Raw genomic sequence first — 72089 nt, forward strand, 5'->3', positions numbered from 1 at the left:
GTCCATCTAGTTGTGGCATGTGGGACGCTGCCTCAGCGTGGTTTGATGAGCAGTGCCATGTCTGTGCCCAGGATTCAAACCAACGAAACACTGGGCCACCTGCAGCGGAGCACACGAACTTAACCACTCGGCCACGGGGTCAGCCCCACAAGAATAATTCTTTAAATAAATTAGGGGAAAATGGTGCATTTGCCTATAGGGGAACAACTATTTGAATGAAAATTGATGTCTCATTGGAAACCTGGAACTTCTGAGTGAGCACACCATGAGCGGTCCTGGGGCTGTCCTGACTTTCAGCCCATCAGACAAGCTGCCCCTACTTCTACACATAGCACATGACTCCATCTGTCCTTCCCCAGGTGAACACAACCACACCCTGGCAGGAAAGATTATGTGCCTCTTGAAAATGCTAGAAACTTCAGGGATAATCACCTAGTGAACATCTGGCTCCCTGGGACTCTGCCTACCCATCCCAGGCAAGCAAATCTCAGAAGTTGCCCTTGAGTGACTATTTATGGGAATTCTAGCCTCTTTAAGAAAGGCTTTTTGGAGAAAGCCTTGTATCATGTCAAGAATAGGTGAGTTAGGGCATAACGGGGACCACAAGGACTGACCAGCTGCTGTGAGACTCACCAACATGGTAGCCTTTCCCTCTCCTGTGAAAGGAGGGAGGTCACAGGGTTAAACAGACTCTAAGGGTGGTTTGGAGGGGGTAGGGAGTTCCAGGGAGGTCTGGTGAATTTCATCGCCATTAATGGTACAATTTCCCTAAAATCTTCTGAACTCTCATCTATCGTGGACATTAACAACATTAATTTTATTAATAAAAATGAGAACTAGCATTTTTATAGTGCTTCGTTCTATGTCAGGCACCATTCTAAGTGTTTTCACTCATTTGGATACTGTAATTGCTATCACAATCATGCAGATAAAGATGCTGAGGCATAAAAACTACTTAAAACTTATGTGACAGAACAGAGGTTCAAACCCGGGCAGCCCAGCAACTGCTCTCACTTTAAACCATCATGACATCCTGCCAAAATATTAAATGAAATTAAATAGGAAAATAAATAAAATTCTTAGGCAATATTTTAGGGACAAATTTTTAAAACATAATTGCTATTAGAATCAACAGAAACTGAGGATTTGAAACCATGAAAAGTATCACTAATGCTAAGAAATTCTCAAATTATTGAAACTTCAAGTTATCCAAGGACTATTAGTATAAAGTAGAATTCAAAAGAATCTGATGCTGTTCCCTACATCAAATCAGATCTCAGGTCTTAGGGCATTATATAGCTGATGATAGCTTTATCCAGCAAAAACTCATATCCACAATTTCTAAAAATCAGAAAATTATTTGGAATTTTTTTAATGATTTGATGAAACACTGAAGCTACGACTTAATGACTTGGTAAGCAATTTTATAGTATTTAGAGTATGGTTTATTCAGAAATTACAAAGGGACATATTTTTAAATTTTTCATTATGTATTGATTTATATATCAAATCATATTAACATATCAATTGATAAATATTTAAAATATGACCCATCTAAAAGACCATGTGAATTCAGGGCAGTATTGCTAGCAGGACGGAAGAGGACAAGTGCTCTGTCAGAGGAACACATGACAGAAGGAGCAATGATAGTTCTGGGGAGGATCATAAACTAAGGAAGAGCGTCCTCACATCCCTCCTCCTTCTCAGCTTGACTGACAAATGCTCTCTCACCCACGTGGACTGGATCAGAACCAGATAAATGGATAGAATACTGAAAAGCAATTACACTTATTTTACATTTTGTCCTTAAATATCATATACTGACAATATCACAAATATATTCTCTGAGTCTTCCTACTTCATATATTGAACAGGGAGATATAACAAAAAGAATAATTCTTAAATATAAAACCACCACTATTGCAATTGAAATAAAATTCTAGATTTTTTAACAAACGTATTTTTATTATATTCAACAAACATAAAGCTACTTTTTAATATACAATAGGAACAAACATAACAGAGGTGAAAAAAAGAATTACCAAGTCTATAGCCACGTTTCACAAAGAGTCTGCATATTATTGACAAAGAAAATCATTATTGTTTTCATAAATTTTGTCATTTGGCAAGTTATTTGTAATAAATTCACAAAAAGCTATCGTGAAATAGCAATTCCACATAGTAAGTGACTATATTCAAAGTTTCAAAGAACACTATCTATGATATCTATGTTAAATTTTTTTAAATTACTAACGTGTCAAATGTATTTGGTTCTTGCTTATTAACTTATCTACCTAAGTTGAATTGGTTATAATGCTACTCCCAGGGAAGTTTCTATGTTTAGTTTTAATGGTACTCATAGTAGGGACATCAGTCTGTTAGATGCATGTTGACAGCATTTTGATAAGAGATATCAAAACAACTTCAGCAAATTTAAAATATGTATTCATTTTTAAGACTTTCATCTGAAATTAAGTGATGCTGTATCTTCAAAATTAACCTCCATGCTTCCATCAGTAGTGAGTTCCAAGAATTTGTCCTCCAAAATACTAGTCAAATCTAAATTAACTTTTGAAGAAAGAAATGGATTCCAGGTTCACAAATTCCAATTTATGGATTTTTCTTTTGAAAGAAAATAACATTCAAAACATTCTGGGGCCAGTCTGGTGGCATAGTGGTTAAGTTCCCAAGCTCTGCTTCAGTAGCCCAGGGTTTGCAGGTTCTGATCCTGGCACAGACCTAGCACTGTATCAAGCCATGCTGTGGCAGCATCCCACACAAAATAGAGCAAGATTGGCACAGATGTTAGGACAAAACATTCTATCAAATGTGTAAGGTGACAACTTTTCACAAAAGAGCAATATTAAGATTATCAATGACTTGGCTAATAAATGCTGTTTAATTGTGGAGCATATCATAACCACAATCTTTAGAAACTCTTTCCTTTCAAACTTTTAGCTTTTGTTTTTGACTTTCAATCTTATCTGCAATTGAAAAATATCAAGCATTCATTCTTTACTCCATTAGATGAGAGTACTAAGATAATTAAAAATACCAAAGCTACTAGACAACTAAACAAGCCTGGCTATCCAATTCACATCTTTACAAAGTCAAGATCAGACTGATTTCTTCTATTGCAGAAATACTAAGAATTGATTCCACAATTCAAACATTCTCTGAAGAACTTTTCCCTTCTATAACTAGCGTGTCAGTAAGCAATAATGGTTGTTTATGACCAGCTTCCAAATTATCACGTAATAAAGAGAACAATCCCAAATTTAAATAATTGCCTGATTCTCAATTTTACTATGTTATCAAGCACACTTAGTTCAACTGACTTTTTTTTTAATTGTGGTCAGAACACTTAACATGAGATCTACCCTCTCAACAAATTAAGTGCACAATACAGTATTGTTAACTATGGGCACAATGTTGTACAACAGATCTCTGGAATATATTTATTTTGCATAACCAAGACTTTATACACATTGAACAGCAACTACCTATCTCTCCCTCCCCTAAATCCCTAGGAACCACCAATTCTGCTCTCTGCTTCTATGAGTTTGACAATTTTAGATACTTCATATAAGTGGAATCATGCAATATTTGTCCTTCTATGACTGGTGTATTTCATTTAGTGTAATATCCTCCAGGTTCACCCGTGTTGTTGAATATGGCAGGATTTCCACATTTTCTAAGGCTGAGTAATATTCTGTTGTAGGTATATACCACATTTTCTTTATCCATTCATCCACTGATGGACATTTAAGTTGCTTCCATACCTTGGTTATTGTTAATAATGCTTCAATGAACAAGGGAGTGCACATGTCTCTTTGAGATCCTAGTTTCAATTCTTTTGAATATATAATCAGAAACAAGATTGCAGGATGATATGGTAGTTCTATTTTTAATGTTTTGAGGAACTGTCATACTATTTTCCATAGGACTGTACCTTTCTTACCAGCAGTGTACAAGTGTTCCAATTTCTCCACATGCTGACCAATATTTGTTCTCTCTTATTTATATAATAGCCATCCCAACAAGTATGAGGTGGTGTCTCATTGTGGTTTTGATTTATATTTCTCTGATGATTAAAGATGCTGAGAATCTTTTCATATACCCATTTGCCATTTGTATGTCTTCTTTGGAGAAATGTTTATTCAAGTATTTTGCCCATTTTTTAATTGGGTTATTTGGTTTTTTGCTATTGAGTTGTATGAGTTCCTCTTTCACTCTGTTGATTGTTTCCTTTACTGTACAGAAGCTTTTTAGTTTCATATAGTCCCACTTGTCTATTTTTGCTTTTGTTGCCCTTGTTAGCGTTATGTTCAAGAAATCCTTGTATTTAATATTGTCAAAATGTCCATACTACCCAAAGCAATCTATAGATTCAACACAATCCCTATGAAAACCTCAAGGGCATATTCCACAGAAATAGAAAAAACAATCTTAAAAATCGTGTAGATCCACAAAAGACCCTGAATAGAAAAAGCAATTATGAGAAAAAGAACAAATCCAGACGCATCACACATTCTGATTTCAAACTATGCTACAATGATATAGTAATCAAAAGAGTATGGTACTGGCATAAAAATATACACATAGACCAATAGAACAGAATAGAGCCCATAAATAAACCCCTGCTTATACAGTCAACTAATATTCACCAAGGGAGCCAAGAACACTCAATGGGGAAAAGATAGCCTCTTCCACAAATGATGTTGAGAATACTAGATAACCAAATGCAGAAAAATGAATTTGGATCCCTGTCTTACATCACTCACAAAAGTTAACTCAAAATGGATTAAAAACAGTAACATAAGACCTAATACCATACAACTCCTAGAAGAAAATATAAGGAAGAAACTGCTTGACATTGCTCTTGGCAATGAATGATTTTTTGGATATGATGCCACAAGACAAGCAACAAAAGCAAAAATCAACAGGGGGATTACATTAGGCTGTGGGCATTATGCTAAGTAAGACAAATCAGCGAGAAAGACAAACACTGTTTGATATCACTATATGAAGAATCAAAAAACCAAACTCGTAAGAACAGAGAGTACAGTGGTGGTTATGAGGGGCTGGGAGTTGGAGGAACCGGAGAGATGTTGTTTAAGGGCACAAACTTGCAACCAGTAGATAAATAAATCCTGGTGATCTAATGTGCAGAATAGTGATTATAAACAACAATAATGTATTATAAACTTCAAAGTTGCTGAGAGACTAGATCTTAATTTTTCTCACCACAAAAAAGAAACAATAATTATATGATATGATAGAGATGTTAGCTAATGCTATGGTGGTAATCATATTGTGATATATAAATGTATCAAATCAACATGTTGTACACCTTACGTGTACACTATCTTATATATTATATCTCAATAAAAAACTTTTTAAGTGATAAAATAATAAATACTTGTTTTATTGATAGAAGAGTGAGATAAGCAATTTGTGTAAAACTGATTTCATTCCCAAGCACTGTAATGACAGCCATCTTATATATTTACTCAAAGAGGCCTGAATAGAATGTGAAAGTAGACTAACGAGTTTATAAGAAAATTAACTGAAGAAGTGGAGACATAGGGACAGAAATGTTGAAAAACAGGACCCAGGAACAGGAGGGGACTCACTTTCTGAAGACTGGATTGTCAGGGACAGATTGCCATGTTGTAAAATGGGATTAATTTTGTAACTAATTTGTCATCTGTAGTCCCACCATGTCCCAGGGAACTATAATTTATTCCTAGGTGAAGTGTCTGTGCTGGTAGTCTTCGGGGCAAAAAGTTCTCTGTGATGGGAGGGATGGAAAGGAAAGACAGACTTTGTACTTGATGTCATTAGGAGCCCTGGATCTTTATGAGGCTTTTCGCTTTACGAGAAATGAAAGGAGAGAAAAGCTCGCCCTATAAATCCAATAATCATGTCCCCTTGATGTCCATCTCAACTTTTTTTCACTTACCCGCAAATTTTTCATCTTTCTGATTCCAATTTTCTAATCACCTGACTTTTTGTTCTTACTGTTAGATTCTTGTTTCTTTGCAGCCACAACACGTTCGTCATTTCACGGTGGAGACCTAAACTTCATTAAACAAAAATAATCTTTTCTTGGGCCCATGGGATGTAGAACTGACTCAGAAACAGTGCATCTGACTGATCCCACCAGCTGAGCTGAACTAATCATTCAGCCAGATCCCTGTGGCAGAGAAAAGAAAGCCACCTGTATTTATTTTAACACAGCTTTTCTGTATCAACTTTGAGGAAGAGAATGACATCTGACGTTAGAAAACCTTCGATCTCATATAAGGAGAAATTTAAGATTCAGCATCTAATTGGTGTTTGAACTTCAAAAAGTTTCCTTTTATACAGTCTCTGATGGCAGGGAAGATGTTAAACAGGGTTTCTATTGGCTGCTGGAAGATGGCGATGTCAGGGGATGGGACTATATAGTCCCCTTCCTGCTGTAGGAGCTGCCATTAAGGACCAGAAGGATTCTTTGTATGGTTTGGGAAAGCTGAGGCTGGTACCTGAAGATAGGAGGATCAGAATGACCATGAATGGACACTGCTTTCTCCAAGGTCTTGTTATTCTCCTCTTCAGTGTTGTAGCAAGTGATCAAGGTAAGCATCGCCTCACTTCCTAAGATCAGCAGAGTTACCGGATTAGCTCTAAGACTCTGGGGGAATGATCCCTGGGATTGTAAAGAGAACGCCTCTCTATTGGCCATTTGGTCTTGACCAAATGTGATCTTTAGTGACACTGAATGTTGAATTTTCTCCTGTGGGACTCTGTTTTTCAAGTTCAGCAGTGAGATGTTGCAGAGATAGAAAGTTTGTTTTCAGATTGACTGAGTCTGTGTTTCAGCCCCACAATACCTAAAAGCTCAGAAAATGTCTGATCACTTCCCAGTTTCTATGGATTATGGCCGAGGAACTTCCTCAGGGTGGGTCTCTATCTGTCCTTCCTGTACTCCATATCATCTCTGTCTCCACCAGTATTTTGGTATTTCTGCTCTTTTAGTCTATGGACTTGTGTGTGTGTGTGTACATATGTGTGTGTGTGTACATATGTGTGCATGTGAGAGAGAGAGAGGAAATGAGTGAACATAAGTTTGAAGAGTATGTAAAAGCTAAATGTGTGGGCATGCAAATGTCTGCCCAGTGGAAGTCAAATTTTTAGATATGCACTCATAGAACTTACACTCTCTAAGCCAGACTGCTGGGGTTGGTAGTGGTGGTAATGATGGGTGTGTCTGTGTATATGATGAAGGCAGATATGGAAACCTTCCTGCATATAAAGAAAGCCCTCCTAATGTAAACTATAATTATACTCTCAGATAACCCTGCACCTGCAGTCTAGGCCTGACTTTGACTTTCTTCTTCTTCCCCACAAACCCACAGCTCAGACATTTTTCTGCTTTACTGTAGTATTTTCCCAGCATTGGGTTCTTGGCAGAAATTTGCCTTCCTGCCTGTGGTGTTTTCCCTTCCTACCTCTTGGGTTGACTGGTGGTTCTCCAACCCCACCATGCAGCACAGAAAAAACTGATGCCAGATATCAGTGCTCATAGATGGACTTATATTAGAGCACTGAGGGCAGAAGAGGGATCTGCCTTAGAGACTTCAGGATGTTCCTCTCTTGGTCACTTTTTCCCTGCCCCACTGGGGTACTAGAACTTGTTCCATGACATCTTAAAGGATCTGCTATTTAGGAAGAACCTGTGCTTATGAATATCCTTATGGTGAATTTTCTCCCTTGTAGTTCTCTCAGATCCTACATGAAATCTAGTCTCCACTGGGCCCCTGACTCAGGAGAGTCCAAGATATCAGTGTTTGAGCTCCTGAAATGAGAATGATGTAGCCACATGCGTGGAAAGTCAACTGTTTTAGATATGGGCCTTTGTCCTATGGTTTGTCCAGAACACGTCAGAGTCATGCTTTAGCAATGCTCCTCATCTCTCTATCCCTTCCTTAACCCATGTTTCCTCCTTATTTCAAGCCCCTCCAGTCAGAAGTCTCTGTCTCTCTTCTTTGGGAAATTCTACTCCTCCGAACAGGAGCAAGAAGTTCTGCTCCTCACTCCCTTGTTGTACTTCTTGGGACTTTTCCATTCCTTGGGTTCTGGCCATAAGCTAATTATGGTTGTCCTTTTTCAGGCTTTTCAGGCTTTGCAGGCTTTTCAGGGTAGACGTGGACTCTTGAAAAAAAATACAGTCATGCATCACTTAATGGTGGGAATACATTCTGAGACATGTGTCGTTAGGCAATTTCATTGTTGTATAAACATCACAGAATGTACTTACACAAACCTAGATGATACAGCCTACCACATACCTAGACTATATGGTACTAATCTTTGGGACCGCCATCGTATGTGTGGTCCACTGTTGACGGAAACGCCATTATGCAGACACATGGCTATATAAAATTGGTACTCTGATTCCATTTTGGCCTCTCCATTAATGCTATGAGAACAATGAATAAGTTTCTCATTAGGCCAAGAAGAAGTCTCACCTCACTCAGACAAGCATAATTTTTCCTCAGAGAGAAGTTTTTGTAGAATCATATTGTTAAAGCATGTGTTCACACACTAAAGCACTCAGTTCACATGAATTCATCCCGTCTACTTGTGAAATTTCAACGTTGGCATCATGGTGTCAAAGGGCGTTAAATATTTCCTGAGCCTGGCACATGCTACAGAGTCTTTACAGTAAAAGTCACGTTCCACCAACTCCCTTTAGAGTCTTTCTGTACACTAAATCTCTGCTTTAATTGAGGGCATTGGATCATAAAGTTCCTGGACACCATTTTATATCCACTTTCAAAATTAATGATAAATTTTAAATTTCTTTCTGACCTGTTAAAATATCTTCTATGTCATTTGTATGGTTGCCAGTATTTCACTCTATTATTGAATCACAACTTACTTATCTAAGACTATTTGTTGTATATTTATGTTTTCTTTTATGATGCTGTGATGAAGTTTTTACAAATACATACATTGACCAAACACACTGACATAATAGAAAAGCCATTATTATTTTTTCAAGATAACCATTCTGAAGGCCTCTGATATATATTGCCCATCAGAATAGCTTTAATATTCAATAGCTTTAATTCAATAGCTTTAATTCTCTAAAACATTAACTGAGTATTATTTTTTTCATAACCTTGCCACAAGTGTATTATATCATGTTTTTTATCCATATTGACCCTATATATACAAATATTATCTTCTTTCTCATATTGCAGTCCTAAGATATCTGTTGTGACAATTTTTATTTTTTCTCCTGTTTTTCATTTTCTTATTTATTTATAGGAATTCTTTATAAGCTAACATCATTTACTGTTTGTCTTACTATTACTTACTCTTAGTATTAATGTCTATTTTGTAAATATGTTCCCCAATTTTTTGCATATTAATGTTTTTAGGGGTGTGTATGTGGTGGGGGGGTTATGTGACCAAATCTTCAATGCGTTACCTTTATGATTTCTGCCTTTAATGTGATGCTTCAAATGCCATTCTTCATCCCCAAATTACTTTTAATCACTTTATTTAATAATTTTATTTAGGGGGCCGGCCCCGTGGCAGAGTGGTTAAGTTCACGTGCTCTGCTTCAGTGGCCCAGGGTTTCACCAGTTCCAATCCTGAGCGTGAACATGGCACCACTCGTCAAGCCATGCTGAGGCGGCATCCCACATGCCACAACTAGAAGGACCCACAACTAAAATGTACACAACTATGTACCGGGGGCCTTTGGGAGAAACAGGAAAAATAAAATAAATAAAAATCTAAAAATAGTAATAATTTTATTTAATTTAATAATTTTATAGTTTCACTGAAGAGCATCTAAAACCTTATTGTATCTGAATTTATTTTGCTGTGTGTGATGGTGTTATGCCATTTGCACAAGATAGGAATTACACTTTAGATGGGTGAGACACTTTAGATACATGATAGTTCCATCACAAAATAAAATACAGCGGTGTGATATGGGCTTTATTCTGTGATACTATAAGGAGAGGTATATTCAATTGCTTAACAACCTGGCTAAAAGATGCCAGCCTGCATTCCAATTACAATTAAAGCAATCAGAAGGAGACTTCCCAGAAACTCACTACCATATCTATGCACCTATCAACAATTCTCCTCTGCTTCTTCAGTGGCTCCCATCTGAATCCAGTTCCTCCACTTGTGTACTAGATGCCGTCCCACCAACTCCCCTCAAGGGCATGCCTGAGGGAGTTCTCCCCCGTCTCTCACACCCCATCCATTCTTCACTTTCTACTGAATATCTACTAACATGCAAACATGTTGTTCTCTCTCCCATCTCAAAACAAATGAGCAAACTCTTGCTCCAATTTTCTCAACAGCTACTGCTCCTTATCTTTATCCCCTTTTACAGCAAACTCCTCCTGAGAGCCGTCTGCAATCACTCTCTGCAATTTCCCTCTGAATTATATCAGGTTTTTCTGCCCCCTCACTCTGCTGAAACTCCCCCCTGTAAAGCCCGTCAATGATCCCCACATCGCTAATTCAATGATCTGTTCTCAGTTGTTGTTGTTTCATTGGTTGGTTGGTTTTGATTGATATATCAGTAATATTTAGCAAAGTTGATGACTCCCTCCTTTCAGTATATTTCTTTATCTGACTTCTAAGACACAACACTCTTTTGGTTTTTATTCTACTTCACTGGTCACTCCTTCCTACTGTTGTTTGCTAAGTCAATCTCTTTTCCCAGAACTCTTAATTGTGGGGTGACCCAGGGACTCAATGCAGAGCCTCTTCTTTTTAATATCTCCAACCCACATTTGGTGATCACATTTAATCTCATGGTTACAAATATTTTTTATGTGCCATCAGCTCACAAATTTATATCTTGGGCCCAGCTCTCTCCCCACATACCCAAACTTGTATCTCCGTGTACTTGGCTTCTGCAGTTGGATATCTAATACACATCTCAAATTAACCCATCCAACTGAGCTCCTGATCCCCTCACCCCCGAAACAAACGTGTTCCATCCACAGCTCAGGCCAAAACCTTGCAGCCATCCCTGATTCTTCTTTTTCTCTCACATCTCCTACCGAGTCTGTCAGGAAGGTCTGTCACCTTTACAGCAAAATACTTCCAGGATCTGACATTCTTTTCATAGATTTTTCTATTTTATTAATCTTTTCAAAGAACCATCTTTGGACTTTGTGGTCTGCTCTATTTTATCAAACATTTTCTTCCCTTTTTATTGTTCCTTCTACTTTCCTTAGAAGTAGTCCCTTCTTTTCTCAATTTAAAGGAATCTTTATTTAATTAATTTTCATCTTTTTTATCTCTTATACTATAAGCACTTTAGCTATAAATTTCTCTCTAGGTACTGCTTTAGCTACATTTCAATGTTTAAAAAAGTGGAAATTTCATTTTCATTTTGAACCATTTTTACTTTATGATTTCTTCTTTGACCCTCAAACAATTTGCACATAGATTTTCTTTTTTTAATTTCCAAACATATAGGGGAATTTTTTTTTATCTTTTGGATTTATTTTTAACAATTTCATTTTGATCAGATTATGTGATCACTGTTGTACCAATTCTTTGACATTGCTTAAACTTATTCTATGGATGAGTACTAATCAATTTTTGTAAATGTTCCATTTATACTTGTTAGAAATGTGTACACTCTTTATTATGTGTATAAGATCTAATACCAGGTTAATAGATTAGGTCAAATCTTATAATTTTTGTTACTGTTTGTCTGCTTGACCTATCATTTATTGAGATAGATGTGATCTCCTTAGTTCCAACATCACTGAGTTATATATTTTGAGGCTTTTCATTGAAGACATATAGATTTTAAATTATTATATCTTCCTAGTGGATTAAAATATTTTTCATTACTGATTTATTTTCTGGTTCTTAATAATTCTTTGAATCTTAAAGTCTATTTTGTCTTCTATTAATATAAATATCACAGTTTTTATTTGTTTGTCTTTGCCCCATATATCTTATATGATTATTTGCAGATTTTCTGTATTCTAGTATTTTAGATATTTCTTACAAAGATTATTTGACTATTTTTTTTAAATATCTAATCTGATATCCTTTGTTTTTTAACTGACTATTATAACAGATTTATTTATTGTGGTTATTGATATATTTTGAGTTCTTTGCATCACTTGGAAATTCTCATCCATTATATTTTCAAATATAGCCCATTCCAACCTCTCTCTCTCTCTCTCACTGCTCTGCGCTCCCTCTCTTCTGGAACTTAATTACGCATATGTTATATCTTGTCATTTTATTTTCCATATTTCTTAACTTTCTTTTCGGTTTTTTTATTTCTTTGACTCTTTGTTCCACATTCGTGGTAATATGTGGGACTTACATTCCAGTCCATTTACTCTTTGTTCATGTGTATCTGGTCTGACGTATAACTCATCCAGTGAGTGTTTTATTTTAACTATTATACTCTTCATAATTAAAAGTTCTATTTGTTTTTCAAATGTATCTGCTCATTTCCAATAAACTCTTGTAGTTGCACATCTTCTTGATTTTATTCATTTTTAAAATATTTTATATATGGCTGTATGTTCTTTATATGATAAATCCATCGTCTGAGTTTGTTGGAAATCTAAAATTATTGTTTGGTTTCTATTGGTTCATTCATTTACTGTTCATCTATCCATCAAATATTTACTGAGTGTTGTGCGTCAGGAAAGTTTGTAGGTACTCATGATATAGCAGTGAACAAAATTTAAAGAAAAATCTCTACCTTTCTGGAGCAGATTCTGGAGGAGGATTGATAAGACACCAATATATGCAAGTAAATTTGATATTTTATCAGATGATTTGTTATGTGGAAAGAAAGAAAGAGAGGAAGAAGGGTGATGGGGTAAAAGATTATTAGGTAGACTAGTTTGCAATTTTATATGTATTGTTGGAAGAAAGCCTCTTTGAGACGGTGGCTTGCCTCCTCCTGTGCTAACTATTTGGTACTCATGAAGGTCTAAACTGGGGATGATTTCCTTAACAAGAGACTTGTTTCTGCTACTGCCAGTAGCCCAGGTGACCACCATAGCTCCTCACAACACATTTGAGCCCTTATATGGTCCTGATGTAAGGGGAGTCCTCATTACAGTTCCCACATTGCTCCTCAATACAGGCCCAAGGCATAATATCCTTAAAAGGGCTCCCATCCGAATTTTCCCAGAGCTAACCTGTTTCTCCTGCTTGTTTATATCTTATATATCAGACTGGTCTCATGGATTGTTCCTTGGTTGTTCTTTGAAGCATTTCCTCCACATACTGGAGGGTTCCCCCAGAGTACCTGGTACACTATATTGCTAGATATAATAGTCCTTCATTGCCCTCAAATAGGCACCAATGTTACAGCGGTAAACACAGTTCACAGTAAAGCTCATAGGCTAATGAGGGACCTGGACAACATTAGGCTAAGTGAAATAAGTCCGACAGAGAAAGACAAATACTATATGATATCACTTATATGTGGAATTTCAAAAAGCTGAATTCATAGAAACAGAGTAGAATGATGGTTACCAGGGTCTGGGGGCTGGTGGAAATGGGAAGGTGTTAGTCAAAGGGTACGAACTTCCAGTTAGAAGACAAATAAGTTCTGGGGATGTAGTGCATAGCATTACGATTATAGTTCACAAAACTGTTTTATACAGTTAAAAGTTGCTAAGAGAGGGGCTGGCCTGGTGGTGTGGTGGTTATGTTTGCACACTCTGCTTCTGTGACCTGGGGTTCATGGGTTCGGATCCAGGGCACAGACCTACACACCGCTCATCAAGCCATGCTGTCAGGGTGTCCCACATACAAAATAGAGGAAGATTGACACAGATATTAGTTCAGAGACAATCTTCCTTAAGCAAAAAGAGGAAGATTGGCAACAGATGTTAACTCAGGGCCAATCTTCCTCACCAGAAAAAAAAAAGTTGCTAAAGATAGTAAATCTTAAATGTCCTCACTGCAAAATAGAAATGATAACTATGTGAGGTGATGAAGGCATTAACTAACACTAATGTGGTAATCCTTTTGTAATACATAAGTGTAAGTGTATAAATCAACTCCTTGCACACCTTAAACCTACAAAATTTTGTATGTCAATTATATCCCAATAAAACTGGAAAGAAAAGTTAAGGCTACTTTAGGAACACAATATAAAGTCAAAGAATATACTTAGGAGTGGTCTAGGAAGGCTTCCTGAAAGAAATAAAATGTAAGGGGATACGATGTATTGTAGAATTCAAATTGTTTTAGATACAAAGCTAAACACCTATGCCTGTTATATCCATATAACAGAGGTCCCCGTATTCTTGTATGTGCACACACACATATGTTGATATATATCAAGCCCTCCATATCCTTATTTATTTTCTTCTATATTGGTCAAATGTTAACAAATAAGTATGTGAATAAATATATAAATGATTCATGGATATGGCAATGATTTTAAATGAACAGGCAACAAAAGCAAAAATAGACTAGTGGAGCAATATCAAACTAAAAAGCTTCTGCACAGCAAAGCAAACATCAGTCGTGTGAAAAAGCAACCGATGAAATGGGAGAAAATATCTTCAAACCATATATCTGATAAAAGGTTAATTTCCAAAATACGTAAGGAACTTCTACAAATCAAGAGCAAAAAAACTCCTAATAACCCACTTTAAAAATTGGCTAAGGACTTGAATAGACATTTCTCCAAAGAAGACATACAAATGGCCAACAGGTCTACAAAAAGATCAACATCACTAATCACAAGGGAAATATAAATCAAAATCATAATGAGATATCACCTCACGCCTGTTAGGATAGCTATTGTCAAAAAACCCAAAAATACATGTGTTAGCAAGGTTATAGGAAATTGGAACTCTTCTGGGTATTTATCCACATTAAGTGGGTAAATTGTATCTCAATAAAACTGTTACCAAAAATCTGTGATTTATAGCGATGCCTCTGTTTTCATCCTTGGTATTGTTAAGTTCATTTTTTCAATCTTCTTGATTAGTATTGCTTGTTGTTTATCAATTTTCAATGAACCACATTCAAAGGGGGTTTTCTGTATTTTCTCTATCTTATGTTTGCCTCCTTTTTCACTAATTTTTGTTTCCATCTTTATTAATTCCAGCGTTCTACTTCCTTTAGGCTTTATTTGCTCATCTCCTAGTTTCTTAAATGGAAGTTTGCACTTTTTTTTCCATTTTCAGTCTTTCCTCTTTTCTAAATCTACGTATAAAATTTCCATAGGCACTACTTTAGTTGCATTAGAGGAGTTTAGTTACATCATATTTTTATAATCATTATTTCACAATGTTTTCTAATTTTTTAAATTTATTTCTAGACCTATGTATTTTTTTGGAAGAGTGTTACTTAATTTCCCAAAATTTAGGGATTGCTAACTATATTTTCTTATTAATTGTTAATTTAATTTCACTGTGGTCAGAGAAAGCATTCTGTGTGAATTCAATTATCTGAAAGTTTTTGTCCTATCATTTGGTAATTTTTGATAAATCTTCCATGTGCGTTTACAATAATATGAATGCTTTCATCGTTGGGTGCATGTTATAAATACATTATTTAGTTAAATGTGTTGATCATGTTGTTTTACATCTCCTATATTCTTCCTTCTTTATTGTCTACTTGGTCTAGCTGCTATGAAAAAGTTATGTTAAAGTTCCCCCATTTTGATTGTGAATTTGCTTATTTCTTCTTTTCATTCTATAACGTATTACTATATACTTCAAAGCTATGTTTTAACATCTTTCTTGGATTTTAATATCTATAACATCTTTATTAAGGGCTTATCCCATTATAATGGTGAAAATTCCCTCTTTAACTCAATTAGTGTATCTTGTCTTAAGGCTACTTTTTGTGATATTGAAACAGCTACTCCAGTTTTCTTACGTTAGTGTTTACATAGTACATACTTTTTTTGCATCATTTTACTTTCAACCTTTCTGTGCCTTCATATATAAGGTGAATATCTTGCAAGTAGCACTTACTTGAATGTTGCTGTTGTATCTAGATTGGCTTTTACTTGAAGCATCTAATCCATTTATTTTTAAATGCAATTGCTCATATCACTTGGGTAGTATCTACCATTTGCTTTTAATTGACCCACCTGCTTTATATTCCTTTTTATCTCCTATTTTGCATTAAACAAATGTTATTGTTCCATATTTTCCTCTTTTCCTTTGATTCAGCAGCTTTACTAGGTGTGGAGGTTTTCATGTCTTTCTGGGAATCTCTGAGCTTCTTGAATATGTGAGTTATACATTTCATCCATTTTTTTTAATTCTCAAAATATTATCTCTTCAAATACTGCTTCTGCTGCTCTCTCTCTGTCTCTTCACTGCTTTTTCTCTTCTCTTCTCTCTAGAACTCCCCTAAGTCACTAACTCCGTCTTGAAAAAACTACCTAAAATTCTTTTCAACCAATTCATTCAATTCTTAACTATAGACTTTTATTGTCAGTTGGTAACTTTTACTTTGGTATTTTTAATATATTTACAATTACTTGTTAATTGTTTTTTATCTTTTCACCAGTTGTTCTCTCCTTTCCTCTTTTTTCCTAAATATGTTGATCATGGTTAAAATTATTATCTGCTAACTCCAACATTTTTATCGTGTGTATTTCTGCCTTCTCTTATCTTCCTTTTTTTCACTTTAATTTGTCATGTGATTCCCATCTTTTTACATGCCATGTAACTTTTTACTGAATGCTAAAAATTGGGTATGAAAAAGTAAGATACTGCAGATATATTTTCTAACACCAGAAAGGATTCATCTTTTGCTCTGCTTGGCAGGTGGAGGAGGAGGTACTGATAAACCAAGTGTCTAAAGACAACCCAGAACTGAGCTGGAACAAGTCTGGGTTGCAGTTCTGGTAACACTGAGTCTACCTCTGCTTTTCCTCTGTTCCCGTGGTGTGGGCTTTCAGGGATTTCAGTTGAGAGCCTGTGAAGAATAATGCTGCAATGTTTTGGTAGCTCAGCACCCAAGAGAATGAGGGAATATCCACTCTGCTTTCCAAGATTTTTGACATAGTTCTTTAGCCTCCTGCCCTCCACAGATTTTATACTGGGCAAATATTTGAGAAGAAAGCCTGTTATGTGGGAGTGGCCCTCAAGTCTCCAATTCTGTCACTGTAACACCAAGTAACCCCTAAAGTTATGCTGCCTTCTCTGTCCCAGCAGTAGTCCTCTGCCTTACCGAAGCCCAGATCCTGAGCCATTAACTCATACACTAAATTGGGACATTCCCTTAGAGAAAAAGAAGCTGGAGACCTTTGGTTAACAATGAAATTATCTCCACTCTTCGGAATTTTAGCATATAGTAGTCGCACCTTATCTGCAGGGAATGTGTTCCAAGACCCCCAGTGAATGCCTGAAACCACAGATACCACCGAACCCTATAGGTAGTATGTTTTTTCCTATTCATACATACCTATGATAAAGCTCAACTTATAAATTAGGCATAGTAATAGATTAACAACAATAACAAATAATAATATAGAACAATTATTACAATAGACTGTAATAAAAGTTACCATAGATCTTAGCAACCTCAGCATGATCTCTTTCCTTTCCTTATTAAGTGGAGAACTTTCACCTTTTCACTTAAAAGAAGCACTTTATGGCTTCTCCTTGGCATATCCAAATTGCCAGCATCATTACTCTTGCACTTTGGGGCCCTTATTAAGAAAAATGAAGGTTACTTGAACACAAGCACCGAGGTACTGCAACAGTTGATCTGATAACCAAAAGGGCTACTAAGTGACTAATGGGTGGGTAACATAAGCATGGATACCCTGGACAAAGGGATGATTCATGTCATGGGTAGGATGGAGCTGGCTGGAGGGCTCGAGATTTCATCATGATACTCAGAATTGTGTGCAATTTAAAACTTATGAGTTGTTTATTTCTGGAATCTCCCATTTAATATTTTCAGACTAGAGTTGACTGCAGGTAACGGAAATCATGGAAAATGAAACCAAAGATAAGGACAGACTGCTGTATTTAGTCCATGTTGTATCCACAAAAATCTAAAATCTTTACTTTTTTTTTCTATTTTCCAGCTTTTTTAGTTGTACACAGTAGGACCATTGGCCTGCTGTGAATTCCTCCATTCTTCTTGGAAGCAGAATTTCTAGGTTTTATTTTCTACTTCATCATTTACTTAAAGGGCAATCTTGATAGACATTAGTTAACCTCCCTTTACGTCACTTTACTCATCAGTAAAAAGGAGAGAATAATAATACAGTGAGTCCATCAAAATTGTCTATTCAAGTGCTTTCAGAGCAGGACTATAATCTATTTCTGCTCTGTGTGGGGTTAGCAATACATGATATTTTTTCCCCAGAAAACAAATAAGTCCAAATTTTGAATCATTGCAATTCCTGACATGAAGTCTAAGTAGCAATTAGATTTGTTTGGGAGAAGGAACAATATTCTCTGATTCCCAGTGGAGTCTGGCCAATGTCAATCCAGATCATCTGACATCATCTTTCATGTGAGGTTGCCCAGTCTACTTGAAGAGGAATACCGTTTTCGAAATTAAGTATCCAGATCTGGAGTCTGAAGCCTAGAATCATAAGTGAAATATTCTCGGGCAAACTGTGGCCTGTCTTATGATCCACTGATTTTTCAGGTCTGAATGACTATAAGAAAAAGAACAATTCTGATTGGTATAGAATTCATAACTGCTACCTAAAGCTTCTGATGAGCTTAGCCCTGTTCTTCACTTCATTCCCTTTAATCTAATCCTTCTAACTCTCAGGTCGATGGCACCGAAATGTGTGTGGTTCCTCAGAAATCCATCCAGCTGCTAGCCCATTACAGTGACTCTGAACTCGTCTACCTGCTCAGAGTAAAGATTCTAACATTTCCTGTATATCTCTCTCAGATGCTATGCAGAACTCTACAAATCAAAAGGTTACCTCTGATAGGACCTACGTAACACCTTCTATCTCAGACTACTCACTAGATTATTTTCAACTTAATTTTTCCTGTTCTTTCCCATTTTTCAACCCTATGACTCTCTGATCGCTAGGAAACCAGATCCAGATGCTGCCCAGGGGCAACAATTCCATATCTGGCCCAGCAGGCTCTGCAGCCTCAGAGGAGAGCACTGCTCACTGCTCAGGTGAGGGGGTCCTGTAGACAGAAAACCCTTCTCATTCACTGTTAAATGTCCCTTTGGCATGACTCTCTCTCCTCAGACAGCAGACAGCTCTGCCTGGTGAACGGGGGAAGTCACTGTGCCGGCAGAGTGGAGATCCTTCACCAGGGCTCCTGGGGCACCATCTGTGATGACAGCTGGGACCTGAGTGATGCCCAAGTGGTATGCAGACAGCTGGGCTGTGGAGAGGCCTTCGATGCCACCATCTCTGCTTACTTTGGGGCGGGATCAGGCCCCATCTGGCTGGACGACCTGAAATGCACAGGAAAGGAGTCCCATGTGTGGAAGTGCCCTTCCAGAGGCTGGGGACAGCAGAATTGCAACCACCAGGAGGATGCAGGGGTCATCTGCTCAGGTAAGGTCAGTGCATTGTCCTGTGGCTGAAAGAATGGAAAGTTCCAAGGAAGCTGGTGTCTGAATACTGGGACAATAGAAAATGGAGGGGCTAGAGAGGCCTGAGACATCTACCCAACAACCCTGAGTACACAAAGCATCTGTGAATGATGGGCTTCATTTACTCTCTTCTTATAAGTCTCAACTGCCATTCTTGTCTTCTCCAGAGGCCTTACCTGACAAAATACTTTATTCTCTTATCCCAATTAAAATTCATCTTCATAATTTTTTTTATAATTTACTTTTTGTAAGAGTGAAACATTTGCAAATCACCACACGTACTCCCTTTGTACAGTGAGCCTATTAGAGAGAGGGACAAGAATGAGGATGTACTTTCCTCAGTTGGATTGTTTTTGTACGCATAGCGTGAGACACTGTTTTGCACTAGGTTAGTAGAAGTAGAGGCATAGGGGATATCATTAAACAAATCAGAGAGGAATTTATGGATTTATGGCAAATTGCAAATCTCCTTTGCAAATTTAAACTTAAATATTCATACCTCTTTGGCCAGTAGGACCAGAGAACTGTGGATGAAATGCTCTGAGTCACAGGTTCTCCTTCCATTGTCACTAGAAAAGGTTCTTTCTCCATTTTTTCTTTTAAAACATCTGTATAGACTCAGATTTTGGAGGGATACTTAGCCATGCACTGGCAAGTCAGTGGTGGAGGCAATAAAACATTAATTTTTGTGTTTTATGGTAAGAGATTATATAGTTTATACCTGATGGCTTAAATGATATGAGAATTGTATTTGGGGGTTTATTTCATAAGAATGGGAGTAAGGGAGTAAACACAATTTTTGAAGAAGGTAGAAAGGCTTATAGTAGCTGAGCAGGAGGGGAATGTCAATAGGAGCTGACAAAGGGCACATAGGGGTCTCTCTGAACAGCACTGAGGATCCAAGTGTGATGTGGAGAATGCTACATGTGCCTAAGGACACGGGATATTTATACAGCAAGAGCCCAGACAAGGATATATCTGACCACAGTTTTCATTTTGCCTTGGGTAGCATTGATTCATATAAATCAACACCCTATGCAGAGGCAGTTTCCCTTTCTATGTGCTATCCAGGCCTCTCATAAACTCCTCAGAAGGCTTAAAACTGTCTACTTGTTTTCTCCTCCACTAGGAGAAGGCTTTAGGTTAAAGCCCTACAAATATAAGAACATTGTTTTATTGTGATTTACACTCCCAGCATCTACCAATGTTCCTGGAATATGGCAAACTCTAAAAAGATGTTTGTATTTTGAATAAAACGACATGAAAATGGACTCTCACTGTTGCCTTTGAATACCTTTTTCCTATCTAAATAACAGACCTGTGCACAGAGTTTAGCTATGCCTCCTTTGAAGCCTCTCCTCTCTCTCCATTATCATCATTTCCCAAACAGAGGCTCAATTTTTGCCTATTTCTGGGCCTCCAGTGACCCACTCTCCTTGCCCTTTGCTGCACCTCAACAGAAAGGTCATGCTGACCACCTCTAGCTTTCAAGGCTGAGTGGTCAGCCCAAGGTAGAGAGCAAGTTTGGTCTTCAAGGAAAATTTTGATCTTTTTGTATCTCTGAGTGGCCAAATACCACATCCAATGGAGACAGTTCCCCTATCTCAGGCAACACTGTGTTCTGTTCCACCCAGAATAGTAGAGCCTGGAGTGATGGATAAGAGCCAAAAGGATACAGAGGCAGGTGAGGCTGATGGTCAGAGGCCCTGAGAGTTCATTTGGATGCAGATAATTAACAGCTATAGGCAGGATAGAGAAGGCAGTCTTGGTCTGAGAGGAAGAATATACATGGTATCCAGATGAAAGATGATGAAAACCAACCTGTTCAACCTGTTCAGCCTTGCTGTCTTTCTTCTTGAGATAAAATTGAGCCCCAAAGCTATAACAATGAGAGGGGACATTTCTTCTGGCCAAAAGAGCCCTGAGCAGAAGCTGAGATGTAGAAAATGGAGGATCTCCCAGGCTCAGGCACGGGTGCAATAAGAGTAGTTTCCTGAAGACCTGGCCCCCTGAGATCCCTCCAATGACTCAGGTTGACGTCTTTCTTACAAATGGGCTGAATTTGGAAAATGGAGGCCACCTATGTGAGAGAAGAATAGAGGTGACGTACCAAGGAGAGTGGGCCATGATATATGCTTAACACATGACCTGAAGGAAGATGAGATGTTGTGCAGTAACCTGGGACGTGGAGCTGTCATTGAGAACAGGAAACAGGACAGAAGAGGCTTTCTGGAAGCCAACAGTATTCTCTAACTCTGTAACCTCGAACAACTCACTCTTGTGACAGAACCTCCCCAGGTCTGTCTGCTCTGGCCCAAAATAAGAACACAGTACTTGAGCATCCACAATATTAATTACACCCTTTAAAGCTTGTTGATCTTTAATCTTAGCATTGAAAGAGGCCATATTTTGCTTGGTGTGGGCCTGGGTGCCTTCTTTCTTTTTGATCAAAATAACAGTGTGTATCTCTTCATATTTATGGCCCAATATGTGAACCTAGTTCTCTACAGTGTAAGACATGGATTCCAAATTTTAGGGATTTTTGTTACTTTCCATTTTTGTTATGTTGATCCTTCGGGGCTTCTGTGGCATTAGGTTAAATTTATTAATTCTAAATTCGGTAGTCCTTGGTAAAACTGCTTTTTCTCTGCCACCTCTTCTGCTTAGGCAGAATTTCAGAAATGTGCCCTGACTTTTTTCAGGTCAGGTCAAGAGGACTGATTTCCATTAAAAGGACAAAGAGCTGGACAGGAGCTATCAGTGTAAGCACAGTCTTCACCCTAAAAATTTCACTCCCTCCTTTCAGATGAACCAGTCAGGAGTTCAGCTAGGAGCTCCATGTCAGTTGGGCTCTTCCTCAGCCCTCATTTGTACAGAAACTTCGTTTACTTTCCAATAAAAAGAGAAATGGCACCAAACAAGTGGATGTTATCTGCTTTAAGCCCAAATTCTATTTTAACTCAGACAACAACTGTGGAATTATCGGATTATTAAAACTTCACTTTTCACTAACGATACCAGTCTTGCACAGATATTAATATGTCCTTACCAAATCATAAACCAATGAAAGGATTTCCGGATCATAGTCAATATGGAAATGTGGGGTCATGTTACATGACACGCTGAAAAAATTTGTGTTGATGGGAAAGCCCTAGAATGAATCTTCTTTACAATCAACTTTATTTTTCAAAAGATATGTGTAAGTTATTTTTTTCTCTCGGTGTCTTACACTTCACTTCTGATGTGTATATATTTAATTACTATAAAATTTATTTTAGAGATTGATAGCAAGTAGGGTTTTTATGTTATTATTTTTAAATCTATCCCTAAGTTTTTCAACACTATTTATTGAATAATTTATCTTCTCTAATGATTTAAAATATTAACTTTTTCAAATACCAGATTTCTATATGTGTGTATATGTGTGTGTGTCTCTGAGTCTATTAGATATTTATATTCTGCTCCATTACACTGTAGTCTATCGTTACACACGAACATAGTTGGTTTTAATATTTTTAATATCTTATCCCCTCATATCAGCCTTCTGTTTCGTAAATTCCCTTGCAATTTTTACATATTCTTCCATGTGAATTTTTAAATCAAGTAGAAAATGAAAAAGAATTAATAGTAATTTGCATTAGAAGGCTCTATACTGATGTGTACAAGACCTTATTGATTGTTCAGCATATATTTCAGTATCTAATAGTGTCAGGCTAAGTAAAATAGCATACAAGAAGTATTTCTTTCTTGTTCTTTCTAAGTTTGTGATCTCATGGGATTAATGTAGAAACTAACAACTTATTATGTAAAAAGTGATTATGAGTAGCCTATGACCAACCTCCCAACCAGAGCAGACTAGGAGTCCTAACCTGAGTCTCTCTGGAGAGATGGAAATGAAGAAATGAAGGACAAGCAGATCATCTTCTCTCTCACCGTTCATTCTTGTATAAGAGGTCAAGCTGATCCTTCAATTCTTTAAATCCTGTGGTGTCGTTCCTGTTCTTTCCTGCTCTCTGTAGCAGATTTTTATTTTTTTAGAACATTCTTTCTGAAAATCTATCATACCTGCCTCAAAGTGCGCATACTTATGCAATCAGAGTCCTTTACCAGAAAAAATTCTACCACTTACATAAATAATCATGAGCACACTCAAAAACCAGGCAAGTGTCTAAAAAATTGTTCCTTATGATTTGGAGAGGGGAGGTTCATTGAATTATCTTTCCTCTATGCAAAATATGGTCCCTGGATGACCAAATCATGATCATGAGTCTCTCCCTTGGTCTCCTTCCTTCAGTCATACCTCATACCGTCCCGACTTAGTCTACCACACATCCCACCCACACTCCACTTCCACAAAAGTTGCTTCCCTTTTTCATTCTCCCTTCCGTCCATTTGTAGCTCTTAAGATTGTTTTTTCTTGTTTGCAGTGGGAGAAATGGAGAGTAGCAGAGTTAGGAGGTGGAAGGGAGAAACCCAGGGTAATAAAGTGTGTCCACTTATCTGTGGACAGCTTCTTTCACAATCAGCCCAACTAAGAAATTCTTGTAATTTTTCACCTTCAAAACTTATCAGAAAAATAAAATGTGAAACCTTTTTTTGTTCCACAAATACTGGATACTGGCCATGTTTTCCTCTTTTTTTTTTCTTTTTTTTCTTTTAATTTTCTTGTTGGATAAGCCAGACAGAGAAACACAAATACTGCATGATTTCACTCATATGTGGGAGATAACTAATACATGGATAAAGACAACAGATTAGTGGTTACCAGAGAGGAAAGGTGGGGCAGGGGTGATGGGCGAAAGGGATAAAGGGGCACATATGTATGGTGATGGATAAAAATTAGACTACTGGGGATGAGCACTATGAAGTGTACCCAGGAACTGATAAATAATAATGTACACTGGAAATTACACAATGTTATAAACTATTATAATCCTAATAAAATTACTTGGAAAAAAATAAATAAATAAATGTGAAATCTTAAAGGCGAACTAGTTATAATATCTATACTTCCTCCCTTGAGTCTGTCTACAGTTTGGCATGCACTCATGATTTTCCCCTATCCTCAGTCACTTGAGGATTGGCCCCTGAAAGAGAGCTGGCCAGAAATCTATCCCAAGAAATCTCAGGATGGTCCTCTAAACTGGTCTGACTGATAGGCCTTTAATCTCTTGAATCCCTTGATTCTTTTTTAACTCTGGATTAGTTCAGCTCTTCATATCTCTGCATCCAAGTTCGAATTCCCACTACAGTGCACTTTCGTTGGGTCTTGGAGTTTCAAAACCCCTAAATAAGGACTTCAGATTTCTAACCAACTTCAAGGTATATGTTCCTGGGATTTAGCCATTCCAAAATGACCTTGCAAATCCTTCTGGAATTCTCATCAGAAACTCGCTCATGAAAATGCAATTCTGACACTAACTGTAAAGTTCTCTCACCATGCCCCACCCCTGAAAAAGAAAAGCTTTCAAACATTTCCTGTGAAATGTTGTTTCCAATTGCTGAGCCAAAATCATGAACACTCACTGGGTTTGTTTGTTTTCTCTTAGGATTTGTGCATCTGGTTGGAGGGGATGGACCCTGCTCAGGGCAAGTAGAAGTGCATTCTGGGAGAGACTGGACTCCAGTGTCTGATGGGAACTTCACACTCCCCACTGCCCAGGTCATCTGTGAGGAGCTGGGGTGTGGCAAGGCTGTGTCTGTCCTGGGGGATGTGCCCTTCAGAGAGTCAGATGGACGAGTCTGGGCTGAAGAGTTCTGGTGTGAGGGGCAGGAGCCTGAGCTCTGGTTCTGCCCCAGAGTGCCCTGTCCAGGAGGCTCTTGCCACCACAGTGGGGCTGTTCAAGTTGTCTGTTCAGGTGAGATGCAGAGCAGAACTTGAACCTCCCTGCATACCGTGCTAAGGAAAACTGGGATGTGGCTGAAATCCTATTTTCTCCCATCAGAGTACACAGAAGTCCGGCTCATGAAAAATGGCACCTCTCAGTGTGAGGGACAAGTGGAGATGAATATTTCTGGAGAATGGAGAACGCTCTGTGCCTCCCACTGGAGCATGGCCAATGCCAATGTTGTCTGTCATCAGCTCAGCTGTGGAGTCGCCATCTCTACCCCAAAAGAAACATACTTTGTGGAAGGAGGTGACCAGGTCTGGGAAGCCCAATTTCACTGCTCAGGGGCTGAGTCCTTCCTGTGGAATTGCCCTGTGACTGCCCTGGGCATTCCTGACTGTACCCATGGAAACACAGCCTCTGTGATCTGCTCAGGTAAGAGAGAGGGAGGGGCTAACTGGTACTTAGGATGCTCCTTGAGTGAAATGTCTCTAAGAGCAGAAAGTGTGGAAAAACTGGCTTCAAAAGAAAGATATTTCATGGTGAGATATGGTTCTTCTCATTGTTCATTCGTTTTTCAGGTCAAGGCAAGAAGTGTTAAGAGGAATAAGATTTTTTAATAAACATTTTTACTTAAGCATAGTCATAGAGAACAATGTATAAGCAATAAGTGTATATCTTAGTCATGGCCCAACTCAGATCAATAAAGAGAGCATTAACAGCACTCCAGAAGTCATCATTACATCCCACTAATCATTATACCCTCCCTCCTCTCCAAAGAAAACAACTTTCCTAACTTCTACTGCCATAGAATATTTTTATCGATTTTTGAACTTTATATAAAATTATGTAGCATGTTTTCTTTTCTGTCTAACTTCCTTAACTCTACATTATGTTTGGGATTCCTTCATGTTGCTGTTTATAGCAACACTTGACTCATTTTATTGCTGTAGAATATTCCGTTGAATGATCACATGACCATGTATTGATCTATTCAACTGATGGTAGAAATGTGAGTTGTTTCCAGCTCTTGAATATTACAAATACAATGCTATAAATTACCATGACAGGGATTTTTGGTGCAAATATGTATTGTTTATTTTATGTGTTTAACCCTTTGTGTTTTATTTTTACTCTCTTAATAGTATAGTATTCTTTGATGAACCAAATTCTTAATCTTAATAAAGTATAACTTATCAATCTTTCCTGTACATTGAGTGTGTCTTACATCCTTTTGAAGAGAACTTTGCCTACCCCAAGATCATAAAAATATTTTATGAGAGTATCTTATAGAAGTTTAATAATTTTTCTTTTGCATATAAAATTGTACAGTCCTTCTGGGATTGATATCTGTGTGTGGTGTGAGATAAGGGTCAAGTTTCTTATTTTAATGTGGATATCCAATTGACTCAGAATCTTCTCCTGAAAAGACTCTCTACCCCACTGCAGTGCCACCTTTGTCATAAGCAGAGTGCATGTACATCTGAGTCTTTCTAGACTCTCTATTCTCTTCCATTGTATCATTTTTCTATCCTTGCACAAAACTACAGTTTCTTAATTATTGCAACTTTATAGTAAGTCTGGATAACTTTACTTTAAAGGAGCTACTTTACAGTAACTCCTCTAACTTTGTTGCTTTTCTTGCCAATTGTGTTGGTCATTCTTGGTCTTTGGCATTTTCATATAACTTTCAGAATCAGCTTGCAATTTTTCAGCAAAAAAAAATAACATAGCTGTATCTTGATTGAGGTTACATTTAATCCACGTATGAATTTGGAGATGAATCGACTTTGACAATATTGAGTCTCCCGATTCTTTTACCTGGTATATCCCTCCATTCATTTTAAGTCTTCAATTTCTCTCAGAGGTTTTGCACATCTTTTACTAGGTTTTCTCCTGGGCATTTTACGTTTTTAGTGAAGATGTCCTAGGAATGAATCCTCTCTGACTTATTTTCACCTTTTATTTTTAATTTTTTTTATTTTGACATTATTTGGTATTTACAGAAAAGTTTCAATAGTATAAAAATTCCCGGATAACCTTTATCCAGATTCTCCAATGTTAGTATTTTGCTGTAATCTCTGTCTGTCTCTCTTTCCTCCTGCCCCATTTCTCCCTGAATAGGTGAAATCTTTCTGAATTCGTAGCTAACATTTGTAGGTTGCTAATATGACGCCCCTTTACCCCTAAAATACTTGAAGGAATTTCCTTACATAACCACAGTACAATTACCAAATTTCAGAAATTAACATTGCTATAATATTATTTTCTAGTCCATAAGCTTTATTCCGATTTTATTAACTGATCCATGTACAGTATTCATGGCAAAAAAGAAATGCAAGGTAATGTGCTGCATTCTGTTTTCTCCATTTACTCTCCTTTAATGTGGAACACTTTCTGAATCTTGCTTTATTTAATAACACTGGCATTTGTAAAGAATACAAGCCAAGTATTATGCAGAATGTACCTCAATTTGAGCTGTGACAATACAGAAGAGAATTAAATACTGTGGGAGCACAGTAAATTGATATTGGGGTCTATCCCACATGAACACAAATTGGCTTTGACTTTTTTCCAAAGTAGAAATTGAAAAGAAAGCATTAGCCAGATCAATCACAAAACATCAATCTTCCTTAACTGTTGCACAGTTTGAGCTGTTCATATTATATTGGATACAGCTGTTGCTACAGGGAGCACTACTTTAAGATTTCTGTAATCTACTGTTAGTCTGCAGGATTCATTGGTTTTTCCCACCGGTCATATTGGAGAGATCCTTAAATAAGGCCTACATTCTTGATGTCCCCAAGGTATCTTATGCTATTTTGAATTAGTCACTTGAGTGGGTTTAGGTAATTCTAAGGTTCCCACTTAGCAGCCCCAATTAGAACAGAATGAAAAGCATAACATCACTTTTCCCAATGGTTTGAGTAAGGGAAGAGTCCTCAATTCAGACATCACATCCATTCCTATAATACATTCAAGCAAGGGCAAGGCAAAAACATACATTATTTTTATTTATAAATTTTTACTTTTAGCCATACTTTTACCTGCAAGCTTTCTACAATTATATCACCATATCCTCCTAAATTAATTATATTGCTTTTTCATTTACCATTGTCAGGTTTAGGTATAGACAGTACATTGAGCACCAAAAATCACAATATTATTCCTCACTGCCCTCAAGCCATTTTCCCCTACCAATTGGAATAACTTCCTATCCCCTGATGGTGGCTGTGCCCTGGCCCACCTGTCATTCAGAGTCATAATCCTCTCTTTTACCTTGCATCATTTTAACCTGCACTGGCTCTGACAGATCCATAGATTCCTCTTTTGTGTAATCAGTGAATAGTTTAAATTCATCAAGCCTGGGAGTAACCAAATGAATTTGCCCTGGTCTTTTTACAGTTTGAGGAGTTTGGGGACAGCTAGACCACCTAATCTCTTATGGTGATTCATAAAATTTTGGTGGCTACTCCATCTGTCTCCTCCTGTTTCATTCCATTTTTAATCATCCAGCTGAACACTTCCACCCAGTTTAATTGCCCCAACGTGTTTTTATAACCTATTGTTTCCTTTCTTTGAAAAATTCTAATCATTTTCCCATTGTTTAGCACCATTTGCAGTTGTTGGGCAAGAAGATCCACAACAGTTACCCTGATATCATCTCATCTCCCAAATAACAGCCAGATAGGGAGCCCAAGCAGCAAAAGCCCCTTTTATCACAGGGTCAAAAGCATAGGATCAGGAAAATTTTAGTATCATCATATAACCAATGCAAACATGCTTGCATTCTCAATATTTCAGCACCCTCAGAGGGAGGATTCCACTTAAGAGTGGAGCTGGACAATTCTCTTATGCAGGGCATAAGTCATGCACACCTGCCTTCATATAACTCATCGGCTTGAGAGCTTGTCTCTCCATCCACATTTCTGCAAAAGCTACAGCAAATTGAATGTCTTGCAGAAGACTGTATATGCCCTTCCACTCATCAGAATTTAGTACAAAGGAAATAGTTTTTTGATCTCCCACGCACAAAATCTAACAATAACGGTTTGGGGAAAAAATGTTTATACTATCCTCCAAAGTGTCTTAACCCTCTGACTTAATATCTCCATGTTTTAGGAGTTCCTGATTCTTTTCCCCTGCTTCATGTAAGGTCTTTTTAGTGATCTTCCACTGAATTGGGACCATATTCTGATTGTAGAAGATATCCATCCAACTCTTTTATGGTGTTATGGCCTTCCCCTTTACAGAGTAAATCACTAGCTATAACTCTGAGACTCTGGCAGCCTCAGACTGCTTCTCTTATTTTTATTTTCACTAAAACAGACCAAAGCAGCTAAGGTACCATGTTAACTCATTTCAATGAGGTAAGCATTTTTGGGTAGAAATTGACAAGCCAATTCTAAAATCTATGTAGAATGAAATGGGCAAAACAATTTTGAAGAAGGACAAATTTGGAAGCTACCTGATTTCAGGATTTAACTATAAAGTTGCAGTAACCAGGACAGTACAGTCTTGGAGTAAAGATAGATGCAACAGATCAATGCAACAGAATAGAGAGTTCAGAAATGGACCCAAATACCTGTATAGTAGGTTGACTGTATACAAAGATGCGATGACCTAATTTGTGTCCTCCTCCCTCACAAAATTCATGTGTTGAAGTCCTAATCTGCAGCACCTCAGAATATGACTGTATTTGGAGAAAGGGCTTCTAACGAGGTAATTAAGGTAAGTGAAACCATATGAATGGACCCTAATCAATATGACTGCTATCTTTATAAGAAGAGGAGGTTCAGACACAGACACACATGGGAAGAAGATCATATGAAGACACAGGGAGAAGATAGCCATCTACAAACCAAGGAGAGAGGCCTGGAACAGATCCTTGTCTTGGCCCCCATAAGAAATCAATCTTGCCAACACCTTGGTCTTGGACGTCTAGCTTCCAGAATTGTGAGAAAGTAAATTTCTGCTGTTTAAGCCACCCAGTTTGTGGCACTTTGTTATGGCAGCCCTAAAAAACTAATGCAGATGCCAAAATATTTCACTGGAGGAAGTATAGTCTTTTCAAAAAATGATGTTGGAATAAATAGATGTCTGAATGGGTGAAAAATAAACTGCAACCCTTTCTTCACACCATACCAAAAAATAAACTCAGAATTATTACCAACCTAAATGTAAAATTTTAAATTATTAAACTTCTAAATGAAAGCATAAGAGAAAATTTTCATGATCTTGGGTACACAAACATTTCCTAAGGCAGAAAAGGCATTAAGCATTTAAAAAATTGAGCGCTAGACTTCATCAAAATTTAAAACTTTTGGGGCTGGCCCATGCCCGAGTGGTTAAGTTAGCATGCTCCACTTTGGTGGCCCAGGGTTTCGCTGCTTTCGGATCCTGGGCGTGGACATGGCACCACTTATTAGGCCATGTTGAGGCACTGTCCCACATGCCACGACTAGAAGGACCCACAACTAAAATATACAACTATGTACTGGGGGGGTTGGGGGAGAAAAAGCAGGAAAAAAAAAAAGAAGAAGATTGGCAACAGTTGTTAGCTCAATTGCCAATCTTTTATTTTTCTTTTCTTTTTTTTTTTTTTGAAGGAAGACCAGCCCTGAGCTCACATCCATGCCCATCTTCCTCTACTTTATATGTGGGATGCCTACCACAGCATGGCTTGTCAAGTAGTGCCATGTCTGCACCCGGGAACCAATCTGGCAAACCCCGGGCCACCAAAGCAGAATGTGCACACTTAACAAGCGCACCACCAGGCAGGCCCCTTAATTGCCAATTTAAAAAAAAAAAATTTAACTTTTGCTCCTTGAAAGGCAACATTAAGAAATGAAAAGGTATTCCACTGATAGGGAAAAATTTGCAATATGTTTGTCTGACAAAATACACTCAGAATATGTAAAGAATTCTTACAGCTCAAAAACAAGACAAATATCCAGTTTAAAGATGGGAAAAGATTTGAAGAGATACATCCCAAAAGATGATATACAAATGGCCAATAAGCAAACTAAAAGATAGTTTCTGATAGCATCTTGTCATTTAATTCCACAAACATTTCCATCATGGTTGTTTACACTCCTCGTCAGGTAACGCCAATAGCTAGATGCCCTGTGAAAATCTTCCTAATGTCTCCTTTTCCTTCTTCATTTTCCATGAAATCTCTTTTACAAGAGTATTTTTTTAATGACAGGCTTTAGGTGAAAAATTGCAGAAATCCTTCAGAAAGGATATTTTGCTTCCTCTAGGCACCTGATTTACGGGTCACCTTATTTAAGAGGAGGTGAAGTGATTAGAAGCTGTGAGCAATAGTCTACTTTCAGTTCACTCTTCCTTCTGTGGTGCAAGGGTTCTGGTTAACAGGCTCCTCCTCCTTGGCTGACCCTGAACTACACTTTGTGTTTCCTGAGCCTGTGAGTCCAGCAAAGTCTCTGCTGAGCTTTTCAGCCTCAGCTATTACCTCTGAATTGACAAAGCCCTAAAGGGGAAAGTGGCTCACCTCCGCCCTTTACTTGTCTCTGAGATCTTGCCTCCAAAACTTCTCACTGCCATGGTAGCTCTACAACACTTTCAAACACTATTGATAGGTTCCTGCTTTTCTAAATTCACTCCTAGTGCAACGCTTAGCTTAAAACAGAAAATTTGGCATTGTCAGAAGCAGAACTCTCCATAAAGAAGGGGAACTCTAAAATTACGATAACATGACTACTATGTTACAGCTTTCATCTCAGACCCCACACTAGATTGTAATTTAGTTTGATTCAATTCCCTGTTCTTCAACCCTGCTAACCCTCTGACCACTGTGGTTTCTGCAGGAAACCAGACCCAGGTGCTGCCTCAGTGCAATGACTCTGTGTCCAAACCAGCAGGCTCTGCAGCCTCAGAGGAGAGCGCTGCCCACTGCTCAGGTGAGGGGTCCCACAGGACCAGAAAACCCTTCTCATTGACCTTTAAATGCCCCATTGGCATGACTCTCTCTCCTCAGACAGCAGACAACTCCGCCTGGTGGACGGGGGTGGTCCCTGTGCTGGCAGAGTGGAGATCCTTCACCGGGGCTCCTGGGGCACCATCTGTGATGACAGCTGGGACCTGAACGATGCCCATGTGGTGTGCCGACAGCTGGGCTGTGGAGAGGCCCTCAATGCCACAGTCTCTGCTCACTTTGGGGCAGGATCAGGGCCCATCTGGCTGGACGACCTGAACTGCAGAGGAAAGGAGTCCCACGTGTGGAAGTGCCCTTCCCCAGGCTGGGGGCAGCACGACTGCAGGCACAAGGAGGACGCAGGGGTTATCTGCTCAGGTCTGCGCTGCACATTGTCCATAGGCTGGTGGAGGAGGTGGGGCTCTGGAAGATGGGAGTCTCAGCCTCCAGGGCGTGTTGCTGGAAGAGCCATAGAAGAAAGCTTGCTTCCATAATGCCAGTCTTTCTAGCAGTTGTGAAGATTAGGCACTCTTTTCCTCCTACAGCAGCTAAGGGTCTCGTCCTTCCTTCTCAGAAATATCTGCTGGCAGAGCCATTTCTTACAGTTTCCATTTGAAAGCAGGGCTCAGTCTTCAGTTACCCACGGTAGTAGAATCTTGAGATCCACTGTACTAGTTTCCATTTGTTGTTGTAACAAATTATCACATTATTAGTGGTTTTAAACTACATATATTTGTTATCTTCCAGTTTTGTAAGTTAGATGTCCAACACTGATCTCACTGGGCTAAAATCAAGGTGTCAGTAGGGCTGTATCTCTTCTGAGGCTCTGGAGGAGAATCCTTTTCTTGTCTTTTCAAGCTTCTAGAATCTGACTGCATCCCTTGACTCATTGCCCTCTTCCTTCATCATCAGACCAGCAATATTGCACATCTCTAACCATTCTTCCATAGTTAGATCTCCCTCTAACCAAAGCCAGGAAAAGTATTCCACTTTTAAGGATAGTGGGTCTAAGAATGTGATTAGATGACTCACCTGGTTAATCCATGACATTCCAGGTTAACCTCACCATCCCAAGATCCTTATCTTAATCACATCTGTACAGTCCCTTTTGCTATGTGAGGTAACACATTCAGAGGTCCCAGGGATTGGGACGTAGGCATCTTTGGGGGTGCATTATTCTGCCTACCACCTCACTATCCTCACTCCCTTTCACACACTCTGTCAGAAGTTCTGTCAGGATGCAGGATTCAGCTTTCACTCCATGCAGAGTGCCAGGTCAGGGGTCCTCTCAGTTCATATTCCACTACGTCATTGTGGTAGAAATAGAAAGACAGACACAAGTGGACAAAGTCAGGTAAAAAAGAGACAGTTTTCAGTCTTGCCACCTGGTGGGTGCTTCCTCAGCAAAGTCAGCGATGACTGTTCACAATCTGTGCGATAGAGAAAAACGCAGTGCATTGAGTGGAATGTTCACTGTGCCCTGTTCCCCTACCCCTTTCAATTTTAGAGTTCCTGGCCCTCAGGATGGTGAGTGAGGACCAGGAGTGTGCTGGGTGGCTGGAAGTTTTCTACAACGGGACCTGGGGCAGTGTCTGCCGCAACCGCTTGGAAGCCATGACCTTGTCCATGATCTGCAGACAGCTTGGCTGTGGAGACAGTGGGACCCTAAATACTTCTGTTGCCTTTAGAGAAGGTTCTAGACCACGATGGGTAGATGGAATCCAGTGTCGGAAAACTGATAAGTCCCTCTGGCAGTGTCCTTCCGACCCTTGGAAATACAGTTCATGCCCTCCAACACAGGAAGCTTATATCACGTGTACAGGTGAATTACTGTCTGTTTCTATGTGTCTGTCCAGCTCTGTGGGATGTTGTTAGTGAGATTTTATATTTTCAAATCTAAGTGATGAGTGTAAGATATGTCTACAAAATGAAGTTTGAATGGGGCAAATTTAATCCATATGTCCCAACCTTGTTTCTTTTTTTTTGATTGAGATATAATTGACATATAACCTTATATTAGTTTCAGGTGTACAACATAATGATTCTACATTTGTTTATATTGGGAAATGATCACCACAATAAGTCAGCGTTAACATCCATCACCACACATAGTTAAAAGATTTTTTTCTTATGATGAGGACTTTTAAGATCTACTTTCTTAGCAACTTTCAAATATACAATACAGTGTTAACTATAGTCACCATGCTGTACATTACACCCCCAGGACTTATTTATTTTATAACTGGAAGTTTTCACCTTTTGCCCACCTTCACTCATTTTGCCCACCCCAACCCCCTACCTCTGGTACTCAGCAATCTGTTATTCGTATCTATGAGCTTGTTTTTCTTGAAGATTCCACATATAAGTATGATTATATGGTGTTTGTCTTTCTCTGTCTGACTTATTTCACTTAGCATAATGCCCTCAAGGTCCATCCATGCTGTTGAAAATTGCAAGATTTCCTTTCTTATGGCTGAATAATATTCCATTATATACATAACACATATACCATTAATGGAATATAATGGAATAATACCATATAATGGGGTAGTATATTCCATTATATATATATGTATATAACACATATACAACATATACATACAACATATATATATACACACACATATATACCACATTTTTTTCTTTATCTATCATCCATTGATTGACATTAAGTTGCTTCCATGTCTTGATTATGATCACTAATGCTGCAATAAACATGGGGGTGTACATATCTTTTCAAATTAGTGTTTTCATTTCCTTCAGATAAATACCCAGAAGTTAAATTGCTGGATCATATAATAGTTATATTTTTAATTTTTTCAGGAACTTCTATACCATTTTCCATATTAGCTGCACCTATTTACATTCCCACTAACAGTACACAAGGGTTCCCTTTTCTCAACATCCTCGCCAACTGTTATTACTTCCTCTTTTTTTTTAACGATTGGCACCTACGCTGACATCTGTTGCCAATCTTATTTTTTTCCCCTTCTTCTTCTCCCCAAAGCCCCCCAGTACATAGTTGTATATTCTGGTTGTAGGTCCTTCTGTTTGTGCTATATGGGATGCCACCTCAGCATGGCTTGATGAGCGATCCCATGTCTGCGCCCAGGATCGGAAAGGCAACACCTTGGGCCCCCGAAGTGGAGCGTGCAAACTTAACCACTCGGCCACAGGGCCGGCCCCTTGTCATTTTGATATTAGCTATTCCAACAGATGTGAGGTGATATCTCACTGTGGTTTTGATTTGTGTTTCTCTGATGATTAGTGATGTTGGGCACCTTTTTATGTACCTGTTGGCTAACTGTATGTTTTCTTCAAAAATGTCTATTCAGATCCTCTGCCCATTTTTTAATCAGATTGTTTGGTTTTTTGGTATTGAGTTGTGTGAGCTCTTTATATATTTTGGATATTAACCCCTTATCAGAAATATAATTTACGAATATTTTCTCGCATTCTGTGAGTTGCCTTTTCATTTTGTTGATGTTTTCTTTTGCTGTGCAGAAGCTTTTAGTTTGATGTAGTCCCACTTGCCTACTTTTTGCTTTTGGTGTCAAATCTAAAAAAATCACTGCCAAGAAAAATGTCAAGGAGCTTTTCCCTATGTTTTCTTCTAGGAGTTTTATGGTTTGAGGTCTTACTTTCAAGTCTTTCATCTATTTTGAGTTAATTTTTGTGTATGGTGTAAGACGATAATCCAGTTTCATTCTTTTATGCATGTGGTTGTACAGTTTTCCCAACATTATTATTGAAGAGATTATCCTTTCCCCATTGTACATTCTTGGCTCCATTCTCGTAAATTAATTGGCCCTTTATGCATAAATTTATTTCTGGGCTCTCTATTCTGTTTCATTGATCTCTGTGTCAGTTTTTATGTCAATACCATATTGCTTTGATTACTATAGATTTGTAATATAGTTTGAAATCAGGAAGCATGTTGCCTACAGCTTTGTTTTTTCCTTTCTCAAGATTGCTTTGGCTATTTCTTGTCTTTTGTAGTTCTATACAAATTTAAGGGTGTTTGTTCTATATCTGCAAAAAATGCCATTGGAATTTTGATAAGGATTGCAGTGAACCTGTATATTGCTTTGGGTAATGTGGACATTTCAATAATATTAATTCTTCCAATCAGTCAGCACAGCAAATCTTTGCAATTATTTATCTTCTTCAATGTCTTTTATCAACATCTTATAGTTTCCAGTGTACAGGTCTTTCTCCTCCTTGATTAAATTTATTTCTAGATGTTTTATTATTTTCAATGCAATCGTAAATAGTATTGTTTTCTTTTGTGTGTGTGTGAGGAAGATTGGCCCTGAGCCAACATCTGTTGACAATCCTCCTCCTTTAGCTTGAGAAAGATTTGTTGCTGAGCCAACATCTGTACCAATCTTCCTCTGTTTTATGTGGGATGCTGCCACAGCGTGGCTTGACAAGCTGTGCTGGGTCCATGCCCAGGATCCAAACCTGTCAAGCCCAGGCCACCGAAGTGGAGTGCATGAACTTAACCACTACGCCACTGGGCCAGCCTGGGGATTGTTTTCTTAATTTCTCTTTCTGATACTTCGTTGTCAGTGTATAGAAATGCAACTATTTTTGTATGTAGATATTGTACCCTGCAACTTTACTGAATTCGTTTATTAATTCTAACAGCTTTTTGGTAGAGTCTTTCGGATTTTCTATATATAATGTCACGTCATCTGCAAATAGTGACAGTTTTACTTCTTCCTTTCAGATTTGCATGTCTTTTCTTTCTTTCTCTTGCCTAACTGGTAGGGCTAATAATGCCAAAACTATGTTCAATAAAAGTGACAAAAGTAAGCATCCTTGACTTGTTTGTGACGTCAGAGGAAAAGCTTTCAGCTTTTTGCAGTTGAGTATGTTGTTAGTTGTAGCCTTGTCATATATGGCCTTTATTACATTGAGGTACAATCTTTCTTTACTCAACTTGTTGAGAGTTTTTATTATAAATGGATGTTGAATTTTGTCAAATGTCTTTTCTGCATTTATGGAGATGATCATATGATTTTATTTTTATTGAGGTCATGTTGGCTTACCATATTATACAAACTTCAGGTGTACATTATTGTATTTCACTTTCTGTATAGACTGCATTGTGTTCACCGTCAATAGTGTACTTTTTATCTGTCACCATACATATGTGCCATTTTACCACTTTTGCCCTCCCCCAACCCCTTTCCCCTTTGGTAACCACTAATCTGTTCTCTATGTCCACATGTTTGTTTATCTTCCACATATGAGTGAAATCATATGGTGTTTGTCTTTCTCTGTCTGACTTATTTCGCTTAGCATAATACTCTCAAGATCTGCCCATGTTGTCGCAAATGATACAATTTTATCTTTTTTATGACTGATTTGTATTCCATTGTATATATACATACCACATTTTCTTTATCCATTCATCCATTAATGGGCACTTGGGTTGCTTCCATGTCTTGGCTGCTATGAATAATGCTGCAATGAACATAGGGGTGCATAAGTCTCTTTGAATGGTTGATTTCATGTTCTTTGGATAATACTCAGTAGTGAGATAGCTGGATCAAATGGTATTTCTATTTTTGATTTTTTGTGAAATCTCCATACTTTTTTCTTAAGTGGCTACACCAGTTTGCATTCCTAACAGCACTGTATGAGGGTCCCTTTTTCTCCACATCCTCTCCAACATTTGTTATTTCGTATCTTGTAAATTATAGCCATTATGACATGTGTAAGGTGATATCTCATTGTAGTTTTGATTTGCATTTTCCAAATGAGTGATGTTGAACATCTTTTCATGTGCTTGTTGGCCATCTGTATATCTTCTTTGGAAAAACGTCTGTTCATATCTTCTGCCCATTTTTTGATGAGGTATTTTTTTGAGTTATATGAGTTCTTTATATATTTTGGAAATTAACACCTTGTCAGATATATGATTTGCAAATATTTTCTCCCAGTTGCTGTGTTGCCTTTTGTTTTGTTCATGGTTTCGTTTGCCTTGCAGAAGCTTTTTAGTCTGATGTAGTCTGATTTGTTAGTTTTTTCTTTTGTTTCCCTTCCCTGAGTAGACACGGTGTTCAAAAAGATACTACTAAGACTGATGTCAAAGAGTGTACTGCCTATACTTTCATCTAGGAGTTTAATGGTTTCAGGTCTTACATTCGAGTCTTTAATACATTGTGAGTTAATTTTTGTCTAAGGGGTAAGATAATGGTCTACTTTCATTCTTTTGCATGTGGCTGTCCAGTTTTCCCAGCACCATTTATTGAAGAGACTTTCCTCTCTCCGTTGTATGTTCTTGGTTCCTTTGTCAAAGAATACCTATCCATAGATGTGTGGTCTTATTTCTGACCTCTCAACTCTTTTCCATTGATCTAGGTGTCTGATTTTCTGCCAGCACCAAGCTATTTTGATTACTATAGCTTTGTAGTATATTTTGAAGTCAGGGATTGTGATACTTCCAGATTTGTTCTTTTTCTCAGGATTGCTTTGACTATTCAGGGTCTTTTGCTGTCCCATATAAATTTTAGGATTATTTGTTCTATTTCCATGAAGAATGTCATTGGGATTCTGATAGGGATTGCATTGAATCTGTAGATTTCTTTAGGTAATATGGACATTTTAACTATGTTTATTCTTCTAGTCTGTGAGCATGGAATATCTTTCCATTTCTTTATGTTGTCTTTGATTTTTTTCAATAATGTCTGATAGTTTTCAGTGTATAGGCCTTTCCTCTCCTTGGTTAAATTTATTCCTGGGTATTCTATTCTTTTTGCTATGATTGTAAATGGGGTTGTATTCTAGACTTCTCTTTCTGCTCATTTGTTATTAGTGTATAGAAATGCAACCGATTTTTATAAGTTGATTTTGTACCTTGAAACTTTGCTGTAGCTATTGATTATTTCTAATAGTTTTCTGGTGGATTCTTTAGGATTTTCTATAAGTAGACTCATGTCATCTGCAAACAGTGAGAGTGTCACTTTTTCCTTTCCAATTTGGATCCCTTTTATTTCTTTTTCTTGCCTAATTGCTCTGGCTAAAACTTCCAGCACTATGTTGAATAAGAGTAGTGAGAGTGGGCCCCTTTGTCTTGTTCCTGTTCTCAGAGGGATAACTTTCAGCTTTTCACCATTAAATACAATGTTGGCTGTGGATTTGTCATATATGACCTTTGTTATGTTGACGTACTTTCCTTCTATACCCATTTTATTGAGAGTTTTTATCATAAATGAATGTTGGATCTTGTCAAATGCTTTCTCTGCATCTATTGAGATGATCATGTGATTCTTATCCCTCATTTTGTTCATGTGGTATATCACATTGATTGATTTGCAGATGTTCAACCATCCCTGAATCCCTGGAATAAATCCCACTTGATCGTAGCATATGATCCTTTTAATGTATTGTTGTATTCGATTTGCTAATATTTTGTTGAGGACTCCTGCATCTATGTTCCTCGGCAATATTGGTCTGTAATTTTCCTTTTTTGTGTTGTCCTTGTTTGTTTTTGGTATCAGGGTAATGTTGGCTCTATAAAATGAATTAGGAAACATCTCATCCTCTACAATTTTTTGGAATAATTTGAGAAGGACAGGTATTAAATTTTCTTTGAATGTTCGGTAGAATTCTCCAGAGAAGCCATCTTGTCCTGGACTTTTGTTTTTTGGGAGGTTTTTTATTACTGTTTCAGTCTCTTTGTTTGTGATTGGTCTATTCAGATTCTCTATTTTTTTCTTGATTCAGTTTTAGGAGGTTGTGTGATTCTAAGAATTTATCCATTTCTTCTAGGTTATCAAGTTTGTTGGTGTATTGCATTTCATAGTATTCTCTTACAATCCTTTGTAATTCTGTGGTGCCCATTGTCATTTCTACTCTTTCATTTCTGATTTTATTTATTTGAGTCTTCTCTCTTTTTATCTTAGCGAGTATGGTTAATAGCATGTCAGTTTTGTTTATCTCCTCAAAGAACAAGCTCTTAGTTTCATGGATCCTTTCTATTGTTTTCTTAGTCTCTATTTTGTTTATTTCTGTTCTGACTTTTATTATTTCCTTCCTTCTACTGGCTTTGGGCTTTGTTTGTTCTTTCTCTAGTTCTTTTAGGTATACTATTAGATTGTTTGTTTGAGGTTTTCCTTGTTTGTTGAGGTAAGCCTGTATTGCTATAAGTTTCCCTCTTGGTACCACTTTTGGTGCATCCCATAGGTTTTGGTATGTTGTGTTTTCATTTTCATTTGTCCCCAGGTATTTTTTTATTTCTACTTTTATTTCTTCATATCCAATAGTTGTTCAGTAGCATGTTGTTTAGTCTCCATGTATTTGTCTCTTTTCCAGCTTACTCCTTATAGCTGATTTCTAGTTTCTTACCATTTTGGTCAAAAAAGATGCTTGATAGGATTTCAATCTTCTTAAATTTATTGAGGCTCACCTTGTTTCCCAACATGTGGTCTATCTTTGAGAATGTTCCATATGCACTTGAGAAGAATGTGTATTCAGCTGTCTTTGGATAGAGTGTTCTATGGATATCTATTAAACTCATCTGGTCTAGTGTTTCATTTAGGGTCACTGTGTCCTTGTTGACTTTCTGTCTGGATGATCTATCCATTGACATAAGTGGGGTGTTAAGGTCCCGTACTATTATTGTGTTGCTGTCAGTTTCTCCCTTTAGGTCTGTTAATAGTTCCTTTATATATTTTTGTACCCCCATGTTAGGTGCATTTATATTAATGAGTGTATGTCTTCTTGGTGGAATGTGTCTTTTATCATTATATAAAGCCTATCTTTATCTCTCTTTATCTTTTTTATCTCAAAAACTGCTTTGTCTTATATAAGTTTGTCCACTTCCACTTTCTTTTGTTTGGAGTATCATCTTCCATCCCTTCACTCTGACCCTATGTTTTTCTTTAGAGCTGAGATGTGTTTCTGGAGGCAGAATATTTTTGGGTCTTGTTTTTTAATACGTCCAGCCACCCTGTGTCTTTCAAATAGTGAATTCAATCAATTTACATTTAGAGTGATTATTGATGTATGAGGTCTTAATGTAGCCATTTTATCTTTTGTTTTCCGTTTGTTCTATACTTCCATTGTTTCTTCTTCTTTGTATTTCTGTCTGCCATTTCAGTTTGGTGGTGTTTTGTGATTTTTTTCCTCAGTTTTCTCTTTATTTGTGATTTGTGACTTTACTCATTTTTTGTTTTGTGGTTACCATGAGGTTTGTATAAAAGAGCTCATAGATAAGATAGTACTTTTTCTGATGGCATTTTATATCCATCAGCCTATACAGATTCCATCCCTTCCCTCTTCCCCTTTTATGTTTTTGTTCTCACAAATTATTCTTTTTTGTCATGTGAGTTTGTAACCAGATTAAAATGTTTATAGTTATTTTGATGCTTTCTTTCCCTTCATCATTTATGTTATAATTAGGTGTTTGCTAACCTATTCAGATATAGAACTCCAATTTTCTGAATTTGTCTATTTATCTCCTTCCTCAAAGCTTTGTAAACTCTTGCCCTTTTGTTTCAGGTAGGAGGGTTCCCTTCACCTTTTCTTGTAAGGCAGGTCTAGTGGCAATGAACTCCCTCAGCTTTTGATTGTCTGAGAAATCTTCTTTTCCCCTGTCATATCTGAAGGATAATTTCAGTGGATAAAGTATTCTTGGCTAATAGTTTTTGTCTTTCAGTATTTTGAATATTCCTTCCATTGTCTCCTAGACTGTAGGGTTTCTGCTGAGAAATCTACTGAAAGCCTTATGAGGGTTCCTTTGTAGGTTATTTTCTTCTCTTTTGCTGCCCTTAATATACATTTTTGTCTTTGACTTTTGACAGTTTAATATTATATATGTTTGAGGAGGTCTTTTTGAATTGATATAATTAGGAGTTCTATTAACTCAATGTATGTTCACATGCAGTTCCTTCCCCAGGTTTTGGAAGTCCTCAGCTATTATTTCTTTGAGTAAGGTCTCTGCTCCTTTCTCCCTCTCTTCTCCCCCTGGGATACCTATAATCCTTATGTTACTTTTCCTAACTAGTCAGATATTTCTTGAAGAATTTCTTCACTTTTTAAAATCTTGATTCTCTCTCCTCCTCCACCTGAATTATTTCTATGTTTTATCTTCAAGTTTACTAATTCTCTCCTCCATAAGATCTGCTCTATTCTTAATGCTTTCTACATTTCTTTTTTATCTCATTAATTGTGTTCTTCATATCCAGAATTTCTGTTTGGTTTTTTTTCTTAGAGCTTCAATCTCTTTGGTGAAGTGTTCCTTCTGTTCCTTAATATTATTCCTGAGCTCACTGAACTATCTTTCTCAGTTTTCTTGTAACTTGTTAAGTTTCTTTATGACAGCTATTTGAATTCTCTGTCAGTTAGGTTGTAATCTTCTGTGACTCTGAGTTTGGTTTCTGGAGAGTTGTCATAATCCTTCTTTTCTTCCATTTTGCTGTAGTTCTTCCTGGTGTTTGATGAATTGATCCTCTACCAGTGCATTTGTGGTAGTAATCACCTTTTCTTATTAAAATACAGCTTTGGTTACTTTGGTTCTGATCTCCTTGGTCTCATGTTCCTCCACTGCATCTCCAGAGGTTCAAATGCTGTTGTCCTGTGCACCACTTGCACTGCTGGTCCTGAGTTGTCTGGGGGTGCTTGTTGCACCACTCCCAGGGCTGCTGGGTTCACAGTTGTTGCTGTCACTGGAAGGGGCCTGGGACCTGGGGACTTGTATATAGCCCCCATTGCTGGTGGAGCTGATCTCAAGGGTGGCGTCGCTGGGGACTGGGGGATCCCACCCTGTCTGCTTGCAGTTGTGTGAGTCAGGCTGCTGCCACTCCACTGACCATTGTGGGATGGAGCCACCACCAGGTGCTACTGCCACTGGCCACCACTGCCATGACTCCTTAGGTGTTTACACAGATGGGGCTGGGCCACCCTTACCTCCACTCACAGTCATCTGACTGCTGTGTGAACATTTACACCCTGTATTGCTGTCACTGGGGGAGGGGGGCTTCTCCCATAGCTCCACAGCTTTCCAGGAAATCCTCTCATGGTCTATGGATGTCTGTTTGGTTGTAATTTAGAGGGGAGAGACAAAAGGAACCACTTACTCTACCATGATGCTGATGTCACTCCCAAGATGATCATATGATTTTTATCCTTCATTTTGTTAATATAGTGTATCATATTAATTGATTTGCAGATGTTGAACCATCCTTGTATCCCTTGAATAAATCCCTCTTGATCATGGTGTATGATCCTTTTAATGTATCATTGAATTTTGTTTGCTAGTATTTTCTTGAGGATTTTTGCATGTTCTGTATTCATTAGGGATATTTGACCGTAATGTTCTTTTCTGTAAGTGTCCTCGTCCAGGTAATACTAGCTTCATAAAATGAGTTTGGAAATGTTCGTTCCTCTTCTATTTTTGGAAGCATTTGAGAAGGATTGGTATCCTTCTTTGAATGTTTGGTAGAATTCACTAGTAAAGCCATCACGTCCTGGACTTTTGTTTGTTAGGATGTCTTCAATTACTGGTTTAATCTCCTTACTAGTAATCTGTCCAAAATTTCTATATGATTCAGTCTTAGTAGTTTTTATGTTTCTATGAATTTATCCATTTCTTGTAGATTGTCCAATTTGTTAGCAGATAATTATTCATAGTCATCTCTTAGGATATTTTGCATTTCTGTAGCTTCAGTTGTAATGTCTCCTCTTTCACTTCTGATTTTATTTGTCTGAGTTTTCTCTCTTTTTTTCTAGTGATTCCAGCTAAAGGTTTGTCAACTTTATCTTTTCAAAAAATCAACTCAGTTTCATTAATCTTTTCTATTGTCTTTTAGTCTCTATTTTATTTCTGAGAGTAACATAGGATCTATCTTAGAGAATGTTCCATGCACGCTTGAGAAGAATGTGTATTCCTTTGCTTTTGGATAAAATGTTTTGTATGTGTCTGCTAATGCCATCTGAGCTAATGTGTCATTGAAGGCCAATGTTTCCTTATTGAATTTCTGGCTGAATTATCTATCCATTGATATAAGGAGGATATTAAAGTCCCCTACTATCATTATATTGCTTTTTATGTCTCCTTTTAGGTCTATTAGTATTTGCTTTATGTATAGGTGCTCCTATGTTGGATGCATAAATATTTATAAATATTATATCCTTTTGTTGGATTGACTCTTTTATCATTATATAATGGCCTTCTTTTCCTTTAGAACAGTCTTTGTCTTAAAGTCTATTTTGTCTGAAATAAATATAGCTACCCAGCTTTCTTTTGGTTTCCATTTGCATGTAAAATCTTTTTCCATCCCTTCTGTTAAGCTTTCTAAGGAATTGCTAATGCAGTATTAGATTATGTTTATTAACCTATATTTGCTCAGTCAGAAGGATGAGAAGTAAGACTTCAGTCATACGAATCACTTACTATGTCCTAGTCATTATATTGAATTTTTTCACATTTAATGAAATTCAATATGTGCAACAAAGTTTTAATAGGTATTATGGTGATAATTTTACTCAGATGAGGAAACTGAGGTTAGGAGTATTTAAATGATGTACTCAACACCTTAAAGTAAACAAGGCACAGTGCAGGGAATCCAATCCTGTTTGCTCCATCTCATAAGCTTATGATTTTTTTACTCTGCAAGGCATTTACATCACTCAGACTACTTCTCAAGTCTGTCTACTTACAGACAGTAATTGAGTCCCTGTAGGTACAAACTTATGTTCCAGGCATGAGGACAGAGAAGAGAAGGAAATATAGTTACTGTGGAAAGGAAAATGCCTCTTTTCTGTCAATTCACCACTGTACTCTACTATCAATACAATTCTGGTCGCCAAATTTTGGGGGATTTCCAACCTAGAAATTCTCTGACACCAATTGAGTGTCATACAATTTAACTCAATTCTGACACTAGCTACCTGGAAATAGCATCAGATCCCACAGGTTAAGGGCTCAGTCTACAAGACTGCTCCTACTTTAGACACCAATAACAAGTCCAGGTTGTCACCTGTGCTTCTGATGACCAACTGTAAACCAGAGTTTCCCACAACCCCCTCTATGGGTTTGATAATTTGCTAAAATAGCTCACAAAACTCGGTGAAATCATTTACTTACTAGATTTTATTATAAAAAGATACAACTCAGGAACAATCACATAGAAGAGATACATAGGACAAGGTATGGGGAAAGGTGCAAGGAAGTTCCATGCCCTCTCAATGCATTCCATTCTCCCAGCACCTTCATGTGTTCACTAACTCAGAAGCTTTCCAAACTCCATTGTTTAATATTTATGTAGACTCTTCATTTGGAGGCATGACTGATATAACTATTGGCCATCAGTGATTGATTCAACTTCCAATCCCTTTCCCCTCCTAATAGGTCAGGGGGTGGGGTTGAAAGTTCTGCCTTCTAATCACATGGCTTATTCCTATGGCAACTAGCCCCCATCTTGTGGTTATCTCTCTAGGAGCTTTCCAAAAATCACTCTATTACATAAACTTACCTATGGTTGAAAGAGGCTTCTTATGAATAACTAAAAGAAAACCCTTGCAGTATTATCTCTCTGCTTCATAGATATTTCAGCATCCAGGAACAAGAACTAATATTATAACGAAAGATGCCCCTAAAGCTCTTATCACTTAGGAAATTAGGGTTTTAGGAGCTGTGTGCCACGAGTATGGGAAGAAGACCAAAGACATATTTCTTATTATGTATCACATGCTGCCTTCATGGAGCTACAATCCAATGCTAAAAACACTCTCTGGACAGAAATTTCTAGTGTCATGAAGAAATAGAAAGTTCTGAGGAAGTGTGCACGTGCGGCAAAAGAATAAATCCATTTAGAGTGAGACCTGAAAAACAAATCAATAAAGCCAATAAAGGAAAGAAAGTGGAGAGATCTTTTTGGTCAGTGTAAATACTGAGGTGTGGGAAATATGGTGTCTATGAGGTACTGAGAAAAGTCCATCATGGCCATAACAGAAAGAGGTTGAGGGAGAGCTATGCAGGTTTACCCTGGAATGGTGATCAGAGCCAAGACTGCTCTTAGGCAGGACCCAAGACCCAAGAAAACAATCCTGTTAAAGAGAAATTTGTTTATCTTTTTGTCTACCTCATCATGGAGAACTGCTGTGTGGTCAGTGGCCTGGGTTCCCTGTATCTTTCTGTTTGAATTTATCTCTTCTAAGAGGTCCTCAGAATCCAAGTCTTCTTGACTGATCCTTCATCCTCTGGGCCTTCCTCCTTTACTACTGTGTACTAATATGTCCCTTTCATCTGACTCTCTCAAAATCTTCTGCAGAGTCTCCTGGAATTTTGAGCCCATCATCTTCAAATTACCTTATATCATCACTATTGCCTTCACTTTCATGTTCTGATAAAAACTTGACTTTTCTCTGAAAACACTGATTTCCCTGTGAATCGGAGGCTGTGTGTTTCTCTTTCAACACACTTTTCTCTGGACTGAGACTTGGAACAGTTATACTCCTTGCACTCAGTTGTCCTTTTCAGTAATTCCTCTTCTGTGTTTCTTCTCAACATCCAGCTACTTTGAAATTCATTCCATGAAGCAATACTACCCACTATTTGTTTATTGTTGTCATCATCCAACCTTCTAGTCACTTCCCTTTGTCCACTGAAGACTGCAACTTTAGGCTCACCAGGTTCTTCATCTCTGCCTTATTCCTGGAACCATTAGTCATTACTTCAGCATCTTTAAACACAACTGATACAACATTCTGGTCTCTCAACTCATTGAGATCCTCATTTCTAAGCACCTTTCCTTCCATTCCTTCTCTGCCTATGCATACACTAATAATCATCAATAACTAAACATCTTGAAATCTTGATTTCTTTATTCCATTCTCTGACCACTGCTTCTTATCCTTGAACCTTTTCTATTTCTTTATTGAGATAACATTGGTCTGTAACATTATATAAATTTCAAATGTACATCATATTTCCTTTTTTGATCACTTTTTTAATTTTATTTTTATTGCAGTAATATTGGATTATAACACTATATAACTTTAAGGTGTAAATAGTAATATATTTTGAATTTTGTGTAGATTACATCATGCTCAGCAACCAAAGACTAATTATAATCCATTGCCACACATGTGTGCCTAACCACCCTTTTCCCTCTCCTCCCTCCTCCCTTCCCCTCTGGCAAGCACCAATCCAATCTCTGTTGCTATGTGTTTGTTTGTCATTGTTTTTATCTTCTACTTATGAGTGAGATCATGTGGCATTTGATGCTTTATCCCTCTGACTTATTTCACATAGCATAATACTCTCAAGATCTATCCATGTTGTCACAAATGGCCAGATTTCATCATTTCTTATGGCTAAGAAGTATTCCATTGTGTATATATACCATGTCTTCTTTATCCATTCACCCCTTGATGAGCACCTAGGTTGCTTCCAAGTCTTGGCTGTTGTGAATAAGGCTGCAATGAACATAGAGGTCCATGTATCTTTATGCATTCGTGTTTTCAAGTTCTTCGGATAAATACCCGGCAGTGGAATAGCTGGATCATATGGTAGGTCTATTCTTAATTTTATGACGAAACTCCATTCTGCTTTCCATAGTGGCTGCACCAGTTTGCACTCCCACCAGTAGTGTACAGGGTTCCCTTCTCTCCACATCCTCTCCAACACATGTTTCCTATTGTGTTAAGTATAGCCATTCTGATGGGAGTGAGGTGATACCTCATTGTAGTTTTGATTTGAATTTCCCTGATAGCTAATGATGTTGAGCATCTTTTCATATGCCTGTTGGCCACTTGTATATCTTCTTTGGAGAAATCTCTGTTCAGATCTTTTGCCTATTTTTTAACTGGGTTTTGGTTTTTTTGTTGTTGAGACATATGAGTTCTTTGCATATTTTGCATATTAACCCTTCATCTGATATATGGTTTGCAAATATCTTCTCCCAATTGTTAGGTTGTTTTTTCATTTTGTTGACGGTTTCCTTTGCTGTGTGGAAGCTTTTTAGTTTGACGTAGTCCCATTGTTTATTTTTTCTTTTGTTCCCCTTGCCCGGTCACTCATGTACTTGAAAATATACTGCTAAGACTGATGTCAAAGTGCATACTGCCTATGTTTTCTAGTAGAATTTTCATGGTTTCAGGTCTTACATTCAAGTCTTTAATCCATTTTGAGTTTATTTTTGTGCATGGTATAAGATAATGGTCTACTTTCATTCTTTTGCATTTTCTTTTTTTGTGTTGTCCTTGTCTGGTTTTGGTATCAGGATAATGTTGGCTTGTAGAATGAGTTAGGAAGTCTCCCGTCCTCTTCAATTTTTTGGAAGAGTTCGAGAAGGATAGATATTAAGTCTTCTTTTAATGTTTGGTAGAATTCACTAGGGAAGGCATCTGGTCCTGGACTTTTATTTTTGGGGATGTTTTTATTATTGTTTCAATTTCCTTAGTAGTGATTGGTCTATTCAAATTCTCTGCTGCTTCTTGTTCAAGTTTTGGAAGATTGTATGATTCTAATAATTTATCCATTCTTCTAAATTATCCAATTTGTTGGCATAGCTTTTCATAGCATTATCTTATAATCTTTTGTATTTCTGAGTTGTCTGTTGTAGTTTGTCCTCTTTCATTTCTGATTTTATTTATTTGATCCATCTCTCTTTTTTTCTTGGTGAGTCTAGCTGAAGGTTTGTCAATTTTGTTTATCTTTTCAAAGAACAAGCTCTTGGTTTCATTAATTTTTCTATTGTGTTTTAGTCTCTATTTCATTTATTTCTGCTCTGATTTTTATTTCCTTCCTTCTGCTGATTTGGGGATTTGTTTGTTCTTCTTTGTCCAGTTTCTTAGGTGCACTGTTGGATTGTTTATATGGGATTTTTCTTGTTTGTTGAGGTAGGCCTGAATTGCTATAAACTTCCCTTTTGGAACTACTTTTGCTGTATCCCATAGATTTTGGCATGTCGCATTTCCATTTTCTTTTGTCTCCAGATTTTTTTTATTTCTCCTTTGATTTCTTCATTGACCCAATCGTTGTTCAGTAGCATTTTGTTTAATCTCCACATTTTTGTGGCCTTTCTGATTTTCTTCCTGTAGTTGATTTCTAGTTCCATACCTTTGTGGTTAGAAAAGATGCTTGGTATTATTCCAGTATTCTTAAATTTATTGAGACTTGTTTTGTTGCCTAATATGTGATCAGTCCTGGAGAAGGTGCCATGTGCATTTGAAAAGAATGTGTATTCTGTGGTTTTTGGATGGAATGTTCTATATATATCCACTAAGTCCATCAGGTCTAATGTGCCATTTAAGTCCAGTGTTTCCTTATTGATCTTCTGTTTGGATCATCTGTCCATTGGTGTAAGTGGAGTGTTAAAGTCCCCTACTATTATTGTGTTACTGTCTATTTCTGCTTTTATGTCTGTTAATAATTGCTTTCTGGATTTAGCAATGCTCCTATGTTGAGTGCATAGATATTTACAAGTGTTATATCTTCTTGTTAGATTGTTCCCTTTATCATTATGTAGTGCCCTTTTTCGTCTCTTGCTACAGTTTTTGTTTTAAAGTCTATTTTGTCTGATATAAGTATTGCTACCCCTGCTTTCTTTTCTCTGCCATTTGCATGGAGTATCTTTTTCCATCCCTTCACTTTCAGTGTCTGAGTGTCTTTAGGTCTGAAGTGTGTCTCTTGAATGCAGCATATATATGGGTCTTGTTTTTGTATCCAATCCGCCACCCTATGCCTTTGGATTGGAGTGTTTAGTCCATTGACATTTAAAGTAGCTACTGATAAATACGTATTTATTGCCATTTTGTTACTTTTTTCCTGGGTGTTTTAGTAGTTCTTCTCTGTTTATTTCTTCTTATCTTGCTCTCTTCCTTTGTGGTTTCATGGCTTTCTTTAGTAATGTGTTTGATTTCTTTCTTCTTATTTATTTGTTTTTTATTTTAGGTTTCTGGTTTGTGATTACCATGAGGTTCCTATATAATATTCTACATATATAGCAATCTGTATTGAGTTGATAGTCTCTTTAGCTTGACCTCTTTCTAAAAGCTCTACTCTTTTACTCCTCTCCTCCCACATTTTATGTTTTGGAAATCATATCTAGTCTCTTGTTTTGTGTGTGTCTATCCGTTACCCTCTTATCATTGAAATAGGTAATTTTAGTACTTTGTTTTTTAACCTTCATATTATCTTCATAGGTGGTTGATCTGCTACCTTTACTATATTTTTGCCTTTACCAGGGATTTTATTGCCTGCTTTGTTTGTTGTTGTTGTGGTTTGATAATTTTCTTGACCCTGTTTGTGGTCTTCTCTTTCCCACTTAAATCCCTTCAGCATTTCTGTAGAACTGGTTTCTTGGTGATAAACTCCTTTAATTTTTGCTTCTCTGGGAAGCTCTTTATCTCTCCTTCCCTTGTGAATGATAACTTTGCTGGATAGGATATTCTTGGCTGTAGGATATTCTTTCAGCACTTTAAATATGTCATGCCACTCTCTTTTAGCCTGAGGGGTTTTGGCTGAGAAGTCTACCGATAGCCTTATGGGCTTTCCTTTGTATGTCACTTGTTGCTGTTCTCTTGCCACTTTTAGGATTCTCTCTTTATCTTTAATTTTGGACATTTTAATTATAGTGTGTCATGGTGTGGGCCTCTTTGGGCTTATTTTGTTTGGTGCTCTCTGTGCTTCCTGTACTTGGATGTCTGTTTCCTTCCTTAAGTTAGAAAATTTTTCAGCTATTACTTCTTCAAATAGATTCTCTACCCCTTTGTCTTTCTCTTCTCCTTCTGGGACACCTATAATACAGATGTTAGAGCATTTGATATTGTCCCAGAATTCCCTTAGACTGTTATCATTCTTTTTAATTCTTTTTTTCTTTTATCTGTTCAGCTTGGGTGATTTCCTCTAGTCTTTTGTCCAGCTTGCTGATCTGCTCTTCTGTATCATCTACTCTGCTATTGAGTCCCTCTAGTGAATTTTTCATTTCCAGTATTCTATTCTTCATTTCTGATTGGTTCTTTTTTATATTTTCCAATTCTTTGTTGATGTTCTCACTGTGTTCATCCAGTCTTCTCCCAATATCATTGAGCATCCTTATGAGTTTTTATTTGAACTCTTTTTAAGGTGGATTGCTTATTTCTGTTTCATTTAGTTCTTTTTCTGGGTTTTTGTCCTGTTCCCTTGCTTGGAATGTATTCCTTTGTCTCCTCATTACACCTCTTTCTCTGTGCTTGTATCTATGTACTAGGTGAATTGGCTATGTCTCCTGATCTTGGAGAAGTGGCCGTGTGGAAGAGACACCTTTTGAGGCCTGGCAGTGTGCTTCCCTCTCATCACCAGTCCAAATGATCCAGGAGTGACCCCTGTGTGGGCTACTTGTGTCATTCTGCTGTGACAGAGTTGCTCTTAATGCATGTACCCAGGGAATCTAGTCTTTCCCTTGCTGCATGGCTGTTTGTAAATTGGGATTGGGAAACCCCAGCACCATTGGCTACAAGGTATAATAGCACACTCCTGTTGCAGCTTTCCTGTTAATTGGGTAGGTACCCAGTGTAGCTGGTTACTAGGCTCAGGGGCTTACAGTTACTGTAGGCCTCAGGCCTGCAAGGCTGTTGTCAGCTGTTTTAGGATTGCAGCTGAGTGGGGTTGGCCCTAGGCACAGGAGCACCCAATTGTTTCAGGCTTTGGTAGGTGGGGCTGATACTCTTTTTGGCTGTTTGTGAAGCACAGGTCTTCTGCCACTGATAAGCCCCACCCCCCACAGCTCCATACACACCATCAACACAGTCCTGGCCCATGTGCACTTCCTGACCCCCAGAACATATCCAGTCACCCCACTGCAGACCCCCCAGCTTTCCATCAATACCCCCTACAGTTTATCTGGTCCTCACATAGGCCCTGGCCCACAGAGGGGGGCAGACACATCTGCCTGTAAAGGATCAAGGCACTGAGTCTATGCAGACCGAGAAGTCACCTGAGGGCTTGCTGTTGGGTGGGACTGGTCCCTAGGGCAGGCTGCCTGCCCTGGCTGAACTTGGTTAAACCTGTGCTCTAGTGGGTGTGGCAGACCCCTGGGCTAACAGGCCAGGGGAAGAACTTCAATGGCATCTGCTAGCTTCTGTGTCAGCACACCTGTACTACATCACAACAATGGCTGCCACCAATGTCTCAGTCTCTGGAGAGGTCTCACCTCTGACTGAGATGCACCCAGAGTCTACCAGGTGAGTTTCTTTTCACCAAAGGACTGTGAAGCCTTCTTTTTGGTGACTTTAGGTTGTTTTCTAAGATGGGTGAATTTGTGCATGGGCCCTTTGAGGGCTGGGATTTTTCAGGCTTGTCAGATAGCTTTTCTGGGGATATTCCTCACTGCAGTTAAAATCCAGTGAAGCCAGACAGTAGGACACTCACCTCAGTTGTGCCAAGTCTGAAGGATGCTTATAGCAGTAATGGGCCCCTGCTTAGGATCCCACTCCTCCAGGGAGGGCTATGTCCCTTAGGTGGCTCCCACCCAGCTGGCTGTGAATCTCCGTGGCTCACAAAAGTGGCTTTTTTTCTCTCCCGAGGAATTTCTGCCTCTTCTGTCTCATTCAGGACTGTCTCATGTTGTGAGGGTTCTTTTTATCCAGTTTTCAGTTTCCCCTCCAGGGTAATTTTTCCAAAAATATTTGTAGTCTGATTGTGTTCATGGGAGGAGGTGAATTCAGAGTCTGCCTACACCACCATCTTGATGAGATCTGCTTCTTATCCTTATGTCTTATATCCCATAATGCTCCTTTACCAATCATTTTTATCCTCATGGAGACACTCAATCTTTTCCTCTGTCGATTTTTCTTAATTTTTCACTTTCCTCATATCCGCATTTTTTTCTTAGCCAGATTACATTTTTTAAAACACAACATTATAATCATTTAACTATATTCCATTTTCTTGCCTCTTCTTTGTCAGTCCTTACCTGGATATTCAACATATAGAAATAAATAAGTACATGTTTGTGGGGGACAAACATTTAGGCAATAACACCTTTCTCAACATTTCTTTCCTCTCTCTCACACACACACACACACAGACACACACACACACATACCATTCAGTTGTACTGTGGACAACATGCTGGGAGTCTCCTGAAATCTCCCAGAGGAGAGAATATAGCCATAGATATTTCAAAGGCAGAGGCTCACCCTCTTTCTTGCCTCTTTCCTCATCTCATTGTCTTTTCCCTGTTGAAGGCCAATGATGGTTTAAATCATTGAACCTTATATTGATAATATCTTTTCTACAGTAAAACACTCTGAATTGAGAGGTTGTAAAGTCTCTGACTCTGAAAGTGAAAAACCACCCCAAAAAGGTCCTGCCATCATTTTCTGAGATGTTCTCTGCATAGGGTAGGAGGTTTGATTGGATGATTTAGAAAGAATATAGAAATTCTGATATTTTATGAAAAGTACCAAGTACACTTCTGTTTTCTTCTGTTGTTTTGAACTTATATGTATTTAAGTTTTAATTCTTTTATTTTTTGTCTTTTGTTTGTTATCTCTATGTCCTCTCAATCTATTTTTCAGTATATTTGTTTGAGTCTCATGCAGACATTTATGTCTTACTTGCGAGCTCTTTGTCCAACTGTCTTTCTCTGAATTTTGATTGTTCTAGTCTGTACATTCCCTTTTTAAGTTTCTTCTTACATAGTAATCTTTGCTTGCCCACATGTCATACTCAAAAATAGATGAGTAGTTTAGAATCTGTTTTAAAATTTTCCATTAAAAACTAAGTAAATGGAATATTGAATATAAACTAATTCTGTGCTTATGGACTAATTATTTTTAACATGCACTATTTATTACCACAAACCATTACCATTCATTTATATTTTCTTTATTATTTTACTGATTAGTAAGAATTTAAAGGAATTACTGGACTTGTATTCATCTATTCATGCATTCAATAAATATTTATCAAGCCCCTATACACAGTAATTATAGAAGATTCTCCATACATACTTGTTGAATGAATGTGCACAATGTGCCAGGCACTGTCCTAATAGCAGAAACACAGGGGTGAATAGATATGCAAGATCCTTCCTCTAGTGGAGCTTTCATTCAGGGGTGTGTGTGGGTGTGTGTGGTTGTCTGCATGCATGTCTTTCTGTGTTTATTCTGGAATGCAGTGAGTGATAAACAAGTAAACTGATAAAATAATTTCAGCTGGAGATAAGGGCTAAGATCCAGTGAATGTCTCATTAATCCAGCCCATTAGATTAATCATGAAACCTGTTATTTTCACTTGTCATTGGACTGAGCCAAGAACCTTAGATAATCTTATTTGGGGGCAAGACCACCCCCAGCTGTCCCTGATCCAGCACTTCCCTGTTGTCTGTTTCTGCAGGAATGAGACCCAAGAGCTGTCCAACTGCTGCCCCCTGCACAGGTACATCAGCCCCTCCTGCCTCCCCTGTTGGCTCCCAGGGGCTTCTTCCTTCCCACCAGGGTTGGTAACAGGAGGTGCTGCTGCCTTTTCAGACAAAGAGAAGCTCCGACTCAGAGGAGGAGACACCAAGTGCTCAGGGCGAGTGGAGGTTTGGCACAATGGCTCCTGGGGTACAGTATGTGATGACTCCTGGAGCCTGGCAGAAGCCGAGGTGGTGTGTCAGCAGCTGGGCTGTGGCTCTGCTCTGGATGCCCTGCAAAAGGCAGCATTTGGCCTGGGAAATGGGAGCATCTGGCTGGATGAAGTGCAGTGCAGGGGCAGGGAGTCCTCCCTGTGGGCCTGTGCTGCGGAGCCCTGGGGGCAGAATGACTGCAAGCATGAGGAGGATGCTGGAGTGAGGTGCTCTGGTGAGTGGAGGATCCGGGAATTGACCAAAAATTGAAGGAGGTATGAATTTAGATCCACAAGCACTTCCTGAACTAACCTGCTGTTCTGTGCTCTGGCTCCAGGAGAGGGTTTGCCTGAAATCCTGGGATCTGGGAGAGAACAATATGCCAGTGGTTAGTAAGGGTAACCCTATGGCTTTTCCAGGCCAACTCAGTACAGTGAGCCCATTTTCCTCCTATTCTCTGCAGGTGAGAGGAAAGCAGTTCTCCAAACCCATGCAAGTAAGTGATCCTTCTGCTCTGAACCATGTGATAGTGGAGAAAACCATATTTTCAGGGACCTGCTCTATTGAATATAAATATTTCTGGCAAAATTAACCATATTAGTATAGGCAAGGTCTAAGGTGTTTTTAGTCCTATTAAGTTGTGGCAGCTGCGATGCTCCAAAGCTTTACTAGCTTTCATTTTATAAAAATCCCTTAGAGCCAGATTCAGAAGACAGTTGACACTGCTCAGGACTGGGTCAATCATATCTTGGGGTTCAGGCAGATCCATTGTATCTGAATGGTGACTTCGTGGTCTTTAGGTCTCAAGGGATGACTGGGATAAGAGGGGGGGAGGACGGCTCTCCTAGGCTTATGACCCTCTCTGAAACCACATGGCCCTCTTCTCTCCTCAGGCACCAATTCAGGCTCAGCTCCTGTCCCTGGCTTCTTCTCCCTACCTGGGATCTTCTGTATCATACTGGGGGCCCTTCTTTTCCTGGTCTTTATCATCCTGGGAATTCAGCTGCACAGACGGAGAGCAGAGCATCAAGGTGGGCCTTAGGGGTGCTAAATGATCTGGAAAGTAGAGGAAAGGTTATTTCCAGTTGTGATACCAAGCCAGTTGTGACATCAAGAAAAGTGAACAAGTATTGGTCTCCATCTTCATTATCTGGCAAAAGTCCACCTTCTCTACAATAGACTTTAAGATTTGAAAGAATTGAATCCTTGGTCCTGGGTTGAATGTAAACTCTCAAAAATTATAACTTCCTGTGTGAACAGTGTCAGTGGAAAATGAGTATAGGATCAAGATCAGGGTCAGGAAATTTAGTTCTGTCTCAAACAGGCACAAGGCTAAGAAAGGGGCCCTAGCAGCCCACAGGGGTTTCCCCAAGTGTGAGAATTGGAGAGCACTGAAAACTTTGTCTATTGGTAAAGACAATACCTCCAAGGGCAGTCTCTAAAGTCATGCCATACTCCCCAGCCTTATCTACTTTTGAAGATGCTGTTGATGAGCCCTTGTACCAAGAGATTGATTACATCATAAAACCAGAGGAAGACCTGTTGGACAGCCCAGGTATGTTCCATGCCCTCCCCTCTGTTCATGAGCTAGCCATGGGTTATCTTCAGCAAGAACAGACCCAACCACTAACCCAACCTCACAGAGTCAGCCTCCTCTTAAGTCAAGAGCTCCAAGCCTTCTCTCTACAAGTCTGAATCCTCAAGGCTTCTTCTAAACCATGACATTGGGCCACCTGGTGTGGGAAAAGTTTTCTGTTTGTTATGTTTTTCTCCTTAACAGATAACCTGTCTGATGACTCAGTGACTAAGCTGCCATATTACCCAGGGGACAACAAGCAGACTGGAGACCCTGAATCTGCCCCAGGTAGTAGAGATAGGTCATCCCTTGGATGGTGTGGATGAGGAGGAGGAATCTCATCTGAAGAGAACTCATCCTACAATTAGGATGAGAAGGATCTCTTCTCTCCAGTTCACAACAATTTTTTCTTCTCTCTGCCCACTCTGTGACCTCAGAAAGAGAAAGATCATACTCAGCTTTCTGCATCCACAGCTACTTCTCCTCACTTACAGACATGCATCTAATGTATTATTATGGGTTCAAAGGCCATGTTTTTTTAAATAACATCTGAAACTGATAATCTCAAAAATTCTGTAGCAATAGAGAACATTTGGAAGTATGGTTGGACCCTGAGAGAGTATGATATTTGGATCATTTAATGGATTATGTATATATTGAGATCAAAAAAGTGTTTTTGGTAAGCCCTGGAATACATGGAGTGCTTGGTACCTGTGCTTACCCCCTACTAGAAACTCTTATTTACAAGGGACCTAAGAGAGGAGAATGCCCCTCCAGGATCTCCTCCAGATAGTGAAGATGGACAGCTCTTAGGATGAGGCATGTCCAGAAGGGCTCCTGGGGATCAGATCCTGAGGTCAGTTGGGTCTAGAGGGAATTGAAACCCAGGCCTCCTGTGATTGGGACTGGTGAGATCTCCTGTCACTGAGTGATAGATATCCATGCTTCCCTCTCCCTGCCAGCTCTGTGTCTCCCACAGCTTCAGAGGGCACATGAACAGCCTGGGTTCTCTCGATCTGGATTCATCCTTCCTCAGTCACTGATGTGTGCATATTATATGTTACAACTCAGTACCATATGCTTGAAAATAGTACCTGAAATTCATAGCACAATTGCTTTTGTTGATGATTTATGGTATGAGAGACCATATTAGAAAAATATTATTGACCTTCATGTATTGGAATATTTAGAAGATACAAATGATTTCTGAGAAGATTGAGATCAAATATATGCCTTTGAGACAACCCTGGGTATGGTGCCTATATTTGTCAACTGTTAGAGTCTCTGCATTAGAAGGGACTTAAGATATCACCTAGTCCAACCCATATTTTGCTGTTTCCCCTAAGTCCTTGTCTACTTTCAGAGCCTCCAGGACAGCATGTCAATGCCACAGGAAATGGTTATGATGATGTTGAAGAGTCATTTGTTCCTGAAATTCCTTCTTTCCCTGGGATGAGTGAGAATTATTTTTCCCCAGAGGAGGGAGATAGTGCCAGGTATTCCCAGACAGGTGAGTGGACAGCTCTGTCTCCAGTAGCCTTACTTCCCTGCCATGGAAAAGATGAGTTTGGACCGTCAATAGTCAGTTTTTCTTTACTATCAGAATCTAGGTAGCCTCGTATACCTGGATAAGATCAGCTCTTCCCTTTCCCTAGTATACTACAGATATTTTATCTCTTCTGAGAGGGGAAACATGTTGTGTTCTCTGTGTCCATGTCCACCATCAGTTGGATGTAGAAATGTCTGTAATGAGTTGCAGAGGTTTTGTTCTCATTTTTCATACCCCAAATTGAGACATATGTTCCAACGATAAATTTGCGGACTCTCTCGGATTGCAAGAACTAATCTGGAAAGATTTTTAGTGGCAATGTAAATTAAATTTGTGAACTATGAAAACTTGTCTTGGGGTAACTATTTAACCAAATGTTTAAAGTTGATATTGCCCATTATCTATGAAAAATGTGCAATGGCCTTAATTAGAGGGTCATAAAATCTCAGCACTAGAAGGAAACAAAGACACATTTCTCTCACTGTTTCAATTGATAGATGAAGACCCTCATTCCTTAGGACTAGGCTTTCTGCTTATATTTGAGTATGTGGTCCCTGGGGAGTAGGAGATTGTGGGATTTGGCTGAGCTTCTCCCTTTCGGCATCTGACAGAGAACCCAAATTGTTCTCATGATTAATGTTAGGTCAGGCTTGATCTATTATTGAGGTGCTGAGGAGAGGTCATCTGAGGTGCTCTAGAGAGTCATCTCCACCCTCCATTCCTTAAGGAATTGTACCAGACTTCTGTAGAAGAGAGTGTTTGTGTCTGTCGTCCACTCCTTGCCATTATTGATCTATCTTCTTTCCAACTATTGAAATCAAGACAAGATTTGCACAGAGTGGCTGAGTCAGTATGGAGTAGCTCTATCTAGCCTCTCAGACAAGCGTTGGGTCCCCACAGCACTGGTCCCTCCTCCCTATTTTGTAACCACTTTTTACGTCTCCTTCCACCTTCCTTTATTTTTGTCAGCACTGAAACCAAGGTTCTCCTTACTATTTCAGACATCTCTCTACAGTCTCCTAGAGAAGCTGTCAACTATAGCATAGAAGAGAAAGAACCCTCATTGGTCCTGAGACAAGAAGACCCTGCGTATGATGATGTTGAGCTTAGCACCATATAGTGCCATTTTTGGAGCAAGTAACTCTTCAAAGAATCTCTGTAACGTTGTTTCCCAAATAAATGAGAATGTATCTTCTTCATTACTGCAATGTTTTTACATGTACCTATAATGAAAGGAAATTATTCATAATAAATACTCTGAGCTTCACAGACGAGTGCTGTTCTCTTAAAAATTTAAATACATTCACCCACACTGACCTTGGGAAATTCATTCTTCAAAGATATTCCTTTCACCAAATGAAACATCAGTTGAAAAATCAGTGTTATCACCATCCCACAGACTACATTCTTGCCTTCATTTAGGTACATATAAATTCATATTTTTCTTGAATAGCATGAAACTCTCGAAATCTGGCCCAGAACCAAGGACTTACTCTTAGGAAGATAAACTCAGAAATGAAAATTCTCAGGCCACATCCTAGAACTACTAAATCAGAATCTGTGTTGTCACAAAGGTTTCAGGTTATACTTATGCATATCAACGTTTGAGAAGCCCTGGTTTATGCAGAGCAAGGACAGACAGGCTGGGTTGAACACGTGTTTACAGGACAGGCCCCTTGCTATGTGGGAGGTGTAGGAATTGGGAGAGCAAGAGGGGAAGCCTCGAGATGGCTCTTCCCACAAGGCAACATTCCCACAAGGAACCTTGACTTCCAGCCTCAGGTTCCTCTGAGAGGATAGGGGATCAGGGTACCTTCTGAGCAGAGGTCACCTGCCCTGGACTGGGAAGCATGAGGAAAAATCTCTGGCTTCAGCACTTAAGCACAAAAGGTGCGAAAAGTGGGGCTGAGCAAAGACAGGCCTCAGCAAAGGGAGAAAGAGTTCCCCCCAAATCAAGAGGAAGAGAAAGGGTGTACTTGTCTTGTTAATGTCCTGGGCTACTGGAAGAGGAGACTGAGGGATCCAGCAAACAGCTTTCGTTTTTTGTCATTTAGAAGGAATATTGTCAAGGGAAGAGGCTATAACATGTTCTGTTTAAGTTTGTGAACTTTAATTAGGCCTTTTAAACATTTCAATACGTGGTATGTGGGCCCCAATTTGCATCCTTGCCAGGACCTGCAAATGTTAAGAGTAAGCCTTTGTCCAGACCAAGATAATAATCAAAACTTCAATCTTTCTTCAAAGGTAAGTCTTCTCCTCCCCCTCCCTTATTCTAAGGCCTGCAATTCAGGACTAGCTAATTTGGGGAAAGTAGGTTTTGTTGGGTTTTGTTTCCTCTACCTTTTCATTTTCTTCCCCATTTGCTAGTTGCTGTCGTGAGAGAGAAGAGACGTATGCTGTCAGGGAAGTTCGTCCTTGGCTGGGTGGCTTCGCGCTTACCTTCAGAGTAAGTGCTTCAGAGGTTTCTGTCACCAGGGACCTTTCTCTTGCAGTTCGCTTCTCATGGACCATGCATCTCTATTTCACAACTCTTCCCACTGTCCCTAGAAATCAAGCATTCACCCCCTCCTGGACAGGAGCCAAGACAAGCCTGCACTGGTCCTCTCTCTGGCACAGGCCATGTATAGCCTCTCATGCCAACAAATTCCCAGAGTGCAGGCCAGGCCGGGAATAGCCACCTCTATCCTGCACCCGACCAGCACCAGTTCAATGAGTTCACTGAGTCTCTCAATATTTCAAGCTCTCCGTGTTAGTCAATGAAAATCTTTCTCATTAGGCTTGAGATAAAAGATATAAGATTCCCTCACTTCTTCCTTCTTGGTGAGGAAGAGAGCTCACAGCATTGCAACAGTTCTCTTTGAAAAATATTTCCCTCACAAATCCCCCTCTTGACATTATGATCCCTTCATTGTCCATAATCTGCTTCAGGGGGCCAAGTGGCATGGAAGCAAGTCTGATATATTTCCTTTGCAAATTCTATATTTAGCTGTCTGGCTGCAGAATTTCATATCTATTACATTTTGATGTCTTGGTAGAAAGTTCAGTTTTAACATTCTACTCCAGAAACATAAAAGAACCATCAAAGAACAAGCAGGAGAATTGCCTGTACCAGAATAGTTTAAGCTAGAGAATGCCCTTATTGGCCAATATGATGGTCTGGTCTCCTGAGGGCGTATGATATTTTCTGGTTGGAATGGAAGATACATCCATCTTTGTTGAAAAGATGGGTTTGTCAGTTTGCAGAGCTTGAGACCATTAAACCTTCCAACTAAATATCCAGCTTCCCCTGTTCATTATGTAGGTTTTCAATCATTTCATACCAAACCTTCCTCCACCCTTGTGGGTTACAGTTAGAAGATGCTTCGACCGTATTCGAGTAATATCCAGTCCATCTGACAGTTGCATTTCCTAGTGTAAATTAATAAAAATGACATTCTGATTTAAAATTTAAATTGTCCTTTGAAAAGCTGAAGTCAGTAGAGATCCCTTATCCTTTTGAAAATAAGAAAATGTTAAAGAATTAGCTTCCTAATGGTAATATCTTACCAATAATTATCAGAGAGGGAAAGGAAGAAGAAAAGAATGAGGAAAAGGAAGAAGATGGAAAGGAAAATTCCATATGTTCATTTTCATATAATTAATATTACCATAAAAATCTTTTCACATAAATGTTGCCTACATTTCAGATTATTTATTTGTAGTAGATACCCAGAAAGGGAATTATTATTATTACATTTGCATAAAAGAAATTTATTATTAGTCAAATGGGAAAAATATTAAGTTTTTACCATATTGCCCATGTAGTACCTGGAAATCTGTCTACAGTCATGAGCCACATAATGATGTTTCAGTCAACAACAGATCACATATATGATGGTGGTGCCATAAGATTAGTCCCCTATAGCCTAGGTGTATAGCAGGCTATACCACCTACATTTGTGTAAGTACACTCTATGTTTGCACAACAATGAAATCGCCTAACAACACATTTCTCAGAATGTATCCCATTTTTAAGTGATGCATCACTATATTCTCCTGTGAATCACTCAACCTTCTTGAAGAAGTAGAAAAGAAAAAATAAACCTATATCCTTCTTCTCACTCCAGATCTAAGTCACTTTATCGTTCAGAAGTGGCTGGGGCAGGGTGTATTTAAGGCAACAGAGACTCTTGTGTTGATGACCTCCCCTTAACCCCTACCCTTGCACTTTCCCAAGGCCGGCAACCAGCCCTCAGCTCAAGTAGACATGGGATCTTTACACAGCCCTTAACGGGTTCTAGACTTCTCAGTTCCAAATAAGTAAATGATTAATTTTTAAAAAGAAATTTCAAAGTCAAATAGTAATGCACTCACAGTATCAGCGGACTTGTCCACTGTGTGAAAGCATCAGCTTCTACATGGATGTTGCTTGTCTAAGATCAGAGGTTCCAGATTGCAAGTGTGCAGTTTATAGGATCGCCACAAGATGGCAGAGCTGGGAATGACAAATTCCTGGAAGCTGAAGGAGCCAAGTAAAATTTAATTGCTTGTTTTTTTAAAAGATCACAATTAGGGGGCTGCCCACTGGCATAGTGGTTGAGTTACGGCACTTCGCTTTGGCAGCCTGGGGACCACTCATTCAATCCTGGGCATGGACCTACACACAGTTCATCAAGCCACGCTGTGGCAGCATCCCGCACAAAAAATAGAGGAAGATTGGTACAGATGTTAGCTCCACAACAATCTTCCTCAAGCAAAAAGAGGAAGGGTGGCAACAGATGTTAGCTCAGGGACAATCTTCCTCACCAAAAAAAAAATCACAATTAATATCTATTTTGTATTTAAACATCCTAGTATGATCTATTGACTAATAATTAGAATTTCATTGTTTGAAGTATGAAAGAAATTAATGAAGATAGCAATATAGACACTAAGGAAAGATTAGATGGGATGATAGATTGATGATAGTGGTGATTGTAAAGATAGGTATCTAGATAGATAGATAGATAGATAGATAGATAGACAAATGGACACAATAGCTATATATAAGGGGCTTTTAAAATATGCTAAATATTTTTTTCTTTTATTCCTTTTTATTTTATGTAAACTATCCCTTTCAGCCAATCACCAAATGATGCTTCAGCAGAGAAAGAGATTGTCATTACAGGAAACAGAGAGAAAGAAGTGGTCAACATTCAACTCTAGTCCTCCAAAATAGGATTTTTGGGCCTGAAGAAGAAAACAAATAGCTTTGAAAGACTAAGGTTTTCTAAACTTCAAATTTTCCCTCTTTGTATATTGAGAGTTTCATTGGGTAGGACTCAGAACAACACTGTAGTATAAACCATAGCTAAAGAAGACACAAAATATAATTTAAGGGAATTGCCAGAGACAAAAAGGGAAGTAGAAAGTCTTTTTCTAGGGGTGGCTCAGGGCAGGGGGCAAAAGAGGCATGTGAAAGAGAAAAGAGAAGGGGGCAAATGCTGCTTGAAACCATCCGTGACTCCACCTCCTTCATTCTGAGGTCAAGTGGAAATGTGGATGAATGAAAGCCCAGATGGGTTGAAGGGAAAGCCAAAAGCAGAAGGGGCTTATGCCTGACTTAGCCATTGCTGCCTTGTTCTGATTTCCGTTGATCAGAGAAGCTCCCAGATGCTCCCCAGCAAGAAGCTCTGGGGTCAGTACAGAGAGAAAGAAGGGCAGTAGAGGGATGCAAGACAGGGTCCCCACCTCAGAATTCAACCTTACTAACACATGCTACCACCTCACTCTTCATGCCCCCTCAAGCTCGGTGTTGCCATAGTGCACCCCTGCAGGGCACACTAACCCACCCTGTGGTGCACTCACTCAGGCCCTCACCATTTACACACAGATATGGGAAGGAAGCATTCCATGACACCCCTATCCCCAGAATCCCCACCAGAGCTCAAAGACAGCTTCATGCCCTTCCCCATCCCACACCTGAAGTTCTCAGTGGGACAAACACTGAGGGCAGCTGAGACAGTCCACAGCCTTGTCACACTCCCTACTAGAAGGGCCCACCTCATCCAGGTCAGTAGACACAGGCTCCCTGTTCCTGCCATGCCCATTCTTTCTCCTTGAGACTCAGGTAAATTAAAAGGGATAAAACACAATTGAACACGTGCATTTCTCTCCATAAGTATTCTAATATTTACCTATTAATTTTGCAAGAATCACTTACTTGTCATTTCTTCCTCCTACTCCTAAGCCCCATGGCTGCAACGAATCCTGTCTGCTTCTTTATCTGTAATCTTAACATATTAATCGTAATAATTGACTACAAATATCAGAAGCAAGATTTGAACTCAGGTGCCGGAGCTGGGATCAGGATCTGCTTTGTCACTTAGAGTTGATGCTGTCTGCCCTCTGGGGCCCAGACTTAACATTTCTTCCCCAGTTTTGGACTTTAACCATCACTAGAAACCATTCACCCAGACACCTAGGACATAGGATATGGCTGCTGGAGTCCGGCCATGCCTTACCCTGGGAGGGCATAGGCATACATTTAATGTAGCCAGTTTCTATGGTCTCACTTAACCCAGGATTGAGAAGTCATAGATAAGGCAACGTTAACAGTTCCAGACCCTGTTACAGGGAAGGATGGGCTGAAAAGGAGGAGCTCAGCTCAGGGCTGGCATGCTGTCTCCAAGCAGCATTGTACACTTTCCACAGCTTGGGGTGCAGTTTCAACATGGGCTAACTTGCCCCCCCAAGAGAGGTAAGATCTTCTTTGATGTATAAGGAAATATCGGTGTACAATCTCATCATAGATATGAAAAAGGAGGAAAGTTTTATAGAGGACACCAACCCAGCTGGGTCCCAGAATGAACTTGAGAGAGTGCAACGCAGTGGTCAAGCAAACAGACTCACAAGCCAGACTGCCTGGTCTTGACTCCCAGCTCTGCACATGCTATAGATGTGACTTTGAACAGGTTTCTTAAACTCTCTGTGCCGTGGTTGTCTCATCTATAAAATGAGGGTAACAGTCATGCCTAGATAACAGGGTTTTAGTGAGGATTAAATGAGTCAGCATTAATAAGTGATATTACAGGTGCTAACTAGTACTGGTACATAGTAGTAGAGAAGTAGTAACAGGGCATCTTCTTCCATCCCATCCCAAGAATCACAGGACTCTAGAATGTGAAATTAAATTCTACATTACCTCTAGCCTTGGCTGGAGCCTGTCAAAAATCTATCCTGGAACCCCAGTGGTGGCTGGGTGGTGTGATGATAGCTGGTGCTGCCGAGAGCTGCAAGCCTCCTACAATTGGCCCTCACTCTTTACTGCTCCTACTCTACTGATCATGAAACTTTCATGAACTTATGTTTCCTTGCCAATTTTACTTTATAAGCTCTAATGTTCTTAGTAGAAGTTCTGTGTCTAATTCATCTCTATATCCCGAAAGCCTGGCTATTAAAAAAACCCAAATTATAGCTATTGAATGAATGAATGAATGACACTCTGCTAGGTGTTTTACACAAACCGTCTCAATAAAAATAAGTTTTGAGAACATTTTTCAGCTTGATGTAGTGAGTACTTACCATCACAATACAAGGTATGTCATTTGATATAATGATAATACAATAAAATTAAATGCTATTATATTAATGTATTTAATACAATACCAGTAAATGGTATGAGCTATGGTTCAAAACAAGACGTTTCTGCAGTGAATGCAGTAAATTCCAATTTCCAGAAACAAATGCAGCCCCATCCCCAGGGCAGGGCTAAGATAGCCAGTTCTGGAAATATATAGATGCTACAGGTTTCTTCATGTATTCAAAAACACAGAAAACAAACCACAACATGGTCTGCCAGGTGGAGACCATGGAGCCTGCTGCTCTAGTCTTAATCAGATATGGCTAAACGGGCAGGATGTTTGTGTATTTATCATTTGGCACATTTTCAATTAAAACCACACATGACTGTAACAGGAAGAAAATTTTGTTATAAAATTTTTTAGTTCAGCAGTTTCTTATTGAATAAGAAGTGCAGAAGCAAAGAGCAGAAAGAATTCTGTCCATTTACTTAGGATAACTGCTCAATTGGTCTTATGGATGGTAAAACAATACAATATATTACAACAATACAGTAATATAGCGTTATTATTCTCAACCCATCCATGAGAAAGTAGAGGTTTAAGAGGTTAAGTAATCTCTTTTCTGGGGAAGTTAATAATTAAACATTCTTACCTGAGGGACGGTTCCTCAGGACCTATCAGAAACAGAGTGACTAAGATACAAAATATTCCTTATGAATTAAAAAAGATCTATACAACAGCAAAAAGAAATATTAATTGAGTCGTTTCACTGACACATTGGCGATCCACCTCACACATCTGTGTTCCTTGTGTGGACAGTACAAGGGTTGGTAAAGGTTCTTTTACCAAAGCCTACCTCATCTCAAGGGCATGAAAAAGCAAGGTCATGAGCTGGCTCAGGTCCAGCCCATCACCCTTGTTCAGCCCTTTGCAGACTATAGCTAGCAACATCTAGCAAAGAGCTTGACACTGAATAGGCTTCATTCATTTCTCCACAAGTCCAGCGCAATGCTGCCCAGAAACCAGACCAGATAAAAGCTACTAAAATCAACAACAAGCAGATGCTAAGTGGAGAGCAAGCAGACCAAGGACCCTTTCCCTGCTACCATTAGGGTAGTAAGAAGGCCCCTCATCCCAGACACCATCTTTGGGAGGAGAAACAGAGGGAATGCTTGCTGAAAAAGAGGAAAACCAACAGCAACAGGGAGTTTGAACCCAGAATTGACAAAGTATTTATTATGTTGAAGCTGAGCTAAGTTGAAGAAGACTTTTTCTTTTTTTGGTAAGGAGACTAGCTGTGAGTTAACGTCTGTGACAGACTTCCTCTATTTTGTACATAGGTCGCTGCCACAGCATGGCTTGATGAGTGGTGTACATTTGAACCTGATCCCAACCAGTGAACCCCAGCCGCCAAAGTGAAGTGCACCAAACTTAACCTCTACCCCACCAGGCTGGCCCCAAAGAAGACATTTAAATGGAAGAGTCTGAATTAACTTTATGGAAACTTTTAATCTGCATAAATACCCCTTGCTACTGAGCAAGATGAAACCAATTATTAAAAAAAGAGAACATGACATTTATGCATATTTGAATTCTAGAGGTTACGTTTTCAAGCCCACCACAGATAGATAATTCCCAAATTTTTCCATGTTTATAAATGCATGCAGCTGTCAACTTCCATCTCAAAACTACTACTGTCTATTTAATCTGTACAGACTTGCTTACTGTTTCCAAAGTGAGAGCTTCTTGAAAGCAAGGACTATGTCTTATTCTTCATTATCTCTTTAGGACCAAGTGAAGACATGTAGTAAGAACTTAATAAATATTGTATAAATAAAGAAATGAATGCATGAACAAAGGATGAAAATAGCCCTGCACTTAATGACTACGGGGGGATATGGCAGGTGGGGAAGCGGGGAACACAAATCTGACAAATCACACTCAGCATAGACTAAAGTCAAGGTAAGGAGTTAGAGACTCCACCAGTCAAAGGAATCGAAGATAAAATGTCTTCAAATCCCACTCTAGTGAGGTTCAGATCATGTTCAATTTCTGTACACAGCTGTACCTCAGAAGCTTCCCCAAGGCAAGAAAAAACTGACAGCTTCACTACCAAGAGTTCTATTGAAGAACGTGGCATAGACATAATACTGAACAAATATTTATTTTCCCAGTCCCCAGTGACTAGTTTTGGCCAAGGAAATGTGTCATATGTGTCACTTCCAAGTGGAGGCAGTGAAAAGCCCAAGTATGATTCTCTAGTCTCTCTCTTTCCTGCCCAAGAAACTGCATGTTCCAGATGGCACCTCTACGAGATGGTGGAGCCATAAGGCCAATTGAGCGGTTATCCTATGTGGAGCACAGCCCTCCACTTACCACAACAGATTTATAGCTTGGTGATAAGTAAATCTGTGTGTGTGTGTGAGCTACTGAGATTTGGGGTTAACTTGTTCCAGCAACAGAACATAGTCTATTCCGGCTGATCTAAAGGAGAAAGAAGACTTGAAAAGAAGATGGAATCTGTCACACGAAGAAGGTGCTTCTCATTTTTCTGGATCTATACACTCCTGGATCTGTGTATTCTTTCCAAGCTGCTCTCTCAGATCTCACCTTGCTTCCTCTGTTGGACTTTGCTGGTTCCCAGTCACCATTTCTTATTTACTGATAACTAGATCTAAAACCCTTTTTAAAAGCAACTGGACCTAGGTCCAGCCCCTTTTTCCTTTCATATCCATCTGTCCTGACAGTCACACTCCCATTTCCCCACTTTTGTCTCAGCATCTTGACCATAGCCATTAATCATCTCTCCTTTCCTCCCGGTTAGTTAATCCTTCATCTTTTATTTTATTTTTATTTTCCACCATTCCTATACTAATGAAAAGGTAACATGCGTTTTTTAAACCTCTTCAATTTTTCATGATTTTCTGAGAAAATATGGATTTAGTGCTCCATGCTCAAGCCCCTTTAATTACCTTCTTGACCTTTGGGCAAAAAATAATTTCCCTGAATTGTGTCTTTTCCTCAACTCAAGAAAATGGCGCATTCAAAACATATGCCCTGTGGGCACAACACCAGGGCCCCTCTTAGGGCCTCGGAAGGGGCTGGTGTGATGAGAGGCCACGAACCCTAAGCTTCACTAGCTTCCTGACTAATCTGCCTCTCATCAGAGCTATGTAATTAACAACTCCCCAACAATTTGAGTCCTTGTGGGTGGAGATTCTTAAGCCACTCAAATCCCAGGTTAGTGCCCCCACAGTTCACCCTCTAGCTCAGAAGACAGCTCAGAACAAAATAAAAGAGGAGCAGAAATTGGGCAGCTGATCCAAGATTGCCCATCTATGGCTGACACTTGACGTTCAAAGATAGATGCTCCCACATTGGTGCTTTGCTGCACATGGAGCTTTGGCGCAGCTTAGTCCTGCCTGCAGACCTGCTTAAAAACACTGAAAATACAGCAAAATTTATTCTTCCCTTTCACATCTAAAAAGTCTGTGAACAGATTCTCCTTTCCTTATCATTGAATCCTTCTAAGGGATTCAATGCTAACCAAGACCCTGCAGGCTACAGGCATCTGCTAAGGCCCCACAAGGGCCCAGGCGGGGGTAAAGCCTATACCTACTTACCTCCTTTGTGCCCTACTTTGCCTCCCAGTACCGCCACCACAGCGCCTGAAATTCTTAACTCATTTATTTATGTGCCACTCAATCTCTTAAACTAGATTTTGAGGGGACTGGCTCTATATTTCCCATGTCTATAACTTAATAGATGCTCAACTAATATTTCTTGAATGACTGAATGACACTGTGCAGGACATTTAAGAGGAATTATCATAAGTAAGGAGAACTATTTTTGAAAACATTATTTAGGTAACTGATACATAATTTCAAAGGCATAAAATTTCAGCAATTAATAAAGTGAATTCCAATTTCAAAAACAGAAGCAGCTTATCACCAACAAACATAGTAACAAATGCCGCAAATCTGTCTCTGCCTCCACAGATACACAAGACAAACCACAACATACTTACAGGTGGAGATCATGGCGCTTCTTGTTAAGTCTTAACCAGACCCGACGGCGGAGACAGGATATTTGTGTATGTATTTATCATTTGGCTGCTTTTCAAGTAAAACCACACAGGAATATAACAGGAAGAAAAATTTTCTATTAAAAAAGTTATGCAGCACTGTCTATATGACTTCAGGATGGAGATGAGGTGTAGAAAGAGTTCTTTTCCTTAAGAAAACAGTTTAATTAGCCTTTCACGTTGTGGAAGGACAGTCCCCTTGAGCTGATCTTAAAGGATGTTGTAGAGACCAAGACAACTAAATTGTTCTGCACAATACAGTAAATTACCGGTAAGGGTAACAACAGATAGAGAGAAGAGGAGCAGGAAGGTCAGGTGCAGAGGCAGGATATGTTTGTGCCTAACAGGTTTCTACGAGGAATTTCCCAGGAGGCTCAGTGGCTCAAGAAGACTCGTCCTCCCTGATCTTTACTTATAGCTTCTGTCCCAAAGTAGAAAGAAATTAGTCATTCAGAAATGAAATTAAATGGTCATCCACAAACCTGTTACTACATTAACTCAGATAATGCAGCAAGATGTAGCCTTAACAGTGAGAAGAGAAGAAATCAAAAGAAAGTATGGAAGAGGACCAAGAAACAGGGACTTCCAAGCACCCATCCAAATAAAACTCTGTAGAGACAAAGACAACCTTATAGAGAAGTTAATAATTGGTTTGCTCCATTGCTAATATACTTATCATATAAAAAATGTTAAACCATCATTTACATGAGAAAATGCGCTCATAATCTGGCTTTCACAGACGTTCATGATCAACCATAAAAAGTCTGGGTTCTTTTTGACAACAAACTGTGCTTGCATGGCTTTCCAAATGTTGGAAGGCATTGTGGCTGGTAAGGCTTTTCCAAGATTGGTAAACTGTAATATAGTAATGAGAAACCAGCTTAGCCTAGGCAAAGCACTCAATAGAAAATAGCAAAGAATAAACACCTTCACGCCATTCAAACTGTTAGTAGAACGGAACTTGAGGTGGGCAGTGGATAGGGGTCAGGGAAATTCAGCACAAACAAATATGGTGCCAAGAATAACTTAGAGAAAAGGAACTGAATGGGCAGAGAAAGGATCAAGATTTTGGAACCTGGGAGAGAGTGGTTTCTAGAATCCAACTAAAAATCCAGAATCATTCTTTAATATATGAATCTGCCAGAATGATTCTTGCAGGAATTTTCCCCATAAGAGATAGTGGAGGAGAAAGCCCATGGAAATCCTCACATCACACAACATACATTTTTTAAAAGAAAGTTGTGTTCCTCAGGGAGAAGGGAGGAAGATCCATAAATAGTATGGTTAAGATCATGGAAAGACTGTAGCTAAAACTGAACCTGTTCCTTCCCACTGTAGGATGATAAGCTGACAGCCCAAGTAACAAAATGACAAGTAAAACACCTGTACCAAAATTATGTCAGCACCAAAAACTCAAGACCTTTATAGAGGAATATAGAAAAAGTGCCAAGTGAGAAGTAAGAAGAAGAATATAAACTGTGTGTTACAGAAATGGAGCATTTCAGTCACTGAAACACAAGCTAATTGTGAAGAACTTGCAGAGCTCTCCCCTGAGAATGTAACTAATTGGATGAAAGTGAGGAAGTTTGGGAGAGGCTAGAGTAAGGAATTGAAACTGTAGATTTTTGGAACCTACATAGCTTTGGACCCAGATCCATTTCCTGATGCCCTAAGGATTTCTGAATTTTTTTCTAGTGAGATTTCCAGAAAGCAACCCAGGCCACTTTGCTATGAAGATTTACAATTTTAAGCATCTTTACTGAGGAGACCAACACCCCACCTTACAGTTCTTCAATTACTCCTCTCTCACCCACTAAAAGAAAGTATCGGATCCTACATGCTGTTTCAGCCAGTGTCTTTATTCTCTGATCTTTTTTTAAAAAATTGATACATAATTGACATATAACATTATATTAATTTCAGGAGTACAACATAATGACTCGATATAGGTATATATTGTGAAATGATCACAAGACTAGTTAACATCCATTACTACCATAGTTACAAAGTTTTTTCTTGTGGTGAAAATTTTTAACATCTACTCTCTTAGCAAATTTCAAACATACAATACAATATTACTAACTATAGTCACTGTCCCCGATACTTTATAGCTTTGGTTTCTCCCATAACCACAGGGAGAATCCATGAGGTCCTCAGCCCTCCTAAGCAGCCTAACGTAGTCCAGCACAGCCTGGCCTGGTGAGGCTCTCAATACCCAGCAGCTCCTCTACCTTCCAATATATTTCCCCATCCTATCTCAAAAAAGAAATTCTTTTTTTCCCAGCTTTATTGAGATATAATTGACATATAACATTGTGTATGGTTAAGGTGTACATGATAACTTGATACATGCATATCTTGAGAAATTATTACTACAATAAAGTTAGTTACCACCTCTATCTCACATAATTATCATTTTTCATTTTGTGGTGAG

At 38.7% G+C, this 72089-nt stretch overlaps 1 protein-coding gene across 1 annotated transcript; it reads left to right on the plus strand.

Annotated features, from left to right (window-relative positions):
• The first annotated feature begins 17815 nt into the window (after positions 1–17815).
• LOC124242973 (antigen WC1.1-like) lies at positions 17816–59197 on the plus strand. The gene is given in 15 exon segments (XM_046668498.1): positions 17816–17852; positions 19066–19158; positions 19235–19549; positions 25137–25445; positions 25533–25850; positions 32246–32338; positions 32416–32730; positions 33860–34174; positions 54692–54733; positions 54826–55140; positions 55754–55936; positions 56368–56460; positions 56686–56769; positions 57845–57991; positions 59032–59197. Coding segments are annotated over 15 exon segments (2778 nt in total). The 3' UTR covers positions 59151–59197.
• The last annotated feature ends 12892 nt before the right edge of the window (positions 59198–72089 follow it).

Source organism: Equus quagga, chromosome 1, assembly GCF_021613505.1.
Source record: "Equus quagga isolate Etosha38 chromosome 1, UCLA_HA_Equagga_1.0, whole genome shotgun sequence".
In the NCBI taxonomy this organism is placed as follows: domain Eukaryota; kingdom Metazoa; phylum Chordata; class Mammalia; order Perissodactyla; family Equidae; genus Equus; species Equus quagga.